General features: G+C 39.7%; 5 protein-coding genes and 1 long non-coding RNA gene across 7 annotated transcripts in view; 4 read left to right on the top strand and 2 right to left on the bottom strand.

Annotated features, from left to right (window-relative positions):
- The first annotated feature begins 19,738 nt into the window (after positions 1-19,738).
- LOC115747527 lies at positions 19,739-21,317 on the top strand. The gene is made up of 7 exons (XM_030683722.2): positions 19,739-19,930; positions 20,062-20,191; positions 20,287-20,330; positions 20,426-20,536; positions 20,698-20,790; positions 20,881-20,987; positions 21,077-21,317. Exons 1-7 carry the CDS (start codon positions 19,815-19,817, stop codon positions 21,214-21,216), a joined length of 741 nt encoding a protein of 246 aa, XP_030539582.1. The 5' UTR covers positions 19,739-19,814; the 3' UTR covers positions 21,217-21,317.
- Positions 21,318-21,653: 336 nt separating this feature from the next.
- LOC115747528 (light-regulated protein, chloroplastic) lies at positions 21,654-22,501 on the bottom strand. Its single transcript, XM_030683723.2, has 3 exons — positions 22,263-22,501; positions 22,004-22,162; positions 21,654-21,918 (listed from the first exon to the last, which is right to left on the bottom strand). The coding sequence occupies exons 1-3, from the start codon at positions 22,499-22,501 to the stop codon at positions 21,843-21,845; spliced, it is 474 nt and encodes a 157-aa protein (XP_030539583.2). The 3' UTR covers positions 21,654-21,842.
- Positions 22,502-26,082: 3,581 nt separating this feature from the next.
- Positions 26,083-40,238, bottom strand: LOC115747450 (ADP-ribosylation factor GTPase-activating protein AGD3). Its single transcript, XM_030683633.1, has 19 exons — positions 39,895-40,238; positions 38,652-38,728; positions 37,925-38,025; positions 37,032-37,102; positions 35,444-35,506; positions 34,853-34,897; positions 33,929-33,994; positions 33,670-33,717; positions 33,489-33,584; positions 33,363-33,404; positions 30,786-31,001; positions 30,544-30,675; positions 29,517-29,741; positions 29,296-29,382; positions 28,884-29,222; positions 28,544-28,680; positions 28,354-28,447; positions 27,167-27,639; positions 26,083-26,740 (listed from the first exon to the last, which is right to left on the bottom strand). Exons 1-19 carry the CDS (start codon positions 39,937-39,939, stop codon positions 26,626-26,628), a joined length of 2,472 nt encoding a protein of 823 aa, XP_030539493.1. The 5' UTR covers positions 39,940-40,238; the 3' UTR covers positions 26,083-26,625.
- LOC115747451 lies at positions 31,748-32,406 on the top strand. The gene is made up of 2 exons (XR_004016130.1): positions 31,748-31,877; positions 32,347-32,406. It is a non-coding gene; the product is annotated as an uncharacterized LOC115747451 (long non-coding RNA).
- A 16,863-nt stretch (positions 40,239-57,101) lies between the features above and the next one.
- On the top strand, positions 57,102-67,215 carry LOC115747423 (protein MEI2-like 4). 2 transcript variants are annotated; one of them, XM_030683582.2, is made up of 15 exons: positions 57,102-57,607; positions 58,267-58,425; positions 58,579-58,624; positions 61,150-61,485; positions 61,685-62,103; positions 62,249-62,407; positions 62,558-62,674; positions 62,762-62,910; positions 63,240-63,334; positions 63,411-63,815; positions 64,508-65,159; positions 65,737-65,821; positions 65,951-66,019; positions 66,113-66,292; positions 66,477-67,215. In XM_030683582.2, the coding sequence occupies exons 2-15, from the start codon at positions 58,348-58,350 to the stop codon at positions 66,636-66,638; spliced, it is 2,952 nt and encodes a 983-aa protein (XP_030539442.1). In that variant the 5' UTR covers positions 57,102-57,607; positions 58,267-58,347; the 3' UTR covers positions 66,639-67,215. The 2 variants fall into 2 exon arrangements, with proteins under 2 accessions (XP_030539442.1, XP_048135423.1); XM_048279466.1 differs by having other exon boundaries at positions 57,103-57,493.
- A 2,814-nt stretch (positions 67,216-70,029) lies between these two features.
- The window catches only part of LOC115747424, a 7,303-nt gene continuing 6,320 nt past the window's right edge, over positions 70,030-71,012 (top strand). Inside the window, exon 1 of the mRNA XM_030683583.2 lies at positions 70,030-70,279. The gene's annotated coding sequence lies outside the window, so the exon portion shown is untranslated. The remainder of the gene's footprint in view (positions 70,280-71,012) is intronic.

Below are 71,012 nucleotides of genomic sequence, written 5' to 3'. Positions count from 1 at the left end.
TAAACAAGCAACGGCCCAAAGGGGGAGGGGGGGTAGGGGGCAGTGGCGGGCCCGAGGGCAGAGAGCCATTTTTTTTTTTACGGTTCCCACGATTCCGGAACCGTGGGCCCGGTCAACGGGCCGGTTCCGGGCCCACGGGCCCAAATGGCACCCTCTAGGGCATTCTAAGTATATATCTTTACGAAAAAAAAAAAACTGAATAAATCCATCTACATTTTTCTATATTACCGAAAATTCGAACAATGAAAAGCTTTACTGGGATCCATTTAATGTAACAAAAATCAATTTATTCAAAACAAAGCGTGTGCGTGAGCAATATATATCATAAAAAGTCACACTCAAAAAGTACCTGATTGAAGTTCTCACGTCCCCCTCTTGAACCCCAAGCTCGAGCGTAAACATCTCATGCAGCTTCCACACAAAAAAATTACTTAATCAGTCCTAAACCGATTGTATTTCAATTCGATCCTGAACGTTTTAATTTTGCCAATTTAGTCCTCCATCTTTATGCGAAATTCCAATCTAGTGTTTGCAGTCAATATTTGCCGGAAACCGAAAACGTGACGTTGTGTCGCTGTCACTGAGAGCCTATTTGGTTCTGTTTGGTTACAGAGAATGAGTCAATTGAATTTGAATGAGATTCTCATTCATTCATGGTAATTTGCAAAATGTTTTACGACCGACTTTAATAGTTAATCCTGAGAGACTTCTCGGCTGTTAGTATCTTAATGGGGGTTGCCATAATGGGCTCACTGATCTTGAATTTTCAGGTCACAAATGGTGCGGAAGCAACTATGACTCGTATCAAAATTATAAGTTTCAATAGTGGTGCGGTTGCAATAATGTACATCCTCCCGGTGGTTCCCTTTTCGACATGAAGATTGCAATTTCGCGTCCACTGTTTTTCTAGGCCGTGCAACAAAATTAAAAGTTTCAGGACTGAATGTGATGCCCAAATAATGTGTCAAATTCTTTGGTAAATATAGACGGAATGCTTTATTATCTGGAGGTTTTATCAATGTAAATGCAACTAATAATGTCTTAAACATGTAATATCGCATCACCTGTCTAATACATCATAAATATGTTGTGATCATATTTTGAAACTGCGATGTGATTAGTGAATTGTCTTTTTTGAGTCGAACATAAATTGGGGTACTATTGGGACATGAACGCCCGAATTGCCAGATTCAAACATAGTCGATCGGAGACCTGGCAAAGGGGCTATCAATGAAGGCAAAAGACAACAACAAATCAAAGTTGAGAAAAGGAGTACTGAAATTTTATTTGCTCATCAACACCAGCAAGAGTAACAGATCACTGATATCTCAGAACGAAAGGCGAACGCGTATCGGAACTGTGTCAACAGAGGAAGCAGGCGCACGCATGAGACCTTTCTTGTGAGGATTGGCAATACATTTCACATTGACGCTACTGCCTCATACAGTTGTAGAAATCACAGTGGTCTTGCTCGAGTATCCTCTGTGTTAGGATTTGACACACAATCAAACAGAAGTAAAATGTAAAGCGAGAAAGAGAAATCGAGACATGAGATTTCATCCTGGTTCACCCTTGAACTAGGCTACGTTAAACAAAAGATTCCACTATAATTAGTGCCCCACACCTCTCGTTACATCACTCAATTACAAACCAAAAAGAATATAAATAGTAGTACTTATTCATGAGCCCAAACCCAAACTAGTAATGAAAAATTATAGGCTTAAATCATTAAAGCCCTCTGGTATCCATGTGCTTTCCTGTCGTTGGGGAGTGTGAACCACACCCCAACACTCTGGCACTCATGCCGGCGTGCATAGGATTTCTGCAGGAACCTACAAAGCGAATCAGGCATCAGAAACACCACAATATCAACTCATGTCATCAGCAGACACGCGGTTATATAACACAAACGAGACTTAGATTGTGTTTGGGAAGTACCCGAGAGAATGAGGACTAGGATGAACAAGAGAGAAAGCCTCATCATCTTTGCAAGAGAATATGTTTTTACTACTACTTGTAAGAAACGAGGAGTGCGCAGATGCGACGATACAGTGCAATTTGTGGTGCTTGATCAATTTATACGGTTTTACTTTTCCTGTATGGAGTAGGATCGATGATTCTTGGCTTTTTGCAATGGTATGTTTGGATAGCATCGGGTAAATTTCATTATAAAATGCATCTGGATTTTAATGGAGCTTTAATTCGAATGGATTTGTGTTTTTCGAGAAGGGAAAATTGTAAAATCTTGAAACCCCACGTAATGTGAAGATTATCAAAATCTAACTTCTGGGCAAAAGTGTTGCCATGCGCGCCTTTTATCAATTGAATCCAAAACCTTTCAATTATGCTAATTGAATCCTGAATATTTTCATGTTTTGCCAGCTTAAAACGTCGTCGATTCGAGACTTGGCGAAGGAGCTAACAACGAAGGCGAAAGACAACAAATCAAAGTTGAGAAAAGGAGTATTAAATTTTTATTTGCTCATTAGCACCAGCACGAGTAGCAGATCAAGGATCTCTCAGAAAGAACAGCGAAGGCTTATCGAAATGGTGTTAGCAGAGGAAGCAGACGCAGGCGCGAGCCCCTTTCTTGTGAGGATTGGCAATGCATTTCGCCTTGACCCTCCCAAACTCCTCAGAGCTGTGCCTCGTGCAATCGTAGAAATCACAGTCATCTTGGTCAATTATCCTCTAGCATTGTGCGTCGGCACTTATAGGATTGTTAATTGCAGGAACCTACAAGAGCGAATCGAGCATCAGAAACACCTCATTATCAACTTATGTCATCGGCAAACACGCGGTTATATAACACCAACAAGACTTAGATTGTGTTTGGGAAGTACCTGAGAGAATGAGGGCTAGGATGAACAAGAGAGAAAGCTTCATCATCTTTGCAAGAGATTATGTTGTTACTCCTACTTGTAAAAAACAAGGAGTGCGCAGATGCGATGATGCAATGTCACTTGTGGTGCTTGGTCAATTTCTAAGGTTTGGGGTGGAGGCAGGAATTAATAGCGTGGATTATTAGGGTTCCTTTCTTGTATGGATTCGTATCATACAAAATAATCCCTTTCTTTTATGGAGTAGGATCGTTGATTCTTGGTTTTTGGCAATGGTATGTTTGGATAGCGCCGGGTATATTCCATGCATGAAATGCATCTGGATTTAATGGAGCTTTATTCAAATGGATTTGCAATGCCCTTTTTCGGTAGGTTTATACTCGAGATCAAAATGACTTCCTAAGTCATGAGACTCTGTTTGCTTGTCTAAATTTTTAGTCATGATAGAATTGGATAGTGTTTGGTGAATTGTAGTAATAAAGCCGGCTATTTTCATATTTAAAATATTGTCTATTGTTGGTATGAACGGAATATTAATTTAAATGAACTTGAAAATGCTCACATTGATATGGTAAAAATCTAAACCTTAAATAGCAAATGATCTCTTGCAATAAAGAAAATTGTTTATAAAGTCATAAATTATTGTATTTTTGTCAATTCAATCGTAAATATTTTAATTGTATCAATTGAGCCCTAAACGTTTTCATATTTTGTCAATTGAGTCCATTCGGCCAATTTTGATTTGAAATCACTAACATGGACATCGCGCGTCCTACATGGCATGGTTAACGCTGACATGGATAATTTTTTAATAATTCTCTAATATTTTTTCGAATTATTAAATTATTTTTTTCTCTTCCTTTTTCTTCTTTTTCTTTTCATTTATTTTTTCAAGTTCTTGTCGAAGCTCGTCGATCGCCGACAAGGCCATCGGGGCTGTGGGCAAGGCTAACCATGCATAGTCTATCATAGTGGCCCACAGCCGGTGTGGCTGGTCTTGCGTAGATCTAGGCCCGGTGATCCTCGCCGGCCACAATAAGATTAACAAAAAAAAAAAAAAAAAAACAAGACAAGTGAAGAAAATAAGAAATAATTAATAAAAAATTTCAAAAAGATATTATTATTTAAAATTGACCACATTATCGATTTTCTGCCAAAGTTGACCGAACAAACTCAATTGGAAAAATATAAAAATGTTTAGAACTCAATTAAAAAAATTAAAAAAGTTTAGGACTGAATTGACAAAAGTTTAATATGTTTATGACCTTTTGGACATTTTTCCCCATTCTTGCATTCCAGAACCATAGGTTGACGATGACACGAAATGTAAATGAGCATGTCAATGGTGATGAGGTTGATAAGCCAACGAATGCCAAATTTAGTAAGAGAGATAATATTATCATGCACCTTCACGATTTAAAAAGTATAGTGCTTCCACTCTCTCGTTAGTTTTATGAAACTTCAACGTAAATCACAAAGCCATGGAGGAGTGGAGCTTCGACTCTCTTGCTATAGGACCAGAGAGTTACGGAGGAGAAGGATTTTCAACTTTCTTATCGTTTTCATAGAGCTTTAACATGAACAAAAAAACGATGTAGGACATGTGAAACTTCAACATGAATCGGGAAATGGAGGAAAAGGAGATAGAAAATGTAGGGCTTTTTTCTGAAATCTCACTGTCCCCTCATTCTTTGAGAATTGGAAAGATCATTTTCCTCCAAGTTTGAATTTGTTCATTTAAATATGGGTTCTTCTACTTTATTCTTATTCATTTATTTTATATTATTTTTCACTCTCTTTTAAATTTCTTTTTTTTTTCTAATCTATTCCCTTTCAGCATTCCTTATTTTACAAAATCATAACTTACACTATTATGTCACTATACAACGGAAAGAAATTTACATACATACATACATACATACATATTACTTTAAGTTATTATTTTAAGAATTCAAATGCTATTTATATTTGATTCAGTAAGTTGTTATATTAAGAATTCAAATACATTTTCGTCTTTCTAAGGTCCTTTGAGCCGAATCGTCAAGAAGTTGTTCCAATGCTCAAGTGACTGTCAATGGTCTTGGGATTACCTGTATCTGTTCAACTCCCTTCTTCTTTTTCCACACAGGCTGTATTCACGTCTTCCATTATTTAAGGACTCTCGAACCGCATCTTGAGGAGGCTATCTTAACATTCAGATAACTGTCGATAACTGTCCCTCTCGCCAAGTATTCAAAAGCAAATATTTACCTTTTTTTTTTCTGGCTCGCCTTTGGAAAGATATTTAGATCTTTGTTGGGATCACTCTTCATCGGCAACAATATTTGTAGTTGCTTTGTCCATCCTTAGCATATACTGCTATTCTACACATGTGGCATTAACTTGTGTTGGTGTCAATAATTTGTCTAAAGTTTCCTCATTAGTAGACACCTGCAGGAATCCTCACGTGTTTTACACATGATCCCCTCTTCACGTGTGCAGCACGTGTATCGACAGGCATATTATTTTGGGTGCCATCAAGTGCAAAAAAGTTTGTAACTAAATTGGTCTAAGTAAAAGGTTTAAAACTAAATTAGTACCAATGACCCGTTTTTTTTTTTACTTTTCCCTTCTATCAACCTTTAATCTCACACCAGATAAATTCACAGGGAACTAAACAACCCATCATAATGGATAAACCAATATAATTTTTTTTTCAAAGTTTTGCACCTTTACACAACGTTAATTGCATATGAAGATCAAACTAAGGGTGGTAAGATATACTATGCCAAGTTCTACTTTGAGAGAGAGAGAGAGAGAGAGGGGTTTTTCGAGGTGTAAACTTATGACCACGACCCCACAAATAAAAAATCACAATGAAGGCCTATCCAAAGTTATATAATATGGTCGCCAGGCCTCGACGATAGAGAGGGGAAAATGAATTTATAATCATATTTTTATCCAGATCATAAATGGATTGTCTTAAATTTAACCAAAAAAAAAAAAACAACAACAACAACCACTTGATGGGTCTCAACTTCTCAAGTGGATTTTGAATGAGTTTTAAATGAATGACCTAGCTATCTTACATGAGTCATAAAAATATTTGTTGATTTTTGAATATCTGATTTCAATAATTTTTATTTTTCTTTTTTCTTTTCTTTCTTTATTTTCTTTATTATGAAATCCGGCCAGGGCAGCCAACACTCGCGGAGCCGAGGGCACGAGGCCCTCGCTAGGTTTTGGGCGAAGGTCACAGCCCTCAATGCCGTGCCTCCAGCATCCACATGGGGCGACGTTCTCCACCTAGTGGTATTGACAATACACGGGCCAAATTTTGGTGAGATAGCCTGCCGAGCCTCTAGATCTGGAGGCTTGGCCGGCCCATGGCCGTCAAGTTGTCGAGATCTCGATCAGCATGGAGGAGTGTTGAGCTTGCCAAGAACTCGACCAAGGACGAGCATAGAGAGAAACCCGAGAAGGGTCGTGTAGGTGCGGTGGTGCCTGTCGAATATCTAAATTCGATCCTATCAATGATGCAAGAAAGTAATAGAAATTCGCACAACACAAGAATTTACGTGTTTCGGCAGTGGATATGTTACGCCTACCTACGTCTACGGGGAGATGAGATCTGTTTCACTAATAACGTAGAAAAAGTGTACAGTTGCTCTTTCTCACACCCTCTCTATCTTAGAGACCTGTTTCGCCCTAAATATATATAACGAAACCCTACATTGTAAAAATTACAAAATTGCCCATATAGCCTAAAATATTTAATTTTTCCATAGAAATCCTTTTATAACTGAACATAAAATGCTTCTGGCGGGGGGACCCCTGTGCTGTCCAGTCGCAGGGGGCCTTTCGGAACCGCCTCATAATCTCTTGAATAACAGAATACAAGACATCAACCTCAACAGTGCCGACCGTGTGGACAGGTCAACGGGAGCGGCCCGGATGGAAGAGAATGCAGCGACGTCTGTGGGATGGAGAACAGAGTGTTGACAAGGCGGGCACAGAGAGATAATTTGGTGTTTGGATTGCGAGAGTTTGATTAGACGCGGGAATGAGTAGTTAAAATTGGACAAGTGTGGAAATCTGGTCCATTACTGGAAGAAGAGAACTTAATTTTTCTTTTTAATCGTGCAAGGGCCTTGGTAAGGATTCTTAGGTTGCATACACGGTCGGGGCCCATTGGCAATCACCTCTGATGTCGATCAACTTGTGTGTGGTTTTCATTCGACGTACACGAACAAGATAACTTGAGCATACAAGTGATATTCGGGCGGGTTTGTTTACCGGAAAATCAAGATTTTTGTAGAACATTTTCCTAACTTTAATATTTTATCTTCTCTGCAAATATGAATCAATGGGAAATGTTCCGTTAATAAGAATAACATATTTTCAAACACTTTTATTATGAAGGAAAATGTTTTTCCTAAGCGACCAAAACAACAGAAACTCCCTGTATAGTTGGTGCTCCTTGATGGACCGAACATTCGTATTCCACACTCATCTTCCAAAAATATATATATAGTGATGCGGAGAGGATGTAAAGTTTGTGTTTTTGTCTAGGAAATTCGGAATAAGATCATCAGGAAAGTAAAAAGTTGGTACGGTCGCTTCGAAAGGGTACCATTTGTTTATTTGCTCCGAAAAAATTTCAATCCATGAATTTACGTTGTTGGAGGATATTAATTATGCTTATCAAATGCAGTCGCTAAGTCGGAGGAAAAGAAAGGTTCGCATTTACCTAGAGGGAATTTTTATTTTTCATCCCCACCCATTTACTATTAATTTATTTGTCATTGCCAGTTTTCTTCGTTTTGTATCTCGTGCGCGTTTTTTTTTTTTTTACACTAGTACTTGTTATTAATTCTATTTGAAAGTGTGTGCAAATAATTTCTTCACGTAGAGTGAACTTTTGTCAACCTAATTTTTTTGCTGGCCAAGAAGAAGATGGAGTATATTAAGAACTATTTACAAAATTTATTTATTAAATAATTTATCAAAAAAAATTTTGGTATAAAAAAAAGGAAAAATTTCAAATAAGGGCCTGAAGTGCTCTCGTTTCAACTAATGACCTGAAGTGCCCTCATTTTCTCAAATAAGGATTTAAAGTGACTATAGAGTCTCAAAAAAGGATATGATTTCAAAGGCATTTTCGCCATTTCATCGTTTTTTGATTTGTTTCTTTTTTCTTTATCTATTCTTTTTTCTAATTTGTTAAGTTAAAAAAAGATTAAACGAACAAAAAAAAAAAACACGCATAGGCACCTATGGCCGCTGCCCCACCACCACCAGGAGAGGGTCGAGTGTGACATCCTGATTTTTTGGCCTAATTAATTAAAGATAATAAACCTATGAGAATTAAATTGCTTGACTTAGAATTGACTAATGCCATGTAATTTTTGAGAAACGGCAATACGAGCTCAATTTCTCGGATGAGAAATTATAGGAAACCATCGTAGGAAGTGGACACCCTAAAAATGTTACGTAGCCAATCACGTACGATTATGGTATAAATTAGATGTTAAAATTTTCTTTTACTACGTTAACTATATGAAGAAATCAATTAAAAGGTCTATAGTTTACATTAATCTCTAAGAAAAATTATCAAGAGCATAATATATGATATTAGAATCAATTGAGCATCCTAATAATTAGAGCATGTCACGTGACTAATTATTTGATAATGAAGTTAATAACATTATACTAGTTTTTTTTTTTGGTCAAAAACATTATACTAGTTGAAATGCTAATTAATTATAGAGAAAACTATAGTCTAAACTAAGGTTTAATGTACATAATTAAGATTATAGGGGCAAAATGGACATTTCACACCCACTTATGGCCAAAATTTTCATGGGAATTGTGCCAAATTTTCACTATTCACGAATACTATTCACCTTATAATGCTATTCATAAACACTATTCATGCCACCTATTTAGACTAATAGAATTTCATGACAAAAAAATGACTTGCACTCAATCATGACTCTTTCTTCTCTCTCATTTACCCCTCTTGGCCGAAAATCTACTCCCTCTCACTCCTTAGAACTCAAATTTTCACTTCATTCAAACACTCTCAAGAAGTTGTAAGGAGAAAGGGTTGTTCTTGGGGTGTTCTTGAATATCAAGGCAAGTTTAACATCTTCTTATTACACTTTTATGATTTAACGTTACTAGATCTGATTTATGTGAAGTATATGATGTCAATGTGTGTGTGTGGTAGATTTCGTGCCTATATGGAAGGAAAATGACTAAAAGAGTGAAACTTGTAAGCTATCTTATTTTGAGACTGCCCTAATTCCTTGCTTGGTAATGCCATGAGAGTGGCGAACAGGTACATGAAACTTGATTTTCATTGTGCCAATTTTACATGATTTGATGTATGGTTATTTTTCCTTATCTATTTCTTAGAGCGGTTCATGTAGCCTGGTTTGCCCTGAATTTGGCTAGGAAGCCTACTTTGCATGGATAAGTGTACGTGACCAGACCGAGGTACGACCAATAGTGGAGTTATAAGCACAGTTTTTACGTCCCTATCCTCTCCTAAAAGTAAGAATTAAGGCCCGTACCCCCGAAGGATTAAGGCTAGACAACCATACTAACAAAGTCATGATCCGAATTGGGGCCCAAAACTTGAAAACCTGCATCATCCTAGGTTGGATATAAATATTTTTGGTTCCATTTTCAAATCATCATTTTGTTAAAGAAATGACTTCCCAACGTGAAAGAAAGAAAAGGAATAGAACAACAAGATATCGGATGAACGGCACCGATCGATTGGGTATGATCAACAACCAAGAAGTCGTCATAGTCGCTTATCTAAAAAGCTCATTTCTCCTCTGTCAAGGGAAAATCGCTTTTCCCATTTCACAATTTCCAAACAAACGCACACACATGGCTTCTGTTCTTCAACTTTGATCCAACTCACCGACCAATAGAGACTTCGCACTAACAAGCTCGGCCATGAGCTTGGTAATGCCATGAGAGCAAGGAACGTGTACACGGAGTGCAATTTTAATTGTGCCAATTTTACATGGTCTGATGTATAGTTTTTTTCCTGTCCGTTCCTTAAAGCGATTCATGCAACCCTAAATACCCTGAATTTGGTTGATGAAGCCCACTTTGGAAAGGGTACAGAGTTCTCATCTAACCATGGGTAAGCGTACGTGACTTGGCCGAGGCACAAGCAATAGTGGAGTTAGTAGCACAGTTCCCACGCCCTTATCCACTCCCAAGTGTAAGAATTAAGACCCCGCGCCCCCAAAGGATTAAGACTTGACAACCATACTATCGAAGTCAAGATCCGAATTGGAACCCAAAACTTGAAAACCTACATCACCCTAGATAGAATATAAATATTTTCGGTTTCATTTTCAAATCATCATTTTGCTAAAGATATGACTACCCAATGTAGAAGAAAGGAAAGGAACAGAACAATGAGATATTTGACGAACGGCCCCGATCAATTAGGCATAACCAGCGGCCAAGAAGTCATCAAAGCCGCTTACTTAAAAAACTCATTTATCCTCTCTCAAGGGAAAATCACTTTTTTCATTTCACATTTTCCAAATAAACACGCACACATGGCTTCTGCTCTTTCAACTTTGGTCCAACTCACCGAACAGCGAAGACTTTGCACGAACGAGCACAGTCTCCGTTGTTCGGTGAATAGGTACACGGAATGAGATTTTCATTATGTCAATTTTACGTGGTCTGATGTATGATTTTTTTTTTTTTGCCCGTTCCTTAGAGCGGTTCATTCAACCCGAAATGCCCTGAATTTGGCTGACAAAGCCTACTTTGGGAAATGGTATAGAGTCCTCATCAAATCACGGGTAAACAAATGTGACTTGGTCGAGGCATGAGCAATAGTAGAGATACTAGCACAGTTCCCACGCCCCTATCCACTCCTAAGTGTAAGAATTAAGACTCGCATTCCCGAAGGATTAATGCTACACAACCATGCTATCGAAGTCAAGATTCGAATTAAAACTCGAAACTTAAAAACCTGCATCATCCTAGGTAGGAAATAAATATTTTCGGTCCCATTTTCAAATAATCATTTTGTTAAAGAAATGAATTTTCAACGTGGGAGAAAGGAAAGGAACTGAACAATAAGATAACGGACAAACAGCCTCGATCGATGGGGCATTACCAATGGCCAAGAAGTCATCAAAGCCGCTTATTTAAAATGCTCGTTTCTATTCTCTCAAGAGCAAATCACTTTTTCCAATGCGCACTTTCCAAATAAACACACACATGACTTTTGCTCTTTCAACTTTGGTCCAACTCACCAAACAGTGGAGACTTCGCACTTATGAGCTTGGCCATGAGATTGGTAATGCCATGAGAGCGGTGAGCAGGTACATGAAATGCAATTTTCATTGTGCCAATTTTACGTGGTCTTGTGTATGGTTTTTTTTTTCTTTGTCCGTTCCTTAGAGCGGTTCATGCAGCCCAGATTACCCTGAATTTGGCTAAGGAAACCTACTTTGGGGAAGGGTACGAGTCCTCATCGAGATCATGGGTATGTATACGTGACTTAGCCGATGTACGAGCAATAGTGGAATTACAAGCACGGTTCCCACGCCCCTTTCCACTCCTAAGTTCAAGAATGAAGACCCACAACCCCAAGGATTAAGGCTAGACAACCATACTATAGAAGTCAAGATCCGAATTGCAACTCAAAACTAGAAAACCTGCATCATCCTAGGCAGGATATAAATATTTTAGGTTCCATTTTCAAGTAATTATTTTGTTAAAGAAATGACGTCCCAACATGGAAGAAAGGAAAGGGACAAAACAATAAGATATCGGATGAACGACGCCCATCGATTAAGCATAACCAACGGCTAAGAAGCCATCAAAGCCGCTTATTTGAAAAGCTCATTTCTCCTCTCTCAAGGGAAAATCACTTTTTCCATTTTACAATTTCCAAGCAAACGCACACACTTGGCTTCTGATCTTTCAACTTTGGTCCAACTCACTGAGCGGTGGAGACTTCGCACCAATGAGATTCGCATTTAGTTCGGTAATCCCATGAGGGAGACGAACAGGTACACGGAACGCGATTTTCATTGTGCCAATTTTACGTGGTCTAATGTATGGTTTTTTTTCTTGTTCGTTTCTTAGAGCAGTTCATGCAGCCCGAAATGCCTTGAATTTGGCTAAGGAAGCCTACTTTGGGGAAGTGTACAGAGTTCTCATCTGACCATAGGTAAGTGTATTTGAATTGGCCGAGGCATGAGCAATAGTGGAGTTACTAGCACGGTTCCCATGCCCCTATCCACTCCCAAGTGAAAGCATTGAGACCCGCACCCCCGAAGGATTAAGGATAGATAACCATACCATAGAAGTCAATATCCAAATTGAATCTAAAACTTGAAAACCTATATCATCCTAGGTAGGTAATAACTATTTTCGATTTCATTTTCAAGTAATTATTTTGTTAAAGAAATGACGTCCCGACGTGGAAGAAAGGAAAGGGACAGAACAATAAGATATCGGATGAACAGCCCCGATCGATGGGACGTAACCAACGGCCAAGAAGTCATCAAAGTCGTTTATTTAGAAAGCTCATTTCTCCTCTCTCTCAAGGGAAAATCACTTTTGCTAATTCACACTTTCCAAATAAACGCACATACAAGACTTCTGCTATTTCAATTTTGGTCCAACTCACCGAACAACGGAGACTTCACATTGACGAGCTCAACAATGAGCTTGGTGAACAAGTACATGGAACGCGATTTTCGTTGTGCCAATTTTACGTGATTTGATGCATGGTTTTATTTTTACTCGTCCGTTCCTTAGCGCGGTTCATGAGCCCAGAATACCTTGAATTTGGCTAAGAAAACCTACTTTGGGGAAGGGTACAGAGTCCTCATCGGATCATGGTAAGTGTACGTGACTTGACCGAGGCACGAGCAATAGTGGAGTTACTAGCGCAATTCTCACGCCCTTATCCACGCCTAAGAGTAAGAATTAAGGCCCGCACCCTCGATGGATTAAGACTTGACAACCATATTATCAAAGTCAAGATCCAAATTGGAACCCGAAACTTGAAAACCTACATCATCCTAGGTAGGATATAAATATTTTCGATTCCATTTTCAAATTATCATTTTGTTAAAGAAATGACTTCCCGATGAGGAAGAAAGAAAAGGAACAGAACAATGAGATATCGAATAAACGGCCCCGATCGATTGGGTATAACCAATGGCCAGAAAGTCATCAAAAACCGCTTATTTGAAAAACTCATTTCTCCTCTCTCAAGGGAAAATCGCTTTTTTCATTTCACATTTTCCAAACAAACGCGCACTCATGATTTCTTCTCTTTCAACTTTTGTCCAACTCACCGAATAGCGGAGACTTCGCACTAACGAGATCGACCATGAGTTTGGTAATGTCATGAGGGCAGCAAACAGGTACATGGAATGCGATTTTCATTTTGCCAATTTTACATGGTTTGATGTATGGTTTTTGTTTTTCCTTACCTGTTCCTTTAAGCGGTTCATGCAACCCGGAATGTCCTAAAATTGGCTAAGGCAGCCTACTTTGAGAAAGGGTACAGAGTCCTCATCATACCATGGGTAAGTGTACGTGACTTGGTGAGGCACGAGCTAACACATTTCCTGCACTCCTATCCATTTCTAAGTGTAAGAATAAGACTCGCACCCCCGAAGAATTGAGGCAAGACAACCATACTATCAAGTCAAGATCCGAATTTAAACTCGAAACTTGAAAACCTGCATCATCCTACGTAGGAAATAAGTATATTCGGTTCCATTTTCAATCATCATTTTGTTAAAGAAATGGCTTCACGGCGTGGAAGAAAGGAAAGGAACAAAACAATAAAATATCATACGAACGGCCCCAATCAATTGAGCATAACCAACAGCTAAGAAGTCATCGAAGCCTCCTATTTAAAAAGCTCATTTCTCCTCTCAAAGGAAAGTCATTTTTTTCATTTCACACTTTCCAAACAACCGTGCACTCATGGTTTTTGCTCTTTCAACTTTTGTCCAACTCACCAAACAGCGGAGACTTCGTACTAGTGAGCTTGGCCATGAGCTTGGTAATGCCATGAGAGCGACGAATAGGTACACGAAACGCAATCTTCATTGTGCCAATTTTACGTGATCTGATGTATGGGCTTTGTTTTCCTTGCCTATTCCTTAGAGCAGTTCATGCAGCCCGAAATGCCCTGAATTTGGATGAGGAAGCCTACTTTGAGTAAGGGTACAGAGTCCTCATTTGACGATGGGTAAGTATACGTGGCTTGGCCGAGGCATGAGCAATAGCGGAGTTACTAGCACAGTTCCCACGCCCCTATTCACTTCTAAGTGTAAGAATTGAGACCCGCAGCCCCGAAAGATCAAGGCTAGACAATTATACTATCGAAGCAGTTAGGATAATTCTCCGGAAGGGCGGACTCGTGCATCATCAAGTCTATTGTGGTTCTCTGTTGTTTTGTTTTTCGACTTTTTTTCTTCCCTTTTTCATTTTTAATGTATTTGCAAGAACGTCTACAATATTCCTCCGGCTCCAACTCCAGCTGAGGGTCGTTAGTGACCGGTGGTGAGAGGAGAAAAGTAGGAGAACACCATCAGAAACTGGTATCTAGTGGGATGATATGATCTGCATTACCAAGTTCATGGCTGAGCTCGTTAATGCAAAATCTCCGCTGTTCGGTGAATTTGACCAAAGTTGAAAGAACAGAAGCCATGTGTGCGCGTTTGTTTGGAAAATGTGAAATAGCAAAAGCGATTTTCCCTTAAGATAGGACGAATGAGCTCTAAATAAGCGGCTTTCATGACTTCTTAGCCATTGGATCACCCCCTCCCCCCAATCTAGAGTTGGACATCAAGATCAGGAGAGCCTTTCTCTAAATGCTCTTCGTAGTAAAACGTTATTTAAGCTGCATTATACTAAAGCTAAAATTACCAAAGGATGAGAAAGCGGTTGCCGATTATACATTACATAGCATATAAAATAAGCTCGAGATGCAATTATTCAAATTAATATAGTGCCGCCCGTCCCGCCGGTTCTTGTATTATATTAGCTCGTTCGATTTTCGACCGTGTATTTTTTTCTGATTGGCCGATGTGACGTCGGAGTTATTTTTTCTTTCCGTTTGAATTGGACATCCTGTTAAAAATGTTGAAACAAAATGTTTACCTCTTATGTGGTTATTTATTTATTTCAAATAATTTTGAATATAAATAAATTTGAAGAATATAAGAAAAATAAAATTAAAGGAAAAGCCTAATGGTGGCCCAAACTGGCACCACTTGCAGGGGTGTTGGCCCTTTTCGCTTGCGGTCGCTGTGGCGGGGGCCAGGTTTGGGTCGAGCTATCCCGGCGACCACGTCTCTTAAATGCGATACATGTCTTATTCAAATGTTCATCAATTGAAATCTTATTTACATTAACCTTACTTCCATTTTTTTTTTATACGGACAGAGTAGTTATAGAAATGGTTGAGTTGTTGCTCGGGTCACGCAACCCTAACCTAGAGGGGCCATCGTGGGCTACCGGCTCGGATAGGTAGCGATGACAAGCAGGGCATGATTAACCACATTCTTAACACCTTGACTGACTTTTTTTTTACTTTCTCCTTGTCAAGTAATTGAATGTTATTAAAGCACTTGAAAGCTCAAAACGAGAAATTACATTTGGAATGCATTCTATGAGAATGCAACTTGACCTCGACATGATATCAGCATATTTGAGTTTGCCTTAAATCGTACTCATTGGAAAAAAATGTATATCTATACTCAGTTTAACTTTGATCTTATGTGCATGTAGTGTCAATTTCCTAAATGTGATATGAACAAAGTGAGTTTCATAGTAGCTGAATTCGTGCCGCGAATTGTTTAAAGATGACTTATGCATTTGCATATTCCTTGTTTCATAAGATTAGAAGACAGTATGCTCAATGCATATCCATTCATCTCGGTGATAAAGAAAAATAAGCACATCTAGATGATAGATTATTGGAATAAACCAATTTATCTTCCATATTATCTTTCACCATTTTACATATTTAATCAAAGATTATACATGATGCAAATTTATTAATCTTGGGGAAAAAAAAAAAGCAGTAGGCACCGATTTGTCGCTAGTCAAATATAAAAAGCTTGAGCTCTCTGTTTCTGCTCTTTCAAGTGCTCTTCCAAATTCTTAGTCTAGATTTGTAAGCCTCATAATCCGCCCGTGTGACGAAATTGAAAGTTCCATTACTGAATTTGATGCCCGCAAGGAAACAGTGTATAAAGTTCTTAGGTAAACATAGACGGGACGCTTTACCATCCAGAGATTTTATCAATGTAAATGGAACTAATAATATCTTAAGCCTCTTAAATATGTAATGCCACTTCACCTGTCTAATTCATCATAAATATGATGTGATCATAGTTTAAAACCGTGATGCAATTAATAGATTGTCTTATTCTGAGTGGAACTTAAATTGGGGAACTACTGTGACATGAACGCACGAATCGCCAGCTTAAAACGTCGTCGATTCGAGACCTGGCGAAGGAGCTAACAATGAAGGCAAAAGACAACATATCAAAGTTGAGAAAAGGAGTACTAAAATTTTATTTGCTCATCAACACCAGCACGGGTAACAAATCAAGGATCTCTCAGACAGAATGGTCAAGGTTTATCGGAACGGTGTCAGGAGACGAAGCAAGCGCAGGCGCGAGCCCCTTTCTTGTGAGGATTGTCAATGCATTTCGCCTTGACAATCCCAAACTCCTCAGAGCAGTGCCTCGTGCAATTGTAGAAATTACAGTGGTCTTGGTCAATTATCTTCCAGTATTTTGCGTCGGCGCTTATAGGATTGTTGCAGGAACCTGCAAGAGCGAACCAAGCATCAAAAACACCACATTATCAACTTATGTCATCAGCAAACAAGCGATTATACAACACGAACGAGACTCAGATTGTGTTTGAGAAGTACCTGAGAGAATGAGGGCTAGGATGAACAAGAGAGAAAGCTTCATCATCTTTGCAAGAGAATATGTTTTTACTACCACTTGTAAGAAACAAGGAGTGCGCAGATGTGACGATGCAATGCAATTTGTCGTGCTTGGTCAATTTATAAGGTTTTACTTTTCCTTGTATGGAGTAGAATCGATGATTCTTGGTTTACAGCTGGAATTGGATAGCGCTGGGTAAATTCCATTATGAAATGCATCTGGATTTTAATGGAGCTTTAATTCGAATGAATTTGTGCTTTTCAAGAAGGAAAAATTGCAAAATCTTGAAATGCCACATAATAGGAAGATTATCGAAATCCTGTATGGAGTAGGATAGATGATTCTTGAAATGGTATGTTTGGATAGCACCGGGTGGATTTCATTAGAAAATGCATCTGGATTTTAATGGATTGGATCATAAACCTTTTAATTATGCTAATTGAATCCTGAATATTTTCACATTTTGCTAATTGATTCTATCTAGCCAATTTTAATCGAAAATCTCTAATATGAACGCCAGCCATCCTACATGACACGATCGGCATTGTGGACAATTTTTAATAAATGTATATATTTTTTAATTCTATGATTTTTTTTTTCTCTTTTTTTTGTCCCTTGTCCTTGGGTGAGAGCCGGCAACCCTCGCCAGCCAGTAGACAAGGGCTCATGGCCCTCACTGTAGCCATTGAGGACCACCACAAGCCAAAGTGAGGGTGCACAAGCCCTTGCCAAATCCAGGCCAAGCGAGGGCCGCGATGCGAGCCTTCGCTTACTGGCCGACGAGGGCATTGCGACCCTCGCTAGCCCTCACTCAAAAAAAAAAATAAACAAAAATAAAAAACCATAAAAATCCAAAAAAATGTTAAAATATTATTAGAAATGTCTACGTTGGCGCCGATAGTGTCACATAGGACGTTCGACGTCCGCGTCAATGATTTCCCGCCAAAATTATTATATAGACTCAAATAGCACAATTAAAAGATTTAGAACCGAATTGGTAAAATTACAATAGGTTTGGAACTCTTTCGGTAATTTTTTCCTCACATGATCAAAGTCATTCCGATGGCTGCTCGCCCAATATACAATTGATGTGGCGCCACCCGCCACATCAGCAAATAAGCAAAATTTAAAAATGAGAACGAAAAACATAGAACAATTAACAAAGCTAAAATAAAACAAAAAAACAAAAATTGAAGCATGCGAGATAGATGATCGTCGTGCTCGGCGAAGTGTCGTCGTATGTGTCGAGGTTGTTGGTGTGCCTTCGAGGCCGATTTACTAGTGAATTACATTCCAAAGTTTACTTTTGAAGCCGTGAGAATGATTTGTCAGATTTTTTTGCGTGTTCGTCTTTATGATTGAGTAATTGTTTCGAGAGGATCTTTGTGGGCTAAATGTTTGGAAAGATTCTCCGGTGAAATTCGGGAAGGAAAAAAAAAAATTTGAGGGTGTTTAAGCGTCTCTAATGTGATTGTAATTTCATATCATACCATATAGGTTTCGTTTGTTTAGCAAAAACTTAGTGATTTGAAAAATGTTTTTCTAAAACTGATAGCATGTATTACTTAAATAATTAGTCAATGAAAAGCACTTTCGTACCGACAATAATTTGTATCTAAACATCTGCATAAATAAAAAAAATATTTTTCATTTGTTCGTTTTTATAAGGGGATGTGTGCACCAGAAATCTTAAAACTTGTTGCAAAAATGCAATTGAGTCCTAAAACTTTCGAAAAGTGCAATCAAGTTCTAAAATTTGTCGACTTGATTCAATCGAGTCCTTCGATTAACATCGCCAATTTATCTAAAGAAAAAATGATGACGTGGCATTTCAAAATGAACTTCTATCTCCTACGTAGCATTTTTATTATTATTATTTTCATCTTGAAATCTTGTTTAAATTGATTAAAAAATCAAGAAAATGCTGAAATCTAATTTTAAAAAGCAAAAAACTAAAAAAAAATAAAATAAAAGAGGAGCAGCTGGGCAGGGCCTCGCCGGTGAGGCTAGGCCGCCGCCGCCCATCGCCGGCACTGGCCAAGGGTGACCGGCCGTCGTCAGCCCCGGGCAAGACCTCGTCGGCCCCAGGCGAGGGCCTGCGAGCCTCGCTTCGCCCACATCTGGGTTGAGGAAACCCAGAACTGGGCTGGCGAGGTAGCGATTTTGGTTGCCCTTCGGGCGAACTTGGGTGCCTTTCTTTTGAGCTTGGAATTAGTTGATCGACTCGATCTGCTTATGTCTTGGAGTTGGGTTCTGCTTATTTCTGCGAATTCGGTTGTGGGTAAGTGTGGTCTGGTATGTTTGTGCAGAGATTGTTCATGGAATCTTCTCCAACATTGCGGCTTTGCTGGTGAAGTGGCTGTCGTCGGTGAGAGCCACCACCAAGACAGGTACCAAGGCCTAGCGTTGGTCGCCGGCCCTCGCCGGGGGCTGGAGATGACCAGCCACCTTCGGCCAGGGCAGGCGATGGGCGGTGGCGGGCTAGCCTCACCGGCGACGCCTGCTCCAGGTGCTTTTCTTTTTTTCTTTTTCTTTTTTGGGTTTTTTGCTTTTTAAAATTAAATTTCAGAGATTTTATTGGCTTTCTAATTAATTTGAAAAAGAAAATAATAAAAAATGCAAAGTAGGCAAGAGAAATTAATTTTGAAATGCCACATTGTATTTTTATTAGATAAATTGACGGTGTTAACACAAAGATTAAATTGAATCAATTTAACAAGTTTTAAGACTTAATTATACTTTTTGAAAATTTTAGGAGTCAATTATACTTTCGCGATAAATTTTGAGACATTTAGTAGTGGTATAAGTAATATTTTTTGGAAAATATTATTTATTTTCCACCAATTATACGAATTTATGTATACAATTTTTGAATAAATAAAAAAAGAATAATAGAGGGATTAACATTAACCGACTCCATTATTCCCAAGCTTAAATATTTTGCTTTTGGAAATGGTAGAAGTCCAAGGCCAGTAAAAGCAAAGGTTGTCACTTTGAAACAAAGATGGCTTCAAAGGTGAGGAGGTTCTTCTACACGAACCAAGCTGCTGCTGATGCTGATGCTGCTGCCTCCTCCACTGAATCTCATGCCGTCTCGCTTCTGTCGGGTCCTCCTTCCTGGTACACTCTCTCTCTCTCTTTCTCTGTCTGTGAGACATACACTCACCAAACAGATGGTGGGCATTCTTGTTTTTCCACTGGGTTCAGTGGAGGAGAATCAGGGACCCAATGCATTGCGAATGATTGCGCAGCGGGAAGACTTCTTTGCTGTTCCAGTTCGCTTATAATCGCGCGTTGCGGAGCGATTCCGACGATGTTCCTGCTGTTGTCTTCATATGCAACCGTCGAAGATTGGAAGCTAACCCCCCTTTTCTCTCTCAGGCACTACTCCCTCTCTCCCTCTCTCTCTTTCTCTCTCATGGGTGCTGCCACTTCATTAGCTGTTGATTCCGTGCTTCTACCGTCTATGTCTGCAGGGCATTGATCCGTCATCTGGCGTGTTTGGGCGTATACAAATGAAGTAAGCAACTTGCTGAACCTGTCGCTTTTACTTGTTACTAGACTACAATAACAGTGTAGATGTGTATGATACCTTTGGTTCTGCATTGACTCAAGATATGTCGAGGATGATGAAGCGGTTAAGAAGTATTTTGCGGCGTTTCACCTGCACGAGTCTTTTCCAGCTGCTGTGATCATCGATGATTTCGGCGAATTGTTTGACGAGAGGTAACCCTCTTGCATGTTTGCCTTTGTCCATCGTCTCGCTGACAGTTTTCAATGCTGTCCTTCTGGTTAATTACCATCAAATCGACCTGGATAGCTACTTCTTCCAGTAACAGATTGCCGGTTTTGAGTCTTGTGTACTTTGGTCTTTTGTGTTACTGAAGGAATTGCCAAGAGAAATATGCTAATCCTCGAGGGCGAGACCTTGCAATGGTCCGAACTTTGGCTCTATGTCGCAATGCCGTAATGCACGCTAGGTAACTACACGATATGTACAATCCTCATGTGCATTTGAGCTCCGTTTCACTGCAAATTGTGATGGCTATTGTTGTACATGACTTGCATAGCAAGAAAGGTCAGTGCGAGACGCTGCTGGCCGATACGCACCATGGAGACTCCCCGAGGTTGTTATATATCTATAAGAGATGGGTTTCATCCATTTTCACAATAAAAGGTTGGTTCCAGTATAAATCTGATTAGCTTTTAACTCTATTTTGTGTCCTGCCGCATCACCCAATCTGACAACGTTTGTCGGCATCACAGGTGATGGTTGCGGGTCGTTTCTCCTCAGCAGCAGCAGCAAAACTGGAAATGGCAACTCCATTAAAAGAGAAACTGCAAAGTACTCGATAGCTCTTCAGTATTTGTCCCTGGAGGCAGTAGATGATGACTCTGAGCAGTGATTATTCCTTCATTACTCTTTAACTGGATATCATTTTGTTGGCTTGTAGCTGTTGATGAAAGTTATGATCAATTCAAAACATTAGCAGGGTTTTTTTTCTTATCTTTGAAGTGAGCATCTTGTCAACGTTGTCATTTTGAATACCCCACTTTTGGAGAAGTATTATACAGGGTTCATCAAGCGGAGATTTTTGGACCCTCTTGAATCACTGTCCTTGCCAATACATCAATATTTGGTAGTTGGAATATCTATAGAAGGTATTTATGCTAGATTACGAAGTTCTAGATGTATGAAATCCATACTAGAAGACATAGGATGCTTCTCAGCTCTGAAAAATATTCTTGTGATGGGTCCTGTTTCTAGTCAGCAATATAGCGAAATCATTAGATTCAATAGTCCAGCATCGTTCAGATTGAGCACGACAACTCACATGAGGACTACTCCAAGAACTAAACTTTCATCTTTAGTAAAAGGTCAAGTCCATATTGTGGATGGATTCCTTATGTATATATGCAGCTACAGGATGTCCAATTACATAACACAGAAAGGATTCGCATCAGAAGAAACAGTGCATAGTGACATTAATACACCACAGCCGGCAGATTTTGATCCACAGAAGCTCTTCTCTCAGTGCACTCCTTTTTGAAATTCAGCCTCACAGAATTCTCCTCCAAGATCATCACAGGCCTCTCCTAGAAACACCCTGAAGCAAAAGTCGTCAGACTCGATGTGCGTTCCATGATCGAAACTGCCCAGCAATGAACAAGTTGGGCATCACGAGAGCTTACGTCTTGGGGCTATCATACTCGTAGTACTCTCGGTCGACCAGCTCGGAGGAAGTCGTGGGATTGGTGCTCCGAGGTTCCGGTTTCAGCTTCACTTCCGGGTACATTTCCACATTGCAGGCCTCCCCTCCAAGTGTCTCACAAGCCTCTGCTGGAAAGACACTGGAACAGAGGGAGACAAGCCGAGGAGGATGCTCATTGTTCGTGGTTCTGTATACAACCTATCGCAGAAAGAAAGATCAGGTGGTAGCAAGCGACTTACGAGGTCATGGAGCTATAGTCGACTTCAGACGGATCGGCATGCGCTTTGAGGAGAGGAAAACGGCTACTTTGTGGCCTTGGCTTGAACTTCCATGGCGACCCAGGTGACTTGTTGGTGGACGCTAGTGGGAAAGATGGTGCTGCTGCAAAAATTACTGATGTCTGCATGGTTCTGGTGTGAGCCTTGATGTGGGGTTTCAAGCAGAATGAGGATCCAATGCGTTTTGGTCGTGTATTCATAGGAGTGGTGTTCGTGAGTTCAAGGTGATAAGATAGAGGAGATATTTCCACCTGTTGGATAAGGTTTGTGTTATTTTCTTTTTGACTAGAGATGTTGTGGTGGTGAGGCTTTGAGAGAGGCCATTCAGTTTTGGGAACTTGGATTATTTTGGACACTAGATTGCAAACGGCCAACGTTGATGCTTTGATGCATTGTTCTCTCACAAGGCTTGGAATGTTGTCGGAAGGACATCCTGGATGCGTTTTCTTTGGACAAAACCCGAATGGGCCGAATCGGTATGGTTTCACAGGCAAGAAATCTATCTTGATCTACAAGTCGAAACGGCATTGCAAGTCTTGTTCGGTTTAGTTTCGCGCTCGGAACCCGATGCAAAAGGAGACAAAATCCAGCTTCTCGTGTCCGGTGATTAGAGGTGGCAAAATGGGTCAAGAACCCATATTCTAATCCACATATGAACGGCATATTACTTTTAATGAATCCGAAAATGCATACGTGGAGATGGTAAAAATCTAACCTTAAGTAGCAAAGGATCTCATTGCAACAAAGAAAATTTCCTAGAAAGTCGTTAGTCTATTGTATTTTATCAATTCAGTCCTAAATTTTTTAATTTTGTTAATTGAGTCTTAAACATTTTCACGTTTTGTAAATTGAGCTCATCCGATCAATTTTCATCGAAAATCGCTGACGTGGATATCGTGTCTACTTTTAAGCCGCTTATAATAACATGTTTACTAACAGCATTTCCATATGTGGCATGGACCGACGAGAACTTTTCTATTTGCGCAAAATCGAAATGTGTATCACAGTATATGTTTATGTAAAAATATAGACTCAACAACATTAAAAAAAATTCCTAATTTTTGTGGTTATACGAGAAAAAGAAATTTTTTATGTAATCGATAACCTTTTTGTGCTATCATGACAAAATAATACAAAAAAAAAAATCGTCAAAGGAAGTAGGGAAGGATTGTATTTCTATGGTGCTTGCCTGGGACTTTGTATGCAAATTGGTCTCGCACATCAGTTTAAGTGTCTCCGGCATTCCTCCAGGTAAAAAGTAAAAGCCGGGCTAGAAGGACGCTCTGCAATGCCCCATCTAAAAGACTAAAAACGGGACAGTCTTGCAGCTTGTCCCGTTTCGTGAAAGATCAAAAGTTAAAAAGCAGTTCGACCCATAAAAACAAAAAAGTCAAAAAGCATTTTCCGCTTTCCTTTTTTTTGTCATCTTCTGCAATCTTGTCCGCTGCATATCATCCTTTTTCCTGCAAAATTTGTCCTCTGCCTGCAGGAGGCTCTTTTATTTGATTTCTTTTCTTTTCTTTATCCTTTTATTTTCTTTCATCTCATCATTGTGATCAGATGAGACTCGAGGATGAAACGGCCTCCTAGATGTAAGGAAGCCGGATTATGCAAACGTGAAACTCCATCAAAATGAGAATGTTTGACCGAGGGAAACGGCTAGCAACTTGAAATAATCGAATACCGATAACATTCTGAATCATGATAAAGCAAGAATTTCTAGGAAAACGGAAATGATAATTAAACGAGCTTTCAAAGAACCAGGCTGGAAGAATCAATTCTGATCACCGTAACATGTGAGTCTGCATAAAAAGCTAAAGCACTCGTGAGATCGTTCGATTCTAGTCAATACAATCTGTTACCCATAACAAGGGACATATAGGAAAAAGTGAATAGGTATGGTGTCTTGGGGATGATAAGGCTAACCGTATCTTATTAGTGGGAGAAATCCATGATTGAGTCAATTGGGAAGAGTGGACATGGTCAAGGTGATGTCGAAACACTAGAAGACATTGTTAGTAAGCCAGTTGTCAATAAAGAATGCAAGTTGCACAATATTCGTCCAGTGAAACCCCATTTTGACTTCGATTCAAAAAAAAAAAAAAACCCATTAAAAAAGCACCTAACTGTAGATCGACCAGCGGTTTCTAAGAAGTTATTTTGTGGCCTGTAACATCAATATTGTAATTCTAGAACGTTAACCCATTAAAAGAAAGGACTAATAACTGGGAACGATCTCTGGCTTAGCTCGTTCTGTTGTGACCGTAAAAGTCTTCTTGTCTCCCTGCCCGTGTGTCTTCAATCAGTGGCCCTCTCGCCTTCTCTCTCTCTATCGATGAAAGAACATCTGAACCCTCTCGCCTTCTCTCTCTCTCTCTCTTTATATAATGTAATTCTAAGATTTCGCGCTTTTCATCTAGTTACGGAATAGTCCCCGACCTTCGCATAACTGCAATTTGATCCCATTCTCTTTATATAATGAAATTCTAAGATTTCGCGCTTTTCGTCTAGTTACGGAATAGTCCCCGACCTTCACATAACTGCAATTTAATCCCATTCGGCCCTTGAGGAATTCGGTCAGCCCATTATATGGGCTTGGCTGAATATTAGCCCTTCCGCGAGCTTGTTCGCTTCTTATGAGTTTGAATTAGGGCATTTTCTAATTAATAAACATTTAATTAGAGGCCCTTTTGTTTAATTAATCTCTAGTGGGCTGAATCAAGCTTAATTAAGCCCCAAAGCCTTGGGACTTTTGGCACAAAGCTTTCCCCTACGTTGGCCGAATTTGTCAATTTCAAGTCCGCTTCCACTGCCGGTCCAATTAAATGTAAATGTGAATGCATATTAAAATTAGACTAATCTAAATGCAAGCTATGTGAAGATGCATTAAATATTCCTAATTTTTTATGCTATTATTCTAAAATGATTTAGCCAAAATTTATGTATCAACAACTGCTCTTCTTTGAGTGAAGGCTCGCAAAGATTTCATTCAAAAGCTTTTATACTGAAACCTAAATTTTAACCATGTAATGCATGATGTTTTTGTTGGGATTGCCAGTCCAATTTTCTAATGCAGATATGGATGATTCATGAAATGCAAATGATAACTGTAACTAACATACTCAAAGCTTAAACCTTGAAGTATGAATCGCCTTGCCTGAGTTCGCGTTCTTATACGGACTCTGACATAGCTAGGATAAGGAAATACCAAGGGTCTTGTATAGATAATTCCGTCGGAGACAACTCGAACTAAGGGAATACCTAGAATCTTGTCTAGGTAATTCCGTTGAAGACAACTAGAACTAAGGAAATATCTGGGATCTTGTATAGATATTTCCTTTGAAGACAACTCGGCCTAACCGAGCTGTCAGTAGCGACTGATAAAATTGGGCCCCTTGGTAGTATCATGAGGCGGTAAGTGACTGGATTTAACATCCTCCAAACATGGGTGGGGATGGGGGATACCGAGGGTGTTGTATAGGTATCTCCTATTGGGGAAAGGTCCGTGTAACCATAATCTTACCCATTCAATCTAACATATTTCATTTCATCAAGAAAATCTAAATAAATTCTAGAAAAGGAGTCGTGGAGTACAAATTCCTCATATTTAGCAAATCCTAAATTCTATTGAAAAAGAGAAAATGACCAAAAACTCACTTTAAAAAATCAGGAAGTGAACTGGGCCAAACATTCTTCAGAAGTTAAAACCTGACGAGAGTTTGATCCTCCAATTTCAGTTCGTTCTCGGCTAACCATCCACCGTCAAAAAGAAAATGAGGGGTTCTCTGAAAAGCAGTAATCTCAAAAAGATATGAAAACATCAACGTTGTACATCCTACTTCCCCACTCAAAAATCAAAGTGAGCTTTCTCCTCACTCCCCAGTGACCCACTTCTAATTACCTTCATAGAGTTTACATCATAATAAAGCTTCCATTTCCAATGGAAAATTGCCTAAAAAGAACTAATATACAGACAAAACAGACAGTGGCCTAAAGTACAATTTCACAGCTAGACCAGGAAAGGAAGCAAACAGCATAGATACCACACTACAGTTCTCCTGATCAGAGGCTTCACTTACCTCTCAACTTACAAATCAATGCTTTAAATTACAATGGTGACAATGGTGGGGACTGACTGCCACAAAATCCTGTGGGGCAGGCACAACAACCTACCACTCTCCTCCAGAACCCCCAAGTGCCTTTCGCATTTCCTTCAACAAAACCAGCTATTGAACTATATGTATAGATGACAACACATAAGCAACAAGAATACCTCCTCTCTAGAGCATCCAGAATGACACTTCAAGAATTATCTCCTATGACTTCATCCATTTGTATCCGACAATAGATTGAGAACCTCATTGTCTCCAAAACTCGACTCCACTGCAAGCTCCAGGGGAGTTTTACCTTCACCATTTAGTGCGTGTGGATCTGCCCCCCTGCAATTGAATCATCATTCTCAAGCAGGATGTCTATATGAGATAACGAAGGATAAACTTTTTTCAAGTAAAGACATTAATGCTGCTATCAAGCACAAGCTTCATGACCACTGGGCTAGGGCTCGAGGAGGAGGTTAACCAACTCAAGGAACTAAATCAATAATCGAACTTATTAGTACCATGGTACCAAAGTAAACTGAATTCTACCCCCACTTCCTGTTTTCTCAACATTTCCCCAGAAAAAATAGGACAACATATTCATCCTCCACAATGTACATCGATTACTTTATAGCTATGCATCTAATTCATATTCGAATTACCAAACATCAAATATAGCAGCTTAGCTTATCAAAGGACCAAGGCATAATACATGGTTATAAATAACAATCAGTAATGATTAGAAGCCAACAAGATCTCTTCGGTCACCTTGCAAGAAGCATCTTGGCATTGGCAGCTCTGCCTCTTAAAATACAACGGTGGAGCGGCATATTCCCTCCTGAATCAACAGCATTAACATTTGCACCATATTGTAGAAGCAGCTCCAGCATGCCAATATCAGCAGTTTCACATGCAAGGTGAAGTAGAGTGCATCCTTCAAGATAATCCATCCTCTGGCTGTCACCAGCACTTCCAAGATTCAACGAGCTCGTTGAGGATCTCTCTGAGCTACAGCTTTGGTTGTGACTCGTCTGTTCTTGCAATAGCATCACTTTTGCAAGAGTCAAAGTAGAGCTGCTTGATGCTAGCTGAAACACAGTATTGATATCTGTTTCAGAAGTAACAATGTACCGGTATACAGCTTTCTTGTCATTGGCACAAACAGCATCCCAGATCTCTGGCACCACTGATTGAAAACTTTGACTATCCTTGCGTTTGCGGACAAAAAGCTTTTCTGCATACTGCGAGCAAAAGGAAAAAGGGAGTCACCAACTGACAAGGCTCTAATACTGCACAATTGTTAGATGAAAGCGCAGTTCAATAATTATATATTCTACCACCACTCCCCCGCACGCTTAGCCTGGTCTTTTTGCCTAGTACTACGCGTGGAAAAATTTTACTGAGGAGGCAAATAGGGGCCTAGAAAGATTTAAACTCAGGACCTCCTGCTCTGATACCATGTGAGATATTGTGGGACTACTGTCAACTGTTTTAAAAGCTTAAGCTGTTAGATGAAGGTGCGGTTTAATATTTATATATTCTAACACGTACAATATTGAGGGGGCACTTGCAGAGCTCAACAACTTGAGTGATTAAAGTATGATACATCCAAATCCAAAATCCAATCAATTCATCAGCAGTGCAACAAGAAGGCCAATTTCCTAACTGGTCATCTGGAACCATTCGCTGCGATATGACTCGATTAATAAAGGATATTCCCCCGTGAGCAGAGTCCACAGGTGAACATATCATTCTAATCACATTCTTTCAAGTTGCAATAATATCTCATCAAAGACTCTGTTACTCATGAATATTGTTCACCAAAAAGAACAAAGCCCAAGGGGATTGCTGTCAAAAGTTGTTCTAGAATAAGCATATTCTCTCAGCTAGTGTTCAGAGCAACAGTAAGAGAAACAAGATACAAAAGCAATGTAGTGAAGGTATATGGGCGATACCTTTGCATGGATAAATTTCTCCTTCAATGATATAGAATCAGAATGACTAGGTTTGGCCATAAGATGCATCTGCAGCTTGTTGGAATCAAATAAGCTACACAGAACAAATGAACAGCAGTAATATGAGCTTTCTCTAACACCATTCAGAAGGAAATGAGAGAAGGCTTCAAGCAGCCGCAAAAATGGTTACCTTGTTGGATGATGCAAAGTACTTCTTGATTGCAATAGTTCCTCCCAAACTGAGTTAGCAAAGGCATTGCCCAGAGACTGAAACAAACTTATAACTGAAGGCTCCCATACTTTGACATCAAGTGTAAGTGACCTCACCTATGATTGAATCCAATATTCATAAGTACCACCTCACCACAAAGATACAAACATTTAAGTTATACCATCAAGAAGCTTCTGTCAAACATTTAAAAGGTAAGGCAAATATTATGCATTTAAAGAGTAAGCTGTTTTTGGCACGACAGTATCACTAACCAAATGAGTGTTACATGTAAAAGCAACTAGGAAACTCCTTCACTTGCCTTTGATATGTGAACCCCGAGGTTCCGATGAACACCAGAACACTCGATGCAAACAAGAACGCCAAGATTCAAGGATGCCCAGTCTGGTTCAGGAGCTCCACAATCAGCACATCTATCGTTGCCACATACTTTTTGCAATATATCAATGGGCTTCTCAATTTTGACACAGGATCTTTGCTGTTGTAAGTTCCTCGACAAGCGGTCATGATGAGAAGAAGCAAGATGTCTCTCTGCCGTGTATTCTTCAGCAGCATTGTGGTCAAAATCAGAACTTTCAAAAGAGCTACTCTCACTGGCAGAATGATGATGACCACTTCCCAAAGGTCCAACAGAAAGACACTGAAAGATAATAGGATGCCATATATTCAGATGAAGAAACAAAGAAGCCAGCAGATGAAATTTTGGCAATTACCCTTTCAGGTGCCTGAGAACTTAGCAATGAAGCAATCACTCCTGTTATCTTTTCAATCCAATCCGTCTGATCCAATGCGCTTTCTGCCTGCACTGACCAGCTAAATAACAATTGTAAGGTTCTTTTCATTAAAAGTTAACTCTAATTATGTACCACACCACAAGTTGTTTGAAACAACCATTAAAAAAAAAAAACAACTGCAAGAAGCAGGAAACGCACACCTGCAAAGTGTAACTTTTTGATGGTGAAATAATCCTGAAACAAAACCTTAGATCAGACTGGTCGGCATCCACTTTTATGGTTGACGTAAGCAGATTCACTGTGTGATGGGCAACAGACTTCTCATCGTGTACTCCACCATGATAATGAGAAGAAAGCCAACGACTTAGCAATCCAGACCCAAGCTCTGAACTATTCCTCTGACCAGCGTTGTAACTGACAGAACCCTAAGAGACAAAGTCAAATTAATACCAGTATTCAACAATAATAATCGTAATAAGAAGGGCCATGAATAAATGGACTTCATTCAGTGCTGGGTACAGCTAGAAACTAAACCAACTAAATCTACCATGGCAAATATTAAAGGATAAGTCACCAAATCATAGTTTTGGTATCTGACTGAACCATTTGGGCCTTAACACTAATGTATTTCTTTTCTTGGCCCTATTGGACCGGTAGCAGTTAGCCAGTACAAGTTACAGTCTAACCCAAGACCAAAACACTTTCTTCATATATGTGTCAATCTCTTCAAGTATAAACTGTTCATTTAGTTTAAATCGATAAATATTAAAGGAGAAGTCATCAACATCATAGTTTGGTCTCTTACTGAACCATTTGGGCCTTAACACTAATGTATCTCTTTTGTTGGCCCTATAGGACTGGTAGTAGTTAGCCAGTATACAGTTATAGTCTAACCCAAGACCAAAACACTTTCTTCATATATGTATCAATCTGTTCAAGTATAAAATATTCATTCAGTTTAAATCGAATAAATGTATGACAGAATTGCACACTTGCAATGTGGTCTACATAGTTAACTTAAGATGAAAAGTTATAATGAAAACACTAGTTGGCTTGATTGGAAAACCAAAACCAAACTAAAGAAATTGGTTTAGCTGAAAAAAGAAAAAAAAAATTTCAGCTTGCTCTGTTTCATGTGGTTATAGCTGCACGTTTCCCGGTAAACTCCTACAAATAAGGACCATGTGAACAATTAATTCCATCAACAAAACAGAAAACATTACTTACTGATGGCTTACTGCATTGCTTGCGATAATAGTAAAGCATTCCTCGGCTATCAAGAACAAAAAACCTCCTCTTCCAGTCACCTCTCAAATTTGACGATCGCTTTGAGAGATAACCTTGCCGAATGGTTTGAACCTATGAATTCATAATAGATAAGCTAAGAGGAAACAGTGAAGGGTAGCAAACAAGACGCTGAAGACAAAGATAATGGCCTTATACAGGGAATGGAAAAAGTTTCTTCGAACCTTTCCTTTTGCAGCAGATTGCATGACAGCTTCTATCATCTTGTGGGAACTTCTGCCAATAGCTTGGATACCCTCTCCATTAGGAGATCCATTAGGACCATTGGAAGACCACCTACTTTCCCTATCAATCTGTCGCTTATATTCCTGCATCCTTTCATTAAGAGCTGCCTGCTCATAGTTGGACCGTTCTCTTGACTGTTGAGCATAGGTCAAGACCTGCAAAGAGTTACCTCCAAGTTTTCAGTATTTGGAAACAAACAATATAGAGCAGGAAGAAAAAAGGAAAATTTCTCCTAGAAGATTTTCAGAAACCACTAGTACATAGGCTTTGAAGTATTAAGAAGTAATTGTAAGAAATTTTCCATCTTTCCTAAAGCACTAATTACCGTCCATCAAGTGTCCCACTTGTTTCCTTCCCAACGACAAATTACGATGGACGAACATTTGTCCATCTTCATAGTGGAGAACTTGCTCATGCTTGATGATTCATAATTACCAGAAATACCATTACCATGTAGTTTTGAGATTAAGAAAGGTAAATACCCCAGGCAATCTACATAGGTAACTCCTATGAAAAGCCCCAACACTCTAATTGCTTAGCCATCTGGGGATGCAGCAACACAGAAGAGGTACACGAGAACCATCACTTGCTTCCTTCTCTGATGGTTATCAAGTGAGAATTCTTGCCCACAAGATTATAAGTGAAGAACCTACAGATGAGCAAGGATCTCTGGCATTAAGCTTCCAAAGCAAAGCGTCTAATCCAAAAGAACACTCCTGAATTGCCTTCCCAATAAGCTGGCATCACCGATGTTCAGTAGCTCAATCAATTCATCACCATGGGTCATGGCGGCAATGTGGCTGCTCTTTTCAGTCAACCATTTGGAGTTTATCATCCTTTTGTTTATCTCACGTTATATAAGGTGTAGGATCCATATAACCAACCCACAGTAGGAAGAGGTTTGAATGAGATGTTATTACTGTTTTGGAGGAATTAAAGTACTGAAAGTCTTCAAACTCCCAATGTTTACTAGAATGCAAATTCCACCAAACACTCTCACCCAATATACTATACAATTCCAAATCGACGGTGTTTTAATCTAAGTAGCACCGACATGCGACACAACACGATACGACACACCGACACATCATTTCTCAGAATACAAAGAATTCCAACACGTTAGAACACGTTGTCTACTAAATGCATATTTTATATATATATATATATATATATGATAAATTATTATATATACATAAAAATATCAGCGGTGAATTTCTTCTTCTTTTTCTGTTTAGGATTCACGATTAGATTTTTTTTTTTTTTTTTGGCTGGTTGAATATATTAATTTTGGAGTGGTTAGATATATGAATTAAATATAATTTACATTTTGGCCCCTAGTTTATTAAAAATGCTTAAAATTAATCCCGAGTGTGTCTAAATACTACACTCGCGTGTCGCCGGCATATCTAGAGCGCCGACACGTGTCGATCGCATATCAGAGAGTGTCGAACATGACACGATACGACATGAAGGCCCCCGAAAAGTGTCGGTGCTTCCTAGGTTTTAATCCATCAGTTGCACCACATTATGATCAAGTCTTAATTAGATCAAGAATTAGGGTGAAAAATCCTGATCCAACCTAGCCAATTGTTGACCATATCAAATCATACAAGAAAAAGCAAGATAGACAAGTGACCACACATCACACAACATATATAAAGTATCACCAAAATATTTGTTAAGAGAAACATGTTAGAAAGGCGTTAAAGGCCCGTTTCTCTTGGTCTGTCTAACAGGCTAGAAAGCACCAGTTAAAAGTTTGAATCTTAAAACTATATTTTAATGTTATTCTGTCGATTTCTGTTACTATGTTGTGATCAGTGTTTTTGAACCTGGAACAGTTGGTTCAACCAATTGAACCAGGAACTGGACCCTCACCCAGTCCAATTTTTATTGGATAAACGGACAGGTCAAAAACCAGTCATAACCAACGAAGGCTTGGTTTAACCGGTGAACCTAGTGAACAGGTTAGCACTTTGCCAGATCTTTGACTAGGTCTTTAGCTCAGAAAACAAAAAACAAGCAAAGGCACTCAAGGGTAATGGAACCCTTAACCTCAAGCATAAACGGAGACTGGCTGGGCACATATTTGTGTACAAGACACTCCAATGAATAAAGTAGTAACTTAGTCGTAAATTGTGAGGAATTCATCAACGCTGCGGTTCAACTCGGTTGAACCAGATGACCTACCGAAACAGAAGCCACAAGGGGTCTTTGACCATTGCAAGATTTCAAACCTTTGGTTCGATCTTAAGTTATCTTGTCGATGAGGTTACATCCACATCATGTGACTGACATGCAAGAAACGACTTACGCGGGAGTGAGTGTGTTAAGAAACATGTGCTTCCCATGTAGGATGCAGCTCACATATGAGTGTGGACGCATTTCTCATGTTAGAGCTTTTGGGTGAAAAATGGTTACTTAATAACAGAAACATTTTCACTAATGTGAAATAACAAAATCTACGAAAGACTAAAAATACGAAAAACACTCATAAGGGAAAAATTATGCCAGACCTGATTTATGTATGGTTCCATTTGATGCAACAATTCATAGCCCTACAAAGTAAGTTCAACGTGAGTATACCAAGTATTTGGAAAAATAAGACCCAGTGAAGGCTAAAGTTTTTCAATAGGATTCACCTGTTTAAAGTATCGAAGGTGGGCATCCATCGTCCCACTGACTGCTTCCAAGAATTCAAACCTCTTTTTTGCTTCGACATTAGATAAAGTAGTTACCTATAGAAGAGATCAAGCAGAATGGTTACGGTAAATCACATACACCTGTAGATACAAAGCGAACTAGAAGGATGTAACTACTCACCAGGTTAAAACGAGCTTGTTCAAATGCAGTCCGTGCACTATGAAGCTCCTAAAGTTCCAAGGTACCAAGTTACATGAACATTGTGATAAATAAGATTATCAGTACAACATGAATCAGAGAATAGATCATGCTGCATGCCTCCCCAACCCCCACCCCCTCCCCAATCGCCTTTATCTCCATCAAGAAAAGAAAACACATAATAGAAATATCAACATGGTCATACATAAGATAAAAATAATTGCAAGTATGCAGATCTTACCTCTTCTAAGACAATCGCTACATCACTTTTTGTTCCTTTCCTTAATGAAAGGTACTTCTCACGAGCCTGCACATAAAAAATTGGTCTAGGTCTGTCCATTTGTTTACCAATAACGGGGCATAAAGATTCATGTGTAAAGAACGGCAAAAACAAGATATAAATGCATGTGATAAAACAACTTCAGTCTCCATTGTCAACAGTATATTCTAAGCAAAAATGGATACATTGACCAGCAATTGGATATGGAATGTCCGATGCGAAAAGAAAATATCCGAAAATGTTCTTCTCAACTAACGTTCGTTGCATATGTTGTTGGGTCATTGAATAATATGAATAGAGTCAGAATACCTAAAGCCAATATATTGCTCTTACTTCCTTTCAGTTCTTTACCCACAAGACCACTCTTGCCAGTAAGCACAATTCTATTGATAGAGTTAATAAACAACGTTTATTATCCCTAACACCACACCTGTCTACAAGAACCATACTAACAGAGGATTACATGAAGAAGACACAAATAGACAATTATTTCACTCCCTATAAAAGTGCCACAATCATATTGAACGGCAAGATACATTCAACAATTTCGTCAAATAAATTAATAGGAGATGGCACTGAGTTATCCTCCCTATCCAGATAATTTAAGGTTGTCTGCCGATAATATTTTAACAAATAATGATCGATGAGTCTATTAGTCTGAATCGGTGGCTAGTCCACGTTCTTCCCAATATTCATACCATTTTTCAATTTCAACTACGAAGATAAGAAAAGGTTCCTTTGCATTTAGGACACCTCACATGTGATCACCATGTTATCTGGAACCGGTGAAAAGGTACTTTTGAAATAATATGACAGCAACTAGGTGTTCAGACAACAAGAAATCGCTACTAGGATATTATATTGGCAGAGGGTAAGGAATGGCACCTGATCATAAAGAAGGCTGGCCTTGTCAAACCGCTTACGCGCTTCCTGCACTTGCACATGCCATATTAAACTGTCAGAAGAACCAACATACCGCAAAACTAATTTCGACGTGCTCTTCACAAAACATTGTTGATTTATCCCAATTACTTCTATGTTTCTGCAATGATAAATTTGCCTCTACCAGTTGCCCAAAATCAGTTCAAAGCAAAGGAGTATTTGCCTTTTGCACCTCAAGGTAAAACCTGCTAAGATTAGTTCTCATAGTGACTTCATGATCCTCAAACAAAGTATACTTCTGCTAAGATTAGTTGCATAATTGAAGCTTCGTCAAAGAATGGCCTACTGTAAATCATTTGATTTGATGCTTAGCCAACTTAACTTATATGAGAAATCATGACAAGAGAAAAAGGACAAGCATTTTAGTAAGCCTTACTGCATATAAAAAATGAATAGCTTAGTTCCTATCAGGTAGAAGCCATGTTCCTAAAACGCGTCTCATACATAATTGCTATGTAGGCAACTTTAATAGGATGGCCATGTCATAATTTCAACGACTAGTGAAATCCAGTAAAAGAGTTTGCCTCAAAATACCTTCACATCAAGCAAGTCAATGTTGACAAACTGCAATAATCTGTCATTTAGCATATGCTCAACCTGGAATGACAAAGCAAACAAACATACAAAAGGCAGTGTCATTGCGTATGCATTTATGTCGATAAAGGCAAAAGGTGAAGCTGTCAGAAGGCGAAGAGAAGGCATGGTAGGAAGGCAATCCAATCATATGAAAAACTTACTAGAAAAATCATTTTCCTAGTGTCAACATCAACATCATCGCCTTTATGCCAAACTAGTTGGGGTCGGCGGTCAATGAAACCAAAAATAAATAAAATAAAAGCAAGACCGATTGAGGGAAAAAAAATCATTTTCCTAGTGTCAAGTGATGAAAAATGTGAATGGAAACTATACAAATGTGTAGTTTCTTCAAAAGATTCTGGGCCTCATAATACCGATCCTCCACTTAAAGGCAATTAAAACTTGTTTATGAAACTACTATAGTTTAATCTGGGAAGCGTTTTTTAGAGAAAGCCCAGCCTCCACTAGCAAGAAGGGAAAGGGAAAAATAATGAAGAAGCGAAAGCACGAAAAATAAATTGTGTTCTTGATCAACAAAATAAAACCGACTTCTTTTCTTTGAATCAATGGAGGATGTTCGGAGCAAAGTGAATGAATCTACTAAAACTGATCCAAACTTACACTTACATGCTTGATCTCAGAAGCTCCTGAAAAACTTAAAAGAGACTATTTTTATTTGACAAAATAGCATATCTAGTAAAAATGGTAGGAGAGTGAATTATTAATACAGATAGACAGCCAGCACAGGATATTGTAGTTGTGAGAAACAAGCGAAGGAATAAACAAAGAGACATAAGAACTCATCTCAGCCAATTGACCTGCACCTTTTATAGGTAAAAGAAAAGACTACAATAGGGCACCAAGGGGGTGCAACGCCATATACATAAGGAGCTCATGTCAGCAAGTTGATTATTACATAAGAACGAGGAGCAGGAAGACATGTGACCACATTCAACAGATCAAAGTGTGTATGACAATCCAGATCTTTCCCAAAAGACAACGTTTTATTCAGGTATTATAGCAATACTATGCAGCACGGTTCTTCATCTTCTTTTGAGCCACAACTTAGAATGCAGATTGGTCTATGACCATTTGTGAAGAGATGTCCATCACACATATCGAATGTATGGACTGCGTAGTGACAAATCGAAGTCATCATCCTACCACAAAATGTAGTCATTTTCCCACTTTCAGCTCAGAGAATGCTCTAGGAGACCTTGCTAAAGAACAAAAGGACGTCAGCATATGTTATTCAAAGAGAGAATAAATTCAATTGGAGTGAAAATAGATTTTATTAAAGAAGAAACTTAGGATGATTAAAGTCTCTTCAACTAATCAGATGAATGCAACATACAGGAATGTCTACCAGCACAGACTATTAAGAGACTTTCAAAACTAAACAAACATTCTGAAGATTTGTTAGCCTTAACAATGTGAACCAAAGAAAGAGAAAAAACAACACGCACAAGTACGAAGCAATCCCACTAAGGCAAAAGAAAAATTGTCAGAATCGAGTCAACTACAGTTTCAAATTTTAATTGAGTACCTGTGACCGAAGAACTTCTTTGTATGTGCCAATCTCTCTCAAAGCAATAGTAAACTTTGTCATGACAGGGCCTGCAAAACAAATGAGAAGTTTCATCATTGGTGATAAACCAATAATCAAAAGAATCAGCTCTCAAAATTGCAAATCAGACCGTGTAGATAAAATCAATGAAAAAATGCAGATGCCATGCTGGCCTTCACTTCATATGCCCTTGTGACATGTCATTTAGGAATGAAAAGCTAAATAACATTTTAGAGGCTTTATGGAAATGCCCATGTAATCTTTTTTATGAAACTTTTTGACAGAAAGAACTCATTCAATCAGGAAGCATCTCACTGAAATGCTAAATAACATTTCAGAAGCTTTGATGAAATGACCCTTTTTTTTTTTAATGAAACTTTTTGACATGTTATTTAGGAATGAAAAGCTAAATAAAATTTCAGAAGCTTTATGGAAAGGCCCGCGTAATCTTTTTGATGAAATTTTTTGACAGAAAGAACTCATTCAATGAGGAAGCATCTCACTGAAACAGCTATAAAAAGGAAGAGCTGTCAATGCAAGCATGCAAGTGCAGTCAGTCTTTTCACGATGTTTGTATTTAACTGCTGTTGAAACTTGAAACAACAGAGTGATCATAAGTCCCTACATTCTCAGTCCCATTAAAAAGCCATATGTCTGGACATTCAGGAATGCAGTTCAATTTCATGTTTATACGGATTACAAGCACTGGTACAAGGCCAAACTTCACTTATTATTGTGCATTGAGAGAGACAGAGACAGAGACAGAGACAGAGGGGAAGGAAGGAAGACAGAGATGCAGGAAGAGGCAGCAGCATCTATAAAATTTGCAAGTCAGCTTCCCCATATAACAAATCAGTTGCACAGGCACATACCTCCAAAGGCCACACTAATAGGATCATTGTGCCCCCCACCAAAAGTTTCCAGGGCACTTGCAAAAGCAATGTCTCCATCATATGCCTCACCAAGGCCTTCCCTAAAAAGGAGAAAAGGAACAAGGGCACATAGCAATAGTATAAGAAGCAAAAGATGATTGTCTGGCGCACTAATAACAAACGTGACAATGATAAGAAACTACTTAGAAGTAAAGAACTTCAGCTGTTCTCTTAGTCTACAACTGCTAAGTTAATCAAGGCATTGCAAAACCTAACATCAGTCTGTCCCACGGCACGCTAAGAACTCATTAATTACCCTACAGCTATCTTTGTCATAGATAACCACACATAAATGTCTGGCTGGTTATCCATTTCAAAGTAAAGGCAATAAGGTGGAAACATAGCGTGTTTTATCATCAAAATACTTGAAAGACATTAGATAATTATGACAGTATAGCAGTAGACACTATCAAATGGGCTAGAGCCAGTAATGAGCCAAAAGCCAACATTCAACAGGGAGAGAGTATTGCTAAGGTTATACGACAGGAGACTAAGAGGACATTAGCGAATATATGCCATCCAAGTAGATAGTTCATGCTGCAAAAAATGCAAAGAACTATACTTAAAGTGACCATCTCATAGATATGTTCTCCTGATTCTCTTGGAACAAAAAGAAAACGTCTGGTGGATTAAAAGAGCACTGACAAGAAAGATTAAGCAAGCATACGTGTATTTTCTGCATCCTTTGTAGAACTTCATACATCGCTCCCTCAATGAATCAGAACCTTCTTCCAAGCTCTGTATCTGTTTTAACAAAGTAGTTGTCAACCTCCTGCAGAACCTCAACATGAATAGAAGCTGACAATGTGCATATGCCAGGCACAAATTCAAGAATGCTAAAATCAGGAATCTATCAGGAATTCAAAAGTCTTTCAGAATCAGAGGATTAGACCACGGATCAAAGATGGATACTCAAATTTCCCTTCACTATGAACCACTTTTCTATGTATCACTTCTTTTTTTCACAGGAAAAAGTTGGAAGGTTTTGCCAATAGGCACCAAGTGGATGCCAACCGACCTTGGCAAAGAACCTATAAAAGATATGCACTCAACGAAATTGTCAATTCTCATGTTATTTGACGCCATTCATCAATGATAGTCAGTACATCCATAATTGGTTTCTACATCCTCAAAAGATTAATATAAGAAGATAGCTGTATCAAATATTCCCCATGCATTTATGATAAAGTTGAAACACCTTAAGCTAACTTAAATCCCACCAGCATTTATCATAAGGAAAAACCACAGGTCGGATGATTGCACAATCCCCTGAATAGCATAAGTGGCGATCACAATCAATGAGGAAGTGTACGACAAAACCTGCGGAGATACTTTCTTCCCCACTGATTTCAGAAGCTGTTCTGATACGCAATCTATGCTCATCCAATGTCAATTTCGCTTCTGTTCTCTTCGAAATAAATGCAAAAGCAAGATCTATTAAAATATCAATCTAACAAATTACTTCATTTTCTTTGCATCTAGATACTACAATAAGAACTTCTATATTTTAAGAACAGAGGGTTTCTGCACTATACTCAGGAGTACTTCTTACAAATTATTTCACAGGAACCCCTCCAAATGAACACTTAAATCATTTCCTATCTTTGACAATTTTTTTAAAATCGACTTTAAGTGACTTTAATCTCTATTAACAACGTGAACTGATATCCATCAGCGAACAAGAAACCGAAAAAATCAAAGAAGAAGTATAAGAGCTGCAGGTCAAATTAACATGTGACGAGCAGAGGTAGTTTCATAGCGTATAGATTTTCACCTAAATCAGCTCAATTGCAGAGAGATGAAGAAAAAGTTTGCGTCTTACTATCCCAACTTACACAAATATGAAGGAATAACGAGAATAACAAGAAAGAAAATTCACACAAAAGGCACGCAGAGAGAGAGAGAGAGACCTGCTTCCGGAACATAGGCGAGTCATCGAGCTTCGCGAAATGCATTTTCGAGTCAAGATTTCTTCCTCTAATCCAGAACAAGACCTCAATTCAGCATTGCCTCAACAAAACACAATCCCTCGGCGACTCAAGCTCATACAATCTCGAAATCAGTGATCGCGACCACGATCTCACATTTGGATTCCATCCCAATCACCTTTCAGCTAAAACAGCTCAAACACACAAACCATCCGCCCTCAAAATGACCACAATGCGAACCCAACCCCGTAAATTTTCCGGCCAATGCAAATCCCAAAAACAATCCGAGCGCTCCGACTTCAGCTCCTCTCTCTCTCTCTCTCTCTCTCTCTCTCTCTCTCTCTCTCTCTCCAATTCCTCCGCTGCAAAACCCTAGGAATCAAAAGGAGCAGGCGAAGAAACGGAAATGACGCCGAGCAGAAAACCCTAGAAGAAGAAGGGACGGGGAGCAAAGCATGCGGAGATTGATCCGGCGAGCGGGCGAGCGGAGGTTGCGTCAATGGCGTGCTCGGAAATTGCGCGGCGGATCGATTACGCCGTTCCGTCTCGCGTCATCGTCAACCTGAGGGGAACGTCCGAGCAATGTTCAAGACGAGACACACACAGAGGAGAGAGAGAGAGAGAGAGGAGAGAGAGGGGCGGACATGGACAAAAGGGAATTGCGCTTCACCTGTTTCACCTATTTCCTTTTTTTTTTTCTTTTCTTTTTTCTTTTGGCTTTTATGTGGGAAAAGCCAAATTAACAGAGGGACCGAGATCATTCCCTCCGCCTCGCGCTGAAAAAAACAGAGACGTTTGGCGGATCCATCCAAAACTGTGTCGTTTTGCTCGTGGAACGTAACGGAGATGCCGTCGTTTTTCAAGTCTGTTTGAGAAAAACGACTGGAGTCCCTGACAGGAGTTCGCTTTACAAGGAGGGGCAGAACACCGCCTGGGGGAAGCGCGTGTGTTCGCTTCAGGCGAACGATAATGGGCGACGGCAAATCGGGCCGGTCCAACCCGACTCGAATCGATTAAGTACAGACGAGTAGACACCAATCTAGTATTTGAAGTAGGGGTGAGCGGTTTTCGGTCTGGTCCCGTTCCCATTAAAAATCGGAAACCGGACCTGTGATCCCGGTTCTCACTTTTCGAAACTGCGGACCAGACCAGCCACCCTCGGGCCTGGGAGCGGAGCCGCCCCGTCGGACCGGTCCGATTCCCGGGCAATTCTAAGGATTTCCGGTCCGCGGTTCCGAAAAGTAGATGCACACTTTAATAGAAGACGCGATCGAGCTCGAGGTCAAGAAAACAAGGGTCGGTATACCACGAACTCGGCAGAGTCAAGGCATCTTCAATTGGCGGCTCTGGATCGAACTCTAAATTACCTAAACCTAAACAACAAATAAACGTTAGGTTTGTTTTTTAAAAAAAATTAAAAAAACCAAGGACGGGTCATGTCCGGGCGATCCGGTCCGATCTTGGGCCCAGGCACCGAACCGGACCGCCACGTCACCGGTTCCAATTTTAGGAACCAGGAACCGGATTGGATCCCCCTAAAACCGGAAACCGGACCATCGGTCCCGGTCCGGACGGTCTTTTTTGCTCACTCCAAATTTGAAGCCTCGATCAACTCGGTGGATCTTTCTATGAACTCGATCGTGGTTCGAGCTTGTCTTATTAAATGGTCGCGTTACTTCAACTCAAAAATATTCAGTCGAGATTTTGGAATTTGTTTATGGGCTCTCCTAGCCACGTTAAAACAAATGGCGTATTGAAAGGTTTTAAATTTTTAAATAAACCAATTACACAATATACAAGCACCATAAATACATTGAAAACCAAATGCGGTGACCGGAGAAAATCTCTCCAAATTATAGATACACAAAAATAATGCCATTCCCTTAAAGGTCCACCCAAGGTGCTCAACTTTAATAGCTCAATAAATAGTTTACACGACACTTATACTCTTAATACATGATCAGTCGAGGACCGGCAATTTTGCAAGATCGATTTGCACAACACGTGATTCGATACACGTGCGTATGAGAAAAGCCTAATCGCCAGCAAGCTCTTTTACACGCTCATCGTGAACGGGACACATCTATGCATTAGCCGTTGTAAAATCATTTATGACATGCTTAAACACGTGTTAACTCGTAAGTTTGTTTAAATATCTAAACACTCTTATATATGTTTCCGACCATAAAAAAAAAAACACTCTTATTTATGTTTTCAAGCATGTGCGTACACGTCCATAAATTATTTCATATATAAAACGTGCAGTGTTGTGTAATTTATTTAATAGACATTTCTTGTTGGAACTTCAACGTCCCGGTCAGGAGTAATCAATTCCCGGTCCATTCCAATAGAACCATCCCTTCTTAAAATGTATTCCAATCCCTTTCAACTTGCTTGTGTTGTATCTCCACCACTACACTTCCTCACTAACGTTATGGTTTTCCTTTATGATGCTTTGATCTAGCTCAACCAATGCCTCGGACATTTAAGAAATTTGACTGGTATTACGTTAACGTTTAAGAAATTTAAAAAATAAAGAAGTAAAAATTATTTGGTCCAATCCAAACAATTCGGTTCCATCTTGAAAGTGGGAAATCAGATAAAAAATCACCAATCCCAATTTTATGGAATCAAGAATCAGATCGTAAAATGCCGGTTCGATCGATTTCTAATTCGATGGGTACATCTTGCTCAAGCTTAATGCGAGCAAAAGGCTATGATAGTATTCGGATTATGCTTAGTTTGAGGCGTGTGAAGCACGGCGGAGAGGGAGCGCGTGGGGGAGGGAATGGCGAGGGCGGGGACAGAGATGCTTCTGTCAAGCACGCGCGAGGCACTTCCTTCCCCGGCAGTGTGGTGGGGCCCGGGGGAATTGCTTTTCCCGTAACTATTGGCCTCGCACGGACATACGAAAACGACGTCACTTCCTCGGCTCGACCTTAATAGTTAATTACGTGATTACGTTAATTAATCAGCGAATGAGATGGAAAGAATGGGACATATCTCTGACTGCAAAAAGCACTCGGCAGTCAGCACACTAGTTTTATTTCGGTTTTTCTAATTTTTTTATCCTCTTTAGATTTTTTTTATTTTTATTTTTTCAGGTGGGGCCCTGAAAATAATGACACCCTGTATCTAATGCCTGCTCTGAAGCACGGCAGGGCCCACGTTGTCCAACGTTGCTTTTCCCCTGCCCTCGGGAACTTTTTTTCTTTGTTTTTTGGGTCGAAGCCCACCGGAAGCATTTCGAAATTGAAAAAATAACATGACATACTTCATATTTCTTTTTTTTTTTTTTGGTCGAGGCATACTTCATATTTCACCTAATACCTAAAAAATCCTAGGCTTTAGGTTCGTCCCAATTTTAACTTAAATTCCTTTTCGTCTCATAAAAAAACTCTCGACTTTTGATCCAACCTCGATATAACCCAAAACTTTTTTCTTTGTCCCAGAAAAAAAAAACCATTAACTTTAGGTTCGGTCTCTATTATATCCTAAAATTTTTATATCTCGTAAAAAGTCGCCAACTTTTATTTGAGTTCCATAGCAGCCTCCATCCTCCAAAATCGCATGTACTAATGTGGCATTTCCACGTCATTGCTCTGGCTTTTCCCCGAAATTTCAAATCCAAAATATTTTGAGATGAATTTCGGCGTCACCTCAAACAACGTCTTCTTGAATCTAAAGTTTGTGTAAGCACTAGAGCAACTAGAGTTGACGTTCTTCAATTGCTCTTACTTTTATGAGAGTTTTCCTTCCATCTTGCTCGGATATCTTCGACCTTGCACTCGGTTTTCAATATTTTGTGAACACGAGTCTTCCACCTCTCGTGATCGGAGAGGTCACGCTCAGGATGCTCGAACAACTCGTACTCGTGAGTTTGTTGATCTCTTAGTTGTCAAGAGAATTTTTAGACAGATTGTGGCTAGGCCTCAAATTTGGAGTTTTTAAGGAGTAAAAAAAGTATATGTTAGATTTTGGACATAACCTGAAATTTGAAGTTTTTTTTAATCTTTTCACGAAAAAAAAATTAGGGTAGAATTTGGATTAGATCTAAAGTTGGGTTCTTTTATGCTGTTTATCGGAAAAGAAATAAAGATCGAGAGGTAAAATATCTAATGACCTTTATTGCGTGTCCAAGGATATTTTATCTAATGACCACGTACCATTTCATCGAAAAAGAGAAATGTCTATGAAATAACACAGATACCGATAAATGTTAAGAAAGACTGAGAGAGTGTTTTGTTAATATTGGGCATGAGAGTAAACGGTTCAAAGTTAACATTTGACAAAAGTTAATCTATTGAATATGAAAGATACACATAAATTGCCAAAAAAATTGAGTTTTGTCATTGATCGGGTGAACCAATGTGGACAATATAGCTAGTCTACATACGAGCAGTTATTGAATTTGAATCCGCCCATAAATTTATAATCACATGTGTGCGATTACGTTAAATTACAAAAAATAAACACGATCTATTATTATTTAGTAATAATTATCTATAAAAGGACTTAAGAATGTGTTTGATTTAGCTTTTGTGAAATGATTTTGTATAAATCCAATAGTTTTCAGATTAAAGGGATTTCACAAAATGCAAATAATGTTTGTGTATACACTATTTCCCACAAACTTGTAAAGGACTTTTTTTTTTTACAAAAAAGAAAAAGAATTAAAGTGGAAGCACAAATTGACGAGTTAATAGGAACTCCAGCGGAGCTCAGGCAAACATGAAGAGAGGCAAGAGCTTGTTATCGAGGTCATGTGATCCCAAGCGAGGGAGGCCAAAGTCGTGCGGCACAAGTCAATGGGCCGCCGAGGTTGCGCAACCTCGGGGCGACCTAGATTTAGCGCTTGGACTGTCGACACAACCTAAGCAAGGGCTGTTGAGAATGCGTCACCACCGCGAAGGGCCAAATTTGGGTCGCTCGAACCTCAACCTCTACCTCGGTGATCATCAACGTTGACCTCAGCAACGAGTGAGCACAAAGAGTGTATGAGGAAGAAGATCAACAGAATTTTCAAAGCGCAAGAGTGAAAACGCATTATCAGTAATGGCAAGATTGGAAGAGAAAAATGTCACCGAACCCCACAATAGTATTCCAAAACTATTGTTTCACCTTGGGCTTTCACCTTTGCTAATGTAGTCATCTCCTTGAAGTGTTAAATTTTTTTACCAAATGCCCTCAAATTTTCTCAAGGGACTTGAGAAGCCTAGAGTTGGTCGAGAAAACTGAATCAAACGCGTCCTATGAAAGCTCAACCAACTAGCAATTATGTGCTCGTGTCGATCCATTATCCATCATATGACAGCAAGCCAGGGCTCAATACTTTCTACAACTTCTCTCAAGTCCCAATGGGAACTTGTCTATAACTCACACCGTGTGTTGTTGATCTTCTTTACTGCCAATAAGCTCATCTTATGGACTGACTACTCCCCATATGACCAAATTTCATTCTTGTCGACCGAGCCATTTACAAGGCCTGTTTAGTTCAACATTTCCAAAGGACTTTGGGGCTCTAAAATCCCTTAGTCAAATATAAATAGTTTCGGTTCGTTTTTTTCTCAACTTTGAGAGAAAGCAATTACATTTCCAAAGGCCCCTAAAGGCCTTTGGCCCAAAGTAGCTATGCAGGTACTTTAGAAAGTTGCATTTCTAGAACGCAACTATTTTTTTTTCTTTTAACTTTGTCACCTCCCCTTGTCGCCACTTGCTGCCACCCGCCGTCGCCCGTCGACCGCCGCCGCTTACCACCGCTACCCACCCCTCACCACCGTTGCTCGTCCACTACCGCTTGCCATCACCGTTGCTCGCCGCTTACCACCGCCAATTGTCGATCGCCGCCCATCGATCGTCGCCCGCCACTCGCCGCTAGGGGTGTGCAACCGGATCGGGTTTACTCGAAATCGGGATCGAATCACTCGAAAAGCATGGTTGGGAATCGATTCCTACTCTAACCGGTCCGGGGAACCAATTTCAATTTTTGGGAACCGGTTGAAACCGATCCGGTTCCCGATTTTAGGTGAAGACTCACTCGGACCGGTTGTAGAACCGGTTTTAACTACTGTTCAAAAAAAAAAACCTATCTCGTTTCTTTTGCCAACCTTGCAAGTTTCAAAGTGGGTTTCAAGTCTTTTGACTTGCAAGACATAACAGAGAAATTATTAGCGGATTTTGGTGATAGTGCGATAGGAAGAATTGCATTTGTTAATTCATCGTTTTGTAGGATCATTATCGCATTTGGTAGATTGTAACTTCTATGATTATATTTTGGATTGTTGCTTTTGATGGATTGTCATTTTTGTTGCTCATATCGGGGATTGTTGCTTTTGGCGGATAATGAGTTTTATTATTTACTTTTTACTTTGGATCATTTCATCGATACTCATAGTATTTTGATGGAAAAAATTAAATCAAAAAAAGAAACAAAAGGAAAATAGGTTTTCGGGTAGACCCTAAAACCGGATCGAAAAATAGGATCTGTTCCAAAACAGGTTCTAGGATAAACATGGTCGGTTATCGATTCCAAAAATTGGGAACCCGTTATAACATGTTCGTTTTTAAGGTCTAGGTCCGAACTCTACCCACCCCGTCCATGCTCACCCCTACCCGCCGCTCACCACCGCCACCCGTCGATGGCCACCGGCCGCTCACCGCTGTCTCCCACCGCCGCCCGTCGTTGCCCATCGACCGCCACCCATTGCTCACCACTACCGCCCGTCGACCGCCGCTTGCGGTCGCCCGTCGATCGCCGCCTGCCGTCGCCCGTCGACCGCCCCTCGCCGCTCTCCACCGCCGCCCGTCAATCGCTTCTCGCCGTTGCCCCGTCGACCGCCACCCACTACCCGTCACCGCCGCCCACCACTACCCTTCGATCGTCGGCAGGCTAGCGCAAGTAGTTTAATTTTTTTTAAATAGTAAATTTTTTTTTCAAAAAGTAAAAATACTTTACAAATTGTATTTTTCACCAAATGGCATTTACATCAAAGTTGTTTTCCAATGTATTTTTAAAATATGTTTTACCAAACATCACTTGCATTTTAGAAATCCCTTTTAACCCAAAGAAATTTGTATTTTCTCAAAGACATTTCTTCAAAGTTGAACCAAATATGCCCATACTCATCGATTTCGTGAGCCAGTCACTTCCTAGGTATCAAACACTTCCCACATCTTTAGTGCCAAAAACACATGCCTGAATCTTGTCCTTGGAGATGATTTTGCCGGTCCCATCGATTATCCCTCCAAACTGGTTTTGTATGAAGCCTCGATGGGCCTACTTTAAATGCAAGTCCGGGTCAGAAAAAGAGACAAAAAGCCGAAAGTACATCACAGAATTCAAAACCCAGAACAGAACCCGGTTTTAACATCAGAGATTTGTTCTCGCCGATCGGCTTGACCGATGAAATGACAAGTTCGCCGAGGTCACTAGATTTTGGGGATCTGTGATGTCCACCCTTTGAATAATTTGGTTGCATGACACGGGGTCACATTGAAATTACATCACCACACTCTATTTTGCAAAAATAAATAATTTAAAAATATTATTCAAAAAATAATTACTCATACCCTTTACAAAAATAAATAATAAAAAAAATTTCATCGTTTATACAAATATTTAGACTTAAGTTATTATCGATAGTGAAAATACTTTTTTCGATGATCAATTATCTCGAGCGATACATGCGATTGTATTTAGGGAAATATTTTTCAAATTATTCATTTTTCGCGAAATAAACGGAGCATTAAATAAAAATATTTTCTATTGAATTTCCTTTTTTCCAAACCTGGGGTCCTCAACAGAGCTGTCATTGGATTATTATAATGGAGAAGCTAAGCTATGGCCTCCGTGGGGGCTAAAAGGAATGGTTTAGAAAAAAAAATGATCAAATTTAATGAGATGAAAAGTGTAAAAAGAAAGGGAAAAAAAAAAAAGAGAGAGAGAGAGGGAGATGAGAGGAGGAACTTTATGATGAGGACTATGGCCCATGTGTTTACTCTTTTTTGACTACTTGCATTACTTTTTCACTCTGTTCAATTTAGGAAATTGCTCAGTGAAACCTTCACTTTTGAAGCAATCTAAAGTAAAAGCATCAATCAAAGAGTCTGCCCAATTTTTCCACTATGATTTGGCAAAGTGATTGGAGCCCCCCCCTTTAGGACTTTGCTCAACCACAGCCTCGTAGGCTGTCAATAAGGAAAAAGAGTCCAAATTCAACTATACAAGCTTTTCTTTTTTCCATAAGTGAAAAGGGCGAGAGGGGATGTGCACTATTTTTAGCTCATTCCTTTAGGAGTTATCATAATCTCACACCCATTACAGAATGTTCGGTTTGAACCATAACTGCTACCCTGCAACATCGATTGAAAAAAGGAATGAGGGTTGAAAAACAAAAGTTTTGGAGACATCAATGGTCATGATACTTTAAGCTGAATGCGTCGATGGTCGAGATCTATCGAGACATCAATAGATCCAGTATAAGAAACTTGTTAGGAGCCTCTCTCTCTTCTAAGCTTGATTTCGATGGTCGAGATCTATTGAGGCACCAACGGATGCGATACACTTGTCGAAAGCCCCCTCTCTCTCTCTCTCTCTCTTTTTGATTCTATCGATTTCGACTTCGACTTCGACTTCGACTTCTTCTTCTTGTACATGAATTCACACGAGAAGCCCGTCACCAAGGTCGCCAACAATCATTTCGAACATAGACGGATGCGAAAGAGGCTAAGACGTGAGGTACCCAACCGGCAAAAACTGACCAAACAGTGAAAGAGAATAAAAAAAATGGAACAAGAAGAAGAGAGAGAGAGAGAGAGAGGGGAAAGGAAAGGGCAAAAAAAAGTGAGGGAACCAAAGAGCCCGACAAGACAGGGACACCTCATAGTCATAGGTTAGGACGAAACTAAAGCAGAACGATCTCTTTGCTTTACTCTAAGCTTTTCCGGCTGTCCCTCCCCCACAACTAATCCCCTCCCGCTTAATCAGCCAAACCTGGACTCCATCCATAATCCCACTCCAGCAAATCTTCACTTTTAAGAGTGGCTCCATCACATCTCCAGCCGGCCAAGGCAAATTCTTTTACCTTCCCTCCAACTTTAGGTACCATTATTAGATCGAATTTCACGTATCAAGTTAGATTCACATGAGTAATAAATCGCGCTCGCGTTGACATCGAGGAGGATTTTTTGCGACAGAGATCCCGCATCGGTCGCATCTCTGGATGGCTCCCCCGCCTGATTTGGTGTCGGGGAATTCTTTGGTTGATTTCGATGGCGACAAAACCCCATCTTAAATGCCAACTCATGGGGGACCGTAAGCTCTTGTCGAAGGTCTTGACCGAGAAACTCGCTGGTTTATATCGGATTCTAGATAAGTGAACTACCAACTTCGCTTGCAAGTTACAAAAATATACCTTTTCCCTCTTTAACTAGTCTAGACTCTTGTTGGAGATTTTGGTAATGGTTGGTGAAGGCCAGCAATAGAAGTACGAATGAAAAAGTCACACAAGCTCTAAGTATGGAGTTAATAAGGATCTGCTCTACAGTGAAGCAATGGAATTGGAAGGAACATTACCTTTTTCAACAAACCAAGGTGTGTTTGTCCTCGAGAATTTTACTTGTTAACTATGAAACATATGAAGCTCAAAGCAACTACTGATCGACCTATCTCGAGGTCGAAGAAGGCGGCCGTGGCAGCAGAATGTAGGTTGTCATCAACGGTGGTGGTGACCTGGAAGAAAAGAGATGGGGGTTTGTTGAAGGCTCTTTCTCGGATCGTATCGAACATTTAACAAACACACGCATCATGATCCGGCGACGGGGGCATCGACGGAGATGGTGCATCCTCATTTTCTATGGAAAGTAAACATTATGGGAGTATTTGTTTTCCGAAAAATGATTTGGAAGACATTATAATAAAAAAGAATCAATTGCATCCCTTATCATGAATACACATAAAATATTTTCATCGTTCCTGAGAATATTTAATCATAAAATATTGTTGACAATGAAAAAAATCATTTACTATATGTTTTAAATAATAAAAATCATAATTTGTAGAAAAATAATCTACCTTCCCCAATTTCTTCTAACCTAATCTGGGTCGGATCCCCGGTTAGTTCAGCCCGGCCCACAATGGCAAATATTTTTCCCAGGCCTTTTTATCACAGCCAGTTTTATTCCGAGTTTACTGGCCCATTAGGGCCCAGTTAATCAGTATTTTGGTATATTACAATGGGCTTTCACCCAAAAAAAAACAAAAAAGAAAGAAGATGCGATACCATATTTTGAAACCACCGCCTTTTTCCGTGGATCCATACCATTAAAAATTCTAAACCCGTACTCACTTGAAACATATACCCCAAATTAATTTTCGCATCGCAAAAAATCTCACGTGGGTATGCAGTGGACACATTTACCTCGAAATGTCACGTTAAAATGTATATGTATCAACACACGTAATAGACGATCGTAAGACATATTTTACTCGGAGAATGATAGTTCCGGCGTGAAAATTTGGGTCGGGAATACCCGTCCGGGATTTGTTTGCAAGACAGATGTCGATCAGAGTTAAATTTGTCGTGAGGGTACCACTCGAGATGAAAATTAGCCCGGGACAAATATGTCATGAACATATGAACTTGACATTTGTAGTAATATTAACCCCCCCTTTTTCCCGCTTCGTTTTGTTTACGTGGCAGTTACGAAATTTTGAAATGTGCAAAGCCCCGCCTCGCGTGGTGTCACCATCGAGGGACATGCACCGGGGAAAGAGTCGGGGGATGGGGCTAAGCAACGAAGCTGGGAATCGTACGAGAATATTCGCATTGTACCAAAACACGAGATTCCGTAAGAACGCAAACATCTTGAAACGGGATATACACACACACACACACACACACAAAAAAAGCAATGAAAATGTTTCGCCTTTGGCGATTGAGAAATTAATTGGCTAAGTTTGGATTAGGGTTTGCTTTGGTTAAGGATTGGCTCAGTTGGGACTTTAGTCAAAAGAGGGGGGAAAAAAATTAAATCGCGGCTTTATTTTGGGTTACGTGTTTGAAAGGAAAAACAACGATAATATATAAAAAGAAAAGCTACTGTAAAAAATTTGTATTTATCTTTGATAATTATTCCACAAAATAATGGGAAAATAAAATCACGAGAAAATTCCAAATAAGGGGCTTGAAGTGCCTTCGTTATTTTATAAAATTGCCTCACCAAGGGCATTTTCGTCATTTTTTTATTATTTCCCCTTTTTTCTTTATTTTTTTTCTTTTAAGGAGAAACGATAAAGAAAAAGGAAAAAAAATGATGAATATTGTCTTGGTCAGGCCATTCTTTAAAATAATGATGGCACTTTAGACCCTTAATTGCAATAAAATTCACTTCAAACCCTTATTTGAGAAAATAAGAGTACTTTGGAACCTTAATTGAGATTTTTCCTTAAATCATGGAAGCATAATAGCGAGTTAGTTTTGATTTTCTTTCTCGAATAAAAAGGAGACGTTTTGGAAGCACGCAATGGTTATTTTTAGTACGTGACATGAGATACTTTCGAATCCAATGAAAGCTATTTTTAGCATGTTTTGGCGTACCTATAACCTTATCTTTACACATCATATTTATCATGAACTCAATCCTTTAGTTGTTTTGAGCAACCAACTACATGTTTCGTGCAACGACATTTCGACCTTCCTGATTTGGGCAAAAGCATCCATGTTAGGTAATTTTCCTTCTTGTCATGTGTTGATCGATTTCTCATCACGAGAGATGGGCGCCTGGAGATGTTGACCGCGCAACCCTCGGGACATAAACTCAAGTGCCGTTGGTACCGGAAAATGACCATCTCCCGAAACCGAAGAGTAGCAAGCTTGGCCGGCGAGAATAAAGTTTGGTCCAAACAGAAGTCGTCGATCAACTATATGAACTTATGAATGGCCTAATGCGAGTCATCGATAGGTGTCATCTCCATCACCTGAGAGAAGTTCATCGACAAAATTATCGACAAGAAGATATCCGCGGCCAAGTGTCGGGACGGTGCAATTATTGAGCATTGGCCTGCCAGCATATGAAGGATAGTGGATAAGATGCAAGCGCATAACTGCCAGCTAGATATGCTGACATACGCCGAATTAGTAACCTCTCCTGGAAAATCAATACTAAATGACAGAAGTTTATGGCTAGTGTTTATTAGTTATTATAATCATAAATAGGATTAGGAAGATATTGATGGGTTTAACATCAATAATTGCCTGTACATTAACATTAGCATCGATGTCGGCTTCCCATCATTTGCTGAATTAAATGTTCTCTGCGAAATTTATCTTTGCCTTTAGACAATTTCCAACCATTTTACTTTTTCCGTTCTAGATCGGGAAATGACCGTTTACAACCTTTATCGAATCAGTTCGATCTACGTTTAAAGTATAATTTGTTTTTTCAAGGAAACGGGTCTCTAGATATTTTCTTGCTTAGCTTAAATGAGCAAGTAATTAAAGCGGTCATTAATCCGTTTGATGTTACCATTACTTTGAGAGTGCTTCAACTTGTTGTTCACCTAATTTAGATAACTGGCAAATGAAAAAGAAGAAGAGGAAGGTATAGCTACTTTTCTCGAAATGAAATTTCATAACCAAAACAAGCATGGGTGTAGATTTGAGCCCTCAATTGAGTTGTTTTCAATAATGCGGTCCTTTACAATCTTACTGTCGAATTAGTGAAAATAGTCCATTTGATAATAACGACATGAATCTCAATAAGAATAGAGTAAAACTCGAATATTTAGTAATTTATATAACTATCGATGAGCTGTCCAGAATACCAAAAAGTCCATGCAGGTGAAATTTTTGGAATAACGTGCCCATGATGGTAATGGATCAAAATTAATGCCGGCTTTGTGGTCCCTAATGCATACGATTTACTCAAGCCAGATATTCGAAGAAAAGAATAAATATTAATGTTTTTTTTTTCCTTTGGTCAGATTGAAGGAACTAGATTGACTTACGTTATCCCAACAAATGAAGTGCAGTGCACTCGATCAAAATCAACAATTTCATCTTTTGAAGCAATAATTTCTTAATTACAATATTTTATTTTCCTTTTTTATTTTTATTATTGTGAGTAAAAAAATATAGGGTTATGGATAGAATCTTATAGGGTGGCTAATGAATTCAATGTAGGAGCCAATCAGCCTATGATTACATCCACGTGTTTACTGTCTCCAATCATCCAATCTGCTCTTTGCTTTTTTATTTTCTTATTCTTTTTTTTGGCCATTTGGGTATCTTTTCATTTATTTATTTTTCAATTAGTACCCATTTGACCAAAAATAAATAAAAAATTAGTACCCTAATAATTCTCTCGGCTGACATGGCTCGATCCTCTTTTTCAATTATTGTCATCTGTCGTTGTCTCACTAAAATATTGTGCTGAGGAAAAGAAATAGAAAAAAAAATTATTTTGGGTTGATTTCAATAATTAATTACGGGATTTGAGTGTTTGAATTAGGTTCGACCCAAAAAAAAAAAAAAAGTTAGGTGCACGGTACGGCCAAATACCGAATTTCTCGACTTGCATCATTTTTCTTTTGTCTATGAACTCGTATTGTTGTTTCGTAGGGATAATAATTTATCTTACTTATTAGGTTTTCTCTTACTAAAAAAGAGGAAAACATGATCGCATGAACATGATGTTGAAAATGATGGTAAGGACAATAAGTTGTGCAGTTTTGTACACATCAGCATGCATGATCAAGCCTCCGAGAGCTCAACGATCTAGGCGAAGCCTTCCTATATAGTTAAGTAACTACTCGGTTTAATTTTAAGCGGGAGGCTTTGGAAAGTTGCATGGCCGAAGCCTTTCGAGTGTTATTAATGAGTTTGCCACAATTTTGAAGAGCAGCTCTTTTGTACCTACCAAGTTTTTTTTCACTGAATACCAAAATTTTTGACGTTCTTGTGAAATTATTACGAAATTTTTTCGAGCTCGGACCCTGCATTCTCGAAACTCGGACCTCGAAGCGGCTACTTGGCTACATCCAACCCTAGGAGGACTTCTCCGATGCATTCCATTCACGTGGATTTGGTACATTTTAGGCATCGAAGATCATCGTACGCGAATTCGATGTAGCCAAGTTTTGTGTCGGTGACCCCGTTTGCGAGAGGATAATGTGAATAGGTTTAAACTAATGATGCCAGACAAATCAATGGTGATCCAATCATGTGTCTTAAAAAAGTCATATTTGGATGGCCAACTGTCATTTCAAAACTCGGCCGCTCCAAAAGCACTAATGAAGTGCCTAATCTCCGTTTCAAAGTACATTAAAGTAAAAAGTGGTTTGCTTTTACTTTCGGCCTTTCTTTGGCATTATCCATGAAATGCCCATGTTTTTTTCACTTTCAATTGCCACTTCGGCACATGACTACTTCTCATTGTCATCTTCTTTTGATGGCAAAATGGGTTTCTTTTTTCATGTTCTCATTGTCAATTTTCTTTTGGTTCTTTGATTTTCCCCGCCTGTGGAGAGGATAACGATTTCAGGGGAAAATTTACAGAAAAAAGTCCAACATTTATTGTAATTGTCATAATTCAATCGTATTTTTTTTTTATCAATTGTGTCATGAATCTTTTGTATTTGTGTCAATTTAGTCCATTTGACTAGTCGATATTGATGTGGACAAATTTAATAATATTCTAATATTTATTTTATTTTATATTTTCTTAAAAATTTATTTTCAAGTCATTTTCTTTTCTTTTCTTTTTTTTTCGGGGCCGGCGATCGGCGAGGTCTCGCGATCCTTGCCCAATGACCGGCGGATCTCCTGCCGGCCCTAACAAAAAGAAAAGAGAGGAAAAAAATTATTACAAACAATTAAAAATAATGAAAAACTCAAAAAAATTAAAATATTTTTAAAAATTATCACCATCAACGTCGGCAGCGGCACATCAGCGCGCTGGAGGGCAAAATGAACTGAATTGGCATAAATATAAAAAGTTTATGACTCAATTGATTAAAAAATAAAGATTGAATGGATTTGGGAGTCTTTTTCGTAATTTTTCCAATTTCACGTGTTTTTAGATTTGTGTTATTGGATGACGTGCGGACAAACAGTATGTGGGGACAAAGTTCCCATTGGCACCGGAATGTCTCTCACGCTCTCCTTCTTTTGGCGGATCTACATCAAGATATTTTTCTTTTACGAGTTTTCGGTTATAGTTCTTTGCACTTGTTAAGCAACTAGATAAAAAGCGTACGAAGCGTTATCTTCGAACTTTCTCTCGTGGCACAACTTGAGGATCATACCGAGTAAGTGTCGAGGCCTCGGAAGGCATTAATTAACATCCATTTCAGAGAATTGGCTGGCTTTGCTGCCAACTTGGACTGGGGATTGCCTGCCACCAAACGAAAGATATTGGAAGTATGTAAGGGAAGGATAAGGACGTGCTGCTATGGTATGCAGAAGCCATTTTGGGCATGAAAAGGCCGGTGTTGAAATGACAAACTAGGAAGCCTATTCAGAATCACTAGATGGGTTTACCACATAAGACAAGACCCACCATAAAGCTCAATTCATACACCAATCCCTTTTCCAATTTCTCCCCGTTACAATCACATTTGCGCCTTTTGGCAATCCTCGAGATCTGCGATTCTCTTAGCGGTTTGCTTCAATTTCTTAGTTTCGGGCACGTGAAACCAAGATCGGCTCGAATTAGGTCAGAACTCTCTCTCTCTCTCTCTCTCTCTCTCTAACATGATGTTTGGCCGAGTGTTGTTGGTGAGTTTGGAGATTGATCTTTTGCGGTGATGTGTGGATTATTTAGGTGAACTCGTTTGATAGTTTGATTTGGTACTTACCAGCATTAGTCTAGCTTGGATTGTTTCGATCGTGAATGAGAATATTTATTTAATTTAAGTTTATGGAAGGTAGAAGATAAAAAGAAGTGAAGGTTTAAGGGTTATATGCAACCGATTCACTCTGCCGTAGTTTTGAAAATTTAAACCGTGTTCAATGCTTAAACCCCTATCTGCGAAATCCCCTCTTCTAGGTCCATCAAAAGGGAAACGGAAATAAAGATTTGTTTTATTCAGTTTCAAGCCATGTTTAATTAGGTTACGATGCCCAATCTCACTATGCATAAGCTATCCATAACTGTTAATCACTGTTTAACCACGTATTAAATTTGCGATGACGATTGGTTGGATCCTTGCAAGTATTTTCCTGAACATAGAAATTTCATTGGGTATACCAAGTTCGCTATTAGATTTAGCTCGAATCAAAGTCCGTAAAGCGGCTGTATTCAAATCCTATGAGATCTATACAAACCAACGGATATAATTAATTTGAAGTTTAGTCGAGTCCGGACAAGCTTTTGTCCTACCCGTGGCTCATGGACCCGGTTCGCCGTGGGCCACAAATCACGACCGTTAAATGGCGAGGATCTCATGGCACGGGACCTCCGAAATCAACGATTCTGATTCACTCGGTCGGCAATAAAGTCCCGTCGAGATATCGAGACGTGGAGGCAGCGTCTTCGAAGACCACCCTTTGGGCCACACCCCCTCGAGAACCGGTGGACTCGAGCGCACCGTATCATTACCCCGCGCCCCCTCGTGCGAGAATGTGAAACCCATTTCCGTCGCCGCACGCGCGTGCGCACACTCTCGCAAGCGACAACAAACGAATTCACGGTATTCACCTGCTTTTTCTTCTCTTCCTTTTCCTTCTCCGCCACAACAACAAAAGACCCTCCGTGACCGGCCAATCAGAGAGCTCCACGTAGCAACACCAAACCTTTCACGCATCTGTTGTCCAATAAACAAGACAAGAGTCTCTCTTGCGTAAAATCATTTAAAAAAAAAGTCGATTTTCCCAAACTTTAAAAATTTTTCGACATTAAATTTGCCTTTTTCCTTTTCTCCCATAAAAGCAAAATATAAACGACTAACGCGAACTTACGTGACAGTTTAAATTTCTATTATTTTCAGAAATGGTAATTTAGTTGCAAAATACAAAAAAACAGACAAAACAAAAGAACTCATTATTAACCAACTTGGCTTTTAGACAGATAGATTAAGCTATGCTAATCATCGAACAGCAACAACTGACCGCGCATTGACGCCGTCCCTTAACGGCGACTACCTCGCTCCGAGTTCCTCTTCCGGACCAAAGCCCCCCCGTGCTTTCTCTCTCCTCGCTCTTCAACAACCGTCAAATCATTTCTCCGTCTACTCTCTCCACGCACGCACGCACGCCCGCCCAAAAACAAAAAAAAAAACTGCGACGATTCTCTCTGTCCGTCTGTCCTCCTCTCTTGGCCAGAAACCGGAGCTTCGCCGGAGACTCCACGGGCTCCGACCGCCGCCCCGGCGAGAGAGAGGAGCGAGAAGAATAAGAAGGAGAAGACGACGACGCCGCTTCGAGAATTTTGAAATCGGGAGGTTTTTGCGGAGTTGACGTGCAATGCAGGGAAGAAGAGGAATCGAAGTTTATTAAGGCTTTCGGAGGAGGAGGAGGATCTTGCAAGGCACAGGCTCCAAGGCGATCCCTTGTTGTTTCGGTCTCGGCCCTTGCCTTTTGCCGTAATTCATTCCCTTTCTCTCTCCATCTGCTTCGCTGTTTAAATCTCCATCTCTGCCTCTGTCTCTCTATCTCTCTCTGCGCGCTCTCGGAAATTGCTTTCGCTGAGAGAGAAGGTGAGTATTTTTTTGTCCCTTCTCGGAGCTGTTCTAGTTGAGGTTGCTTGACGAGCGTCGCATTTCGCTTTTGTTGTCCTGTCGGGGTGCTTCCTTCGTATGATGGGTCCTTCGTCGAGCTCGAAAGTTCGGTTTTTCTATTCTCGATTGGGTTTCGGTTGGAGGTTCGCTGAGCCTTCGGTAGCTGAATTTGGCGGAATTGAGTGCTGAATTTGGTGTGCGGCTTTCAAATTTGAGCTGATTATGCAATTCTGAAATGTGTTCTATTTTTTGATTTTTTTTTTTTTTTCGTTTTTTGTGGTGTTTCCGTTTCTGCTAGTTGCTTTACGTGTTTGCTCTGCGGTCTTGCTTTGTAAACGTCAATTGATGCAGGATTCTGCAATTAATTCAGCATAATTGTCAGTGGAATTAGCTTGGAGAATTATTATGAGAATTCTTTCATGCCTTTATTCTGTCTGTCCGCCAATGATTCTCCATGTCTTCCTCGTCATAATTGCATAGTTATATGCAAGATCTATTGCTGATTCAAGCTGGAGATTTTTTCCAACCCAAGCTTTTCTATTGGATTTCACTGCTCTTATCAAACTATATATCTGTTTGATGGTCTCGCGTATGCTTGTAATATTTTGCGGAAGGGTAAGTCTGGGTTTTCTTTCCAGGTTTCTGTGCAACTAGGAATCCTTGCATGCTGCTTCATTGAAGAAAAAAAGTGGGGGAGTTTCTTGGTTTAGTGTTTGATCATGCCATCTCCAATGATGGACCTGAAGGGCTTATCCTCAGCATACCACCTTTCTGAAGATGTCCATTTCCCCAATGAGGTATTGGCAAATTATGCCTTTGCTCATTCTCCTATTCTGTTTAACTGCACAGGTGCGGTCATATGGGAGGATTCGGCTGGAATTGTATATTTGAAGTACATCCTTCGTTTCATTATCCATTCTAGTTGCCTGACTTCATCTCCTACTTTACAGAGGCAGGTTGGGTTTTGGAAGTCAGAGGCTATGTCTGATCAAAATGGTCAGTGACAAATTTTAGCAAGTCATTGTTACTTTTATGAACGGCATCACCTTGTGGCGCTGTACCTTGTCTTCTCGGTTAGGCCGAAAGTGCTGTATTTTTAGCAGTACTTACAGCACTTTCCCTTTGTGTTTTATTCTTACACTTTTCATGGTGAAACAACACCGCTGCTGACAATATGAACATGTGATGGAAGTTCCTGTATCTTCTCTCTGCTTCATTGTCGCATGTCTTTCAAGGAGAAGAAATTTATCACTTTGGAATCACATCAAATGAAAGTATACTTCCAATATAATTATGTGTTCATGCAGTTGGTTATCCCCTTCTTTTAGCCCCAAGGAAGCACAAATATGCCCCAATATTGCTTTGAGGGATTTTCCTGCATTATATTCATTCAGACTATGCTGCGACTCTATGGATATAATTGTTACGATGGCAATCTGTGCATTCTCCTTCAGATGCTGGTTGAACTTTGCTCAAGAGTAGCTTGTCCTCGCCGGTTGAACCACAAATTCTATTACTATCGATTCCTACAAAGTACAAATAACATTAGAAGTTCCCTAAGGCAAGTTTCAGAATAGTAGGGGAAAAAGAATTTCAAACTTGATGGCATTAGTCATTTTTCTTGTTAACTTAACCGAAAGTTTATGATGTAATTAATGGCCCAGCTATATCTAGGTTTTAGATATCACCTTGATGGACTCTGATTGTTTTTGCATGAGTTCCATGTGTTAGTGTCATGTATAAAATAGGATAATTGCTCTTGAAGGGCAATGCTTGATCCTTATCCTAATCATGACACCATTATTCTTGTGGTAGAATTTCCCAAGCTTCTAAGTCAACTAGGATGATTTTCTCTTGTCCCTTGCCTCTGTGTGAAATCAAAAGAGGAAAAAGTGAATCCAAATGTGAAAGTAACGGTATATGATTGAGCGGACTATTTGCCCTCTGATTCTAAGTCGTTATAGGACCCAGTGGCGGATATGGCTTTGAATGTCATTCCAGTCTACTCCGCTCCGGTATTCATGTTGTAGTATCTTAGTGTCAAGAAACTTGCATGAAGTATTTGTCTGAATTTATATGTATTGATATGAGCTTTATTGTGAACTGGGAATCTATGCAAGATAGCGTTTGGCCAATAAACACACTGAAGGCCAAAGGGTGATACCACATGTCTAATCCTCATGGAACCTGCATGGTAGTTGGAGTCCAATGATTCTACTTGTGACCGGTTGACTATAGGGCCAGCTTTAATATTTCATATCTTTCTAGTCATTTTGTCTCCCATGTAATCTAGACAGGAAAGTTAGGAAGTGATTGCCAATTGAAGATGGGTTACCTTTCTACCTTAGGGGTCTTATGGTTTATAACCATGAACTGTATGAATGTATTCCTCAACCTATGGAAAATCGGCAGATCAGCAAAATTCTGCCATGGATCAAGCCTAACTGAGTTCATGTTTCGAGAAAGAAAGGCTGGGAAAAACAGTTCGGTTGAGGGGAAAAGTGCATACATTTTTGTGTTCTATTCTTGAATGTCGATCTATGAATGTGTCCATTGATTGGGGGGAGGAGTCACCTAACTTTAGGTCAACCTTTGAGTGTTTGTAAACATTGTCAATGGAACTTAAATGCTGAGGACGAGGCATTCGATTCCCGGAGCATCTGTAAGGTCTGATGTCTGTTGTGATACAGATGTTTACAGCTGCCAATAAGGATCCTAGACTTTGGTCCACTCCAACCTGTGGTAAGAAAATGGATAGGAATGTAAACGTTGTACGAAAGGCGTCGGGTTGCTTTGGTTCGCTAGTTGGAGCTAGATAAGTGATCTAAAGCGGTACACGGGGCAGTATTCATTCTGGCGTGCCAGATTAGATTGAGGATCCTGTGACACGCCATCTTTTGAAATTTATCGCGAGACATAAGTAATTTGCACTGATGATTGTTGTATTAAAGTCTGATGATTATTTCCCTGTTGACACTTCTTCGATATCGCTTTTATCATTCAATTCCGATTTAACCATACACTAAAAAATGTGATCTACATGTTATGTTGTTGCATAGGGGGATAAGGTTTTTTGGTTTCTAAGGTAGCAATGACTTTCTTCAATTTGTATAAGTTGATTGGTTCCAGCGTAAATGTATGCTGGGAGACATTAATTTGCGAACAGCATGAAGTTATCATTAGTAGTAGTAAGTTTTTTAAGAAAACTCAATTTGCATTCATTGTGCATCAGTGGACATTGCACATTCCATTGTTGGATTCTATCATTTTTGGTTTAGCGCCTTCTTATTTTTAATGGCAATAATTTTTTATTTCTTCTGTTTGTGTTGCTAAGGCCATTATAACACACATGATGCATGGAGTTATGGACTATTTGAATAGGAAAGAGTTCCAAATTAGCATAGCTTAGATTCGATTTATTTTCCTCGTCACTGCTGGTTTTCATAGACATTCTAAGAGGAATCAGATCTAGACGAATTAATTTTGACATTTCTGAGAGTTGGCTTTTCTCTTAATGTCAGGACCATTAGGTGGAAAGTTTTTCACTTCTTCAACCCTGTCCAAACTCTCACGAATGGAATTGCCAGTGACAATGTCCGCTAATCTTCTCGAGCCTTTCCCAATGAGAGAAGAGAATGTTAATGTTAGCTTAGATGCAAAGGCTCCTGCAAGAGACAGACACTTTACTCAGTCTTTGGCTTTGTTGGGAACTGCAGACTACGCTCCAGGATTGAAAACTAGTTTGAATGGAAAGCCAGCTCCACACCTTACGGAAGGTGACAGAATTGATTTGATGGGTGCTCGGTCTGAGAACAGTCTATTCTCAAGCTCATTGTCGGAGTTATTTAGCCGGAAAAGTGGGCCCTCTCTCCTCATTTCCTCAATCACGTTCAAGTTCCTTCTACGAGACTACTCTAATTAATATTCTGTCTCGAACTTCTTTGATGTTTAATTTTGTGTTGCATCGCAGTTCATTATGATACTGCTTGCTGGTTCTTTCAAGTTGGCTTGTGGTGCTTCTGTTTATCTCATTGGTTTTGCATCTTCCTGGTGCAGTGAAACTAACATCAAATAGTGCAATGTATGGCCATTCAGTTGACACTGTCCACTATGAAGAAGAGGAAGTACTTGAATCCTTGGAAGAAATCGAAGCACAGACAATAGGAAACCTGCTCCCTGATGACGACGACCTGCTTTCTGGAGTGACAGATGGACTTGACTTTCTTGCACAGCCTAAGGCTGGGGATGATGCGGAGGACTTGGACTTATTTAGTAGTGTTGGGGGAATGGACCTGGAAGATGATGGTTTATCTGCAGGTCAGGAGAAGTTTGAATTTACTGGCGGAGTCTCTCCATCAGGAAATAATGCTTCAATTGCAGGGGAGCACCCTTATGGGGAACACCCCTCTAGGACACTGTTTGTCAGGAATATAAACAGCAATGTTGAAGATGCCGAGCTACGGGCTCTTTTTGAGGTTTTGCTCTTTTTTGTTTTCTTAACTTTATTTGCAGGTTCTTGGACATGATCCATTCACATCTTCAACGCGCGGCACCGTGGAATTAGTTTGACATATTTTTCCTATGTTGGCTGGTTTATGACCCACTGTGTTCATTATGCAGCAATATGGAGGTATTCGCACTCTTTATACAGCATGCAAACATCGGGGCTTTGTGATGATATCTTACTATGACATTCGAGCAGCCCGAACTGCCATGAAAGCACTCCAGAACAAACCTCTAAGGCGTAGAAAACTAGACATTCATTACTCGATTCCGAAGGTAATCTGTCTTGTTTTGTCCATGTTGATGTACAATTCTTGTTTTTAAGATGGAGATCTCCCTTTATGGTAGTATAAATTTCTGTCATGTTGTCATGTGCTTCAATTGTCTAGCACGACCATAATGTTCTTTTCTTTTCCCATTTATTAGGACAACCCATCAGAAAAAGATATTAACCAGGGGACTCTTGTGGTATTTAACCTTGACTCTTCTGTTTCAAATGATGAACTGCGCCATATATTTGGTGTTTATGGAGAAGTCAAAGAGGTCAGAAATTCTATGGGTTGGAACGTGTCTTTCTTCATAGAATTGCGACAAAGTGAATTGACATGCATACTTGTAATTCTATTGCAGATTCGTGAGACTCTGCACCGAAATAATCATAAGTTTGTTGAATTTTATGATGTTAGAGCTGCAGAGGCTGCTCTTCGTGCATTGAACAGGAGCAATATTGCTGGAAAACAGATTAAAGTTGAGCCAAGTCGTCCTGGTGGTGTAAGACGGTACGATTCTTTAAGCTTGACAACCTTAACAGTACCTCTTGTACCCTTGTATCTTTCTTCTGTAGTCTGGGGCTTGGAGTAACAATGCTCAAACTTTTTCTGTGAAGGTTGACACCCAAACTTTTATTGGTTACTAAATTGACAAAGGACTGTCCCTGAAGCAAGTTTGCAATTTTGGACACCACATCTGATTATGCAAAGACTTATTTACTCTTTGATTTGACTAACCTTTGCTGAGTATAGTTCTCACCTTGGCTTGAGATGTATAATGAGAGGAACTTCATCGGTTGATCTGTTACTGACTTGTCCTCGCCCTGTTTATGCTGCAGTGTGCATCAACTGCCACAGGACTTGGAGCAAGATGAGATCGATCTTTTTATGCTGCAGAACAGCCCCACAAATAACTCCACTGTCAGAATATCTGGTGTGTAGATGCTGGAATGTCATTCACTATTTTAAATTAATAAGCAGGCAGTTCTCTCACAGAGCATTATTAGCAGGACCACCATTGGAGACAATCACATCTAAAAGCGTGGATAATGGAGCTAGTTTGGGCATGCACTCTGTAGGATCCCCATTTCTAGAAGCTGCATTTCATCAGGGGATATCTTCTAGTGTTCCTAGCAGCTTGCCTTCTTTGATGAGGGTTGGTTCAGTCGGAAATTATCCTGGTATTACTGAATCTGGTTATTCCAAAGGACAACTGTCATTTGATGTTCAACCAGCAGCTGGCATTCATCCTCATTCTCTTCCGGAATATCATGATGGCCTTTCAAATGGCATTCCCTGTAATTCTTCTAATATCATGGGGGCCAACTTCAACCAGATACCACCTGAAAGAATGGATCACAGGCAATTATGCAGGGTAGGCTCAGAAGGACACTCGCTGGGACTTAATGAAGGCGGTAAGTGTGATTCTCAAGAATGCTGTGTGTCTTCTCATCATCGGAGCTGCATGTAACTAGTAAGGCATTGAATTTATTTCTTGCAAATAGATGTCGAACAGGCTTTCAGCAGGCAAAAAACAAAAGGCACATTTGGTAATTTGGATAATATTTGTCAAGTAGGCTCTCTTTTCTAAGTCTTTTCGGGGAAAACAGGAAATCTTAATGAAGGTGGCAAGTATGATTCTCAAGAATGCTGTGTGTTTTCTCATCATCAGAGCTGCATGCAACTAGTAAGGCATTGAATTTATTTCTTGCGAATAGATGTCGAACCTGCTTTCAGCAGGAAAAAACAAAAGGCACATCTGGTAATTTGGATAATATTTGTCGAGTAGGTTCTTTTTTCTAAGTAGTTTCGCGCCAAACAGGAAATCTAAAAATCCCAAACATTTGAGTCTTGATTGACAAGAAGTTTTAAATTTTGGAAGATTTTTTTGAAGTTGCTTCATAAGAAATCTAAAACAGCTGTTTTTCATTTTAGATGGAGCACAATGCAAAGTAAGTATGTAACTCACTGCCTCTTCAGGTTCTAACTTAAGAGAGCTAGTTTCATTTATTCTCCTGTTAGATATGTAGGAGGATCTTTTGTAATGCTAACTCACTATCTTTTTGGGTCTTCTTTTGGATTTAATTGCGTGAGCTCTCTTTCTCAGTCTTTGGAGCTGCTCTTAATGGGAGCCAACCTCCTGCTGGACATCATCGCACATGGAGTAATTCGTGTTCTCCTCAACCTCCAAGCCTCTTGTGGCCAAACTCTCCATCTTTTATTGGTGGAATCAGTAATGCTCGTCCTCTGCCAAGACTACATGGACTTCCTGGAGCACCATCTCAAATGCTCAACACAGTCTTTTCCATGAATAGTCATAGCGTTGGATCTGCTCCAGCCTTTAATTCTTCTATTTGGGACCTGCAACAACCATATATAGGAGAATCACCCGAGGCTTCTGGTTTTCGTCATGTTTCTCTCGGAAATATGCGAATTTCTGGTGGCTCGCTGCATTCAGTGGATTTTGTTCCTCATAACATCATTCATCAAGCTAGCAGGAACTGTGTGGACTTGCCAATTGCACCTAGGAATGTGGGACTCCAATCACATCATCAGCAGGGAATTATGTTTCCTGGGAGAGGCCACATGATGCCTGTTGCAACTTCATTTGATCCGTCCAATGAGCGCACTAGAAATCGAAGAAATGATGGTGCTTCTAATCAGGTGGACAACAAGAAGCAGTACGAATTAGACATTGACCGGATAATGCGAGGAGAAGATAACAGGACAACTTTGATGATTAAGAACATTCCTAACAAGTACGTAATTTCACATCCAAAAGAATACTCATCAACTTTTGTTCTGTTTAGTGCAGATTCAATATTGATCAATGTATCCTTCGCAAGCATGGGCTTTTACAAATAACAGTCCTTGGCATTTCTTCCTCCTGATTCCTTTTGGCCTGATACCTAAAGGGAAAGAAAAATCCCTGTTATTCCTCTCTCTGTATTTGTCATGACTTAGAAGCTATTGTGGGGATAAGGATGGAAATGGTTAGATCTGTGGTCTAGTGGTAGGATATGATTTAATACTCATATTTAATTCTTTCTATTTGCATTTGATTCAGCAGTGGCACAATAGCTTGTGCGCCACTAGTATAGAGAAGGAGAAAGCTCAAATTTTTAACTATGTATTTGTGCCCTGTCATTTGTGGTTTTGCTGGACGGATTGATTACCATTTGCTATTAATATGTTTCCTTGGTAAAGGCTTATTTGTTAGTTTTTACTTCATTTTGCTCTTTGAAGCATCAATAAGAGAATCATACATATTTGATAGGAGCACTGATTTCTCTATATGAAGTAAGTCTGAAGTTACTGTTACTGTTATACACATAGGTATACTTCAAAAATGCTTTTGGCTGCAATTGATGAACGGCATCGAGGAACTTACGACTTCATTTATCTGCCAATAGATTTTAAGGCAAGTGCTTTTCTTTCCTGAATTGAGTAATGTGGGCTTGAGGGATTAGGTTGGAGAAAGAGAGGAGTCAATGTGGTTTTTTCTCTTTAAACTCCTATGCAGTACAACTAATTTTCATTGTTGATGCAGAACAAATGCAATGTTGGGTATGCTTTCATCAACATGACTGAGCCTAGCCAAATTATTCCATTCTATAAGGTATGTCTTAATTAGTTCAAAATGCGGCTGAATGGGGCATTTAAAGGTTATAGCTTGATGATCAGACCTCAAACATGATTTAACTTTCAATAGGCATTCAATGGGAAGAAATGGGAAAAATTCAACAGTGAAAAAGTAGCAACTCTTGCATACGCTCGTATACAAGGAAAAGCAGCACTCATTGCACATTTCCAAAATTCGAGCTTGATGAATGAGGATAAAAGATGTCGTCCTATTCTGTTCCATACTGAGGGACCGAATGCTGGTGATCAGGTATGTGTGTGGTCACTTTGAACAAAAATCTATTTTCTCCGGCATCATATGCAAGAATCTTTGTAGCAGCGTCTACTGATTTGTTGACCCACGAATGAAATAAGTTGGAAATGATGGAAAACCAGTGAGGTATCCATGGCAGAGCTGGATGTAGCCTCATGCTGCTGACAACTTGGATTTGCAGGTTCCTTTTCCGATGGGGGTTAATGTCCGAACAAGACCTGGGAAAATGCGCACCAACATCCTTGAAGAGAACAGCCTGGGAAGCTTTCCAACCATGGCGGACGGTGAAGATTCATCCAACGGACTAGACGCAACTGCAAGTTCTGCCAAGGATTTAGACTGAGGAAGCTGCATTTCTGCGCGCACTAACTCATAGCCGAGTAACTCATCGCTTTTTACCCTAATTTTCTCCACTTCTCGGGAAAATAGATAAAACTGAAAAAAGGAAACTAAAAACCTTTGTCTTTCATTTCCTCCGGATGCCTCTTTGAAAGTTAGAGAAGTGATGCTTAGCTAGCACTGAGCAATTTTCCGATTTTCTCTGGGATATTTTGCAAAGTTCCTGGTGGCAAAGGAGCATTTTTTTTTTGGGAGCTCTTCTGAAATTTTGGATGATCTTGACAGCGTTGGATGACCATCTATGTATTGATATGGAGGGGTTCATGATAGTCAAGAGACTTCTGCTGCAGCTCATGGAGGCTTCCCCGCTATACATTCTTTTTCGACATTTTCGTTTTTGTCCTGCTTGTATTCCTAGTCCTAGAGCCCCCTGTACCTGTTGTGAGGTAGAAACGGTCACAGGGAGAGCTTTTTTTCCTCCTCCTATTCCCCTTTTGTTTCAGAAATTTTGAAGCGATGATATTGATATGGTGATTATATACTCGCATATTTATGACAATCACTTCGTTAATTGTCTTTTATTGGTGTATTCATATCCTTTTCTTCGTTATTGATATGATGCTTGATCTGGTATACTTGGAGTTTTAGGTGACCACTGCGAGTTCGGACTCTCTCTCTACTCTCGGATCTCGGATTTTGGAGATTTAAGATCTAGCACTGTGATTTCCACTGGCTGTGGTTGCCGTGCTTTGCCGGCATTCATTGCCACCAATGGTCGTGGCCTTATGCCCCTTTTACTTGACCATCTTGCGGACACTGGTTTCAGATTTCACAACCGAGATTTGATCACCGCAACCACTAGGGGGTGTCGAACAGAACCTAGTATGTCGAGCCGACCGAAACCTTTGGGTCGGTTCCGGTTTCAGGTCAATAAATGAAGGACCCGAACCAGCCTGTTAAATTATAAAAAAAACATGGAATATCATCAGGTTTTCTTGAGCAGTAGGACTAAAACAGGAGGGGCAGATCTAGAGAGGAGTCCAACAGATGTAAGGGCAGAAAAGGATGAATATCAAACCAAATTCCGATGGAGAATAAATTTACAATTTGCTGCAGCTCGTGCTGCTGACCGGCGGTGCAATCGACACCGGTTGCCCAGGGAAGAGGGGGAGGGGGGTTGGGGGGGTGTCGGGGTGCTTGTGCAAACTGACTCTGCTTGGTTCATGGAAGCGGTGTTGGGGTGCTTGTCCCAATTCTACCGATTTAATATCCAGAAAAACCCTTAACTTTAGCAGTTGTCCTAATTATATCTAAAAAATTTTGTCTCATAAAAAATCTCCACCTTTTACTTTTGTCTCAATTGTACCATTGTTAGCCTTCTGGTCATAATTACCGTTAGTTAATCCTAAGTGACATTTTCGTGTTATTAATGAATTACACCTCAACAAAGCTACCATGAAAAAATCCCGCAATTTCTCTTACGTTGTCCGCTTCCCCTACGCGTTCCTAAGAGATATAGAGCCACTCAAGACAACGAGCTTCGAATTCTCCCAAGCCTCAACAGCCCAAAAAACGGTTAGACATGGAGATCCGATTATTTGCACAAACAATCTCAAACCTCGTCGTCTTTGAAACCCGCTTTTTTCGAATTTCGAAAATTCATTGATAAGTTCGGCAAGAAAATTCGAGCCGCATATGATTAACTGATAGTGATTATGGACAAAAAGCTAATCGCGATAAAATTGAGACAAAAGTAAAAGTTTGGAGTTCATAATTTTCTTTTGGATATAATTGGGACAAATGCTAAAATAAAGGATTTTTTGGGTATCATGCCGATAGAATTGGAATCAAAGTGAAAGTTGAGTTTTGAACATAATTGAGACTTAGGCTAAAGTTAAGGATTTTTACTAGACAAATTTTTTTTGGATATAATTAGAATAGAGGTTAAAGTTTGAAGATTTTATTTTATTTATTTTATTATTATTATTTTTTTATTTTTATAGTATTAGGCCGTCTTTGATTGTAGAGACGAAGAAGAAAGGGCATCCCTCTTTGGCTTCCCGTGTGGATTTGCACGAAATTCCGCAAATATTATCAGCGGGGCGGGCGCAACATCTTCGAGTGAGCGATGACTTTGTCCCTTGAGCCACGGATCCAAAGTTTCCTAACCAAGACGAGCCCATACCGCCCTTTATTATGTGGCTAATTGATCCTTGTAATTGACCATGTCATATCAATTTAGCTCGGACATCCAGCTCTTGGAACGAGATTGCTTCAGTTTAACAACTAGTTTCTGCCTGTGGCCATCATCAATTATCTCTCTACCGGTTTATGCATAGGAGCCTACAGGCCATCATCAATAGAACGGCATTACTTCTCGACTAGTTTGTGTACAGGAATTTGTAGGCCATCCCAGCCTTTAGAGATCATTTAAGATGATAAACTTCTCATCCTTCGATTCTTGGCATAGGCACCCCGATATCGCTTCCATGGACCGATTGTATCAATCTCTGTGCATCTCTCACACTTCATCCCGGTGCCACAAGGCATCACTTTTCAACCCAAATGGGTATGGAAGAAATCGGACATCGACACTTTCCCCCAATCAATTTCCCCGACGCCCTCGTTGCGGGCTATTTTGTTCCTTGCTTTCTTCAACAATCATCTTCACTCCCTTGGGATTTATATGAAACAAATGCTCGCCCAACGGAACAAGTCGCTAAATTCAATCTATTGCTTCCTCGATCGAAATTGTTCGTAATCTCCAGCCACTTGCACTCTTCCCGAGTCCCGACAATGTGACATCTCGAGTTAATTGTGTTCTTTCGTTAGCGTTTTCTTTCGCCTGTTATGCTTCTCTCGTTCTTAGCAAATCGACGAAGATTTCTCTTACTCTTGAAACATGGTGATGAACCTTTTTTCAAGCATTCGCTCATATAGTAAGAAACCTGCTTTGATGATATTTGTCATGGGTGGAAAATATTTTTGCTCGTTAGGGTAAGGTTTTTCTTACCCTTAACATCTTAAGAGTGTGTTTATTTTATTGAAAATTTCGTTATGGAAGAAAGTATATTCGATGAAAATTATTTTACTGCAAAATAATTAATTTTTACTTGTTTGGCGGTTTAAGAAAATTGATTTTTTTTTATTTTATCATAAGGGGAATTTGTTTTTTTCCCGATCTAAGCATGTTATTTTCGGTTCATAGAAAACTCTTTTTGTAGATCGATTAGCTGTCCATTCTGCCAAACACCGGAAATTTCAAAAAATAATTTCGCGGAAACGGTTTTCCATTAAAAAAACAAATCCGAACATCAGGTTGCATTTTCGTAGCAAGTTTTTTCAGAATTTTATTGGATTTATCCTTTTCTGTTTTAATTTATCATTTGAATTCGGGCTAGTTCCGGGTACTGTTTGGGGAAAAGCCCGGCCCGCTTGGCTCCGTCAACCCGCTCGCATCCCACGGGCGAAGCGAGAGATAACCGTTCTGCTCGTTCGATCATCCGCACGCTCCGCCGTGATCAGTCGACAGTCTCGTCACTCTCGGCACAATCTCGCGCCTTCAAGATTGACGAGCCCCTTCGCTTCGATCGTTTGTTCGTTCGTTCGGCCATTTTCGAGTGTCGAGAAAGCTCGCCATTGCAGGTGCATTTCTCTCATGTCTCTGCCTCTGATCGCGCCTCTCTTGCGGCTTTCTGTGGAAGCCTTTTTCGTGCGGTCGATCAGTGAAGCGACGACGCTCCCAATTCGATGGTTTTTCGCGGAATCTTCTGCTATAGACACGGTTGATCTTTTCTTTCTCCTTTGTTCCGGTTTTTGGTTGCCGAGTTTGGTGCGCAGCACCTTGTGGATTGTAATCGGGAGGTCGCTTGGCATGCTAAAGTTCGCGAGTTAGCATTCTTCTTTGGAGCTGCGTCAAATGGATATGCACGCTTTGTATCTCGATTTCTGTTTTGTCGGCCATTTGCTTGGATCGATTCTGTGCCTATTTGGGTGAACTGCTTCTCGAAAGGATGTGGTTTGATTTCTCATTCTGTTTGACGCGAGCAGGAGAATTCAGCTCTAAGTTATGTTAGGCTGGCTCTGGGAATGGCTGAATGGAGTCCTCTTCTGGTGCTATGTTATGTTCATCTTGCTTTCAATGTGTGGTTTGACAACTGGTGGCAATGTGAAAAATGTCCCGAGGATCCTAGAATCGGAAGGCAAAAGTTGAGATTGGCTTTTCTGGTAGTATGGAGAAGTCCAGTGGTGAGGAGCTGATGCATATACCCCACGTTTGCTACCCTGCTCCTTGCTTCCTCACTGTGGTCCCCTTGATGCTTTGGCGTCATGAGATGTTACTTGACGGGGTCAAAGTACTGTTTCAAAGTTATTTTCT

Source organism: Rhodamnia argentea, chromosome 5 (genome assembly GCF_020921035.1).
Source record: "Rhodamnia argentea isolate NSW1041297 chromosome 5, ASM2092103v1, whole genome shotgun sequence".
NCBI lineage: Eukaryota > Viridiplantae > Streptophyta > Magnoliopsida > Myrtales > Myrtaceae > Rhodamnia > Rhodamnia argentea.
The sequence above is the reverse complement of the archived record's forward strand: the minus strand, read 5'-3'. Positions and strand labels throughout refer to the sequence as shown.

Excerpts from the sequence above, each read along its gene's own strand:
- LOC115747527 (XM_030683722.2), top strand. The coding sequence starts at position 19,815 with ATGGCTTCAAAGGTGAGGAGGTTCTTCTACACGAACCAAGCTGCTGCT. Across the intron at positions 20,537-20,697 it reads GGCGAATTGTTTGACGAGAG|GAATTGCCAAGAGAAATATG; the intron begins GTAACCCTCTTG and ends GTGTTACTGAAG. Across the intron at positions 20,791-20,880 it reads AATGCCGTAATGCACGCTAG|CAAGAAAGGTCAGTGCGAGA; the intron begins GTAACTACACGA and ends TGACTTGCATAG.
- LOC115747528 (XM_030683723.2), bottom strand. The coding sequence starts at position 22,501 with ATGAATACACGACCAAAACGCATTGGATCCTCATTCTGCTTGAAACCC. Across the intron at positions 22,163-22,262 it reads GACTATAGCTCCATGACCTC|TGTCTTTCCAGCAGAGGCTT; the intron begins GTAAGTCGCTTG and ends CCTCTGTTCCAG. Across the intron at positions 21,919-22,003 it reads GAGTATGATAGCCCCAAGAC|GGTGTTTCTAGGAGAGGCCT; the intron begins GTAAGCTCTCGT and ends CTTTTGCTTCAG.
- LOC115747450 (XM_030683633.1), bottom strand. The coding sequence starts at position 39,939 with ATGCATTTCGCGAAGCTCGATGACTCGCCTATGTTCCGGAAGCAG. Across the intron at positions 33,585-33,669 it reads AACAAGCTCGTTTTAACCTG|GTAACTACTTTATCTAATGT; the intron begins GTGAGTAGTTAC and ends TCTCTTCTATAG. Across the intron at positions 29,223-29,295 it reads GTTCTCAGGCACCTGAAAGG|TGTCTTTCTGTTGGACCTTT; the intron begins GTAATTGCCAAA and ends ATTATCTTTCAG.
- LOC115747423 (XM_030683582.2), top strand. The coding sequence starts at position 58,348 with ATGCCATCTCCAATGATGGACCTGAAGGGCTTATCCTCAGCATACCAC. Across the intron at positions 62,675-62,761 it reads TTTATGGAGAAGTCAAAGAG|ATTCGTGAGACTCTGCACCG; the intron begins GTCAGAAATTCT and ends ATTCTATTGCAG. Across the intron at positions 63,816-64,507 it reads GCTGGGACTTAATGAAGGCG|TCTTTGGAGCTGCTCTTAAT; the intron begins GTAAGTGTGATT and ends TCTCTTTCTCAG.